The 72,089-nt window shown below is 40.8% G+C and overlaps 2 protein-coding genes and 1 pseudogene across 2 annotated transcripts; all 3 read left to right on the top strand.

Moving 5' to 3' along the window:
• Positions 1-32,703: 32,703 nt before the first annotated feature.
• Positions 32,704-33,633, top strand: LOC118538205 (olfactory receptor 1A1-like). The gene has a single exon (XM_036096073.2). It carries the CDS (start codon positions 32,704-32,706, stop codon positions 33,631-33,633), a length of 930 nt encoding a protein of 309 aa, XP_035951966.2.
• Positions 33,634-45,731: 12,098 nt separating this feature from the next.
• Positions 45,732-46,667, top strand: LOC118525765 (olfactory receptor 3A1-like; annotated as a pseudogene).
• A 13,482-nt stretch (positions 46,668-60,149) lies between these two features.
• On the top strand, positions 60,150-61,109 carry LOC118525771 (olfactory receptor 3A1). The gene has a single exon (XM_036076647.2). It carries the CDS (start codon positions 60,162-60,164, stop codon positions 61,107-61,109), a length of 948 nt encoding a protein of 315 aa, XP_035932540.2. The 5' UTR covers positions 60,150-60,161.
• The last annotated feature ends 10,980 nt before the right edge of the window (positions 61,110-72,089 follow it).

Genomic DNA, 72,089 nt, shown 5'->3' on the forward strand with positions numbered 1-72,089 from the left:
GATCCCAATCTTCTGGTACCGGTTGAGACCTGATTTATGACCTAGGATGTGATCTATTCTGGAGAATGTTCCATGGGCACTAGAGAAGAATGTGTATTCCGTTGCTTTGGGATGGAATGTTCTGAATACGTCTGTGAAGTCCATTTGGTCCAGTGTGTCATTTAAAGTCTTTATTTCCTTGTTGATCTTTTGCTTAGACGATCTGTCCATTTCAGTGAGGGGGGTGTTAAAGTCCCCCACTATTATTGTATTGTTGTCGATGTGTTTCTTTGCTTTTGTTATTAATTGCCTTATATAATTGGCTGCTCCCATGTTAGGGGCATAGATATTTACAATTGTTAGATCTTCTTGTTGGATAGACCCTTTAAGTATGATATAGTGTCCTTCCTCATCTCTTATTACAGTCTTTGGTTTAAAATCTAATTTGTCTGATATAAGGATTGCCACCCCAGCTTTCTTTTGGTGTCCATTAGCATGGTAAATAGTTTTCCACCCCCTCACTTTCAATCTGGGGGTGTCTTTGGGTCTAAAATGAGTCTCTTGCAGACAGCATATCGATGGGTCTTGTTTTTTAATCCAATCTGATAGCCTGTGTCTTTTGATTGGGGCATTTAGCCCATTTACATTCAGGGTAACTATTGAAAGATAGGAGTTCAGTGCCATTGTATTGCCTGTAAAGTGACTGTTACTGTATATTGTTTGTGTTCCTTTCTGGTCTATGTTGCTTTTAGGCTCTCTCTTTGCTTAGAGGACCCCTTTCAATATTTGTTGTAGGGCTGGTTTCGTGTTTGCAAATTCCTTTAGTTTTTGTTTGTCCTGGAAGCTTTTTATCTCTCCTTCAATTTTCAATGACAGCCTAGCTGGATATCGTATTCTTGGCTGCATATTTTTCTCATTTAGTGCTCTGAATATGTCCTGCCAGTCCTTTCTGGCCTGCCAGGTCTCTGTGGATAAGTCTGTTGCCAATCTAATGTTTCTACCATTGTAGGTTACATATCTCTTCTCCCGAGCTGCTTTCAGGATTTTCTCTTTGTCTCTGAGACTCGTAAGTTTTACTATTAGATGTCGGGGTGTTGACCTATTTTTATTGATTTTGAGAGGGGTTCTCTGTGCCTCCTGGATTTTGATGCCTGTTTCCTTCCCCAAATTAGGGAAGTTCTCTGCTATAATTTGCTCCATTATACCTTCTGCCCCTCTCTCTCTTTCTTCTTCTTCTGGGATCCCAATTATTCTAATGTTGTTTCGTCTTATGGTATCGTTTATCTCTCGAATTCTGCCCTCGTGATCCAGTAGTTGTTTATCTCTCTTTTTCTCAGCTTCTTTATTTTCCATCATTTGGTCTTCTATCTCACTGATTCTTTCTTCTGCCTCATTTATCCTAGCAGTTAGCGCCCCCATATTTGATTGCACCTCATTAATAGCCTTTTTGATTTCTACTTGGTTCGATTTTAGTTCTTTTACTTCTCCAGAAAGGGTTTCTCTAATAACTTCCATGCTTTTTTCAAGCCCAGCTAGTATCTTTAAAGTGATGATTCTGAACTCTAGATCTGACATCGTACTAATGTCCGTATTGAGTAGGTCCCTGGCAGTCGGTACTACCTCTTGTTCTTTTTGTTGAGGTGATTTTTTCCGTCTTGTCATTTTGTGCAGAGGAGAATAGATTAATGAGAGAACAAAATGCTAGCAGGGTAACAACGTCCCCAGAAAATATACTCTAAACAAATCAGAAAAGACCTGAAGCAGTGGGAAAAGAAAGGGAAAGAGAGAAAAAAGAAAAGGAAAGAAAAAAAGAAAAAAGAAAAAGATAAAGATAAAAACAAACAAAAGCAGAACAAAACAAAACAAAACAAAAACAGAATGTGATCAAATATGATCAGGCTGGATTATAGATCAGTGCCACACACTAGATTTTGGGTGTATTTTGGTCTGTTAAAAGAAAGTCCTTCCCAAAATTTTAAAGAAAGAAAAACTTATATATGTACAAAAATAAGGGTTGATATGATGAAGGGATGGAATATGACTGTAAAGATGGAAATTATAGAAAATTTTTAAAAAGGATTTGATAAGTTGTTTGAAAAAAGAAAGAAGAGGATTAAAAAAAAAAAAGAAAAAAGAAAGAAAAAAGGGAGAGAATGTGATCAGGCAGGGGAGTAGAAAAAAACCATACACTAGAGATTTAGAGTATATTTTGATCTGTTAGAAGAAACTATCTCAAGATTTTAAAGAGAGAACAACTTATATATATATGCCAAAAATACGGGTAACTACTATGAAGGGATAGAATATGACTTTAAAAATGAAAAATAAAAATGTTTTTTTTTAAAAAAGGGATTGATAAGATGTTGGTTGAAAAAGGGAAAAAGAAAAATTCAAAAAAAAAAAGAAAAAAGGAAAAAAGAAAAAAAGACAGTTAAAAAAAATAATTAACTTTGAAAGACTAAAGAATCATGGTAAAAAAGCCATGAATTCTATGTGCAGTGTTCCCCTAGCGCTGGAGTTCTGCCGTTCTCATTGATCGGTAAACTTGGTCTTGGCTGGCTGTTCTGGCTGATCTTCTGGGGGAGGGGCCTGTTGCCGTGGTTCCCAAATGTCTTTGCCGGAGGCAAAATTGCCCCGCCCTTGCCGGTCCGGGCTAAGTAATCTGCTCGGGTTTGCTCTCCGGAGCTTTTGTTCCCTGCAAGCTCTCCGTACAGCTTTGGAGGCGGAGAGTGAAAATGGTGGCCTCCCAGTCTCCGCCCCGGCGGAGCCGAGAACTCGGGGTCCCGCTCCTCAGCGAGCCCCCAGAGAAAAGCCGTCAGTCACTCCCGTCTCCCCGGTCTCCCGCCGCACTCCGCGCTCACCCGGCCTGTGACCGCGCCTTTCTATCTGGCACCCGACCCCGGGTGGAGTCTCCAAACCCAGCAGATCCCCGCGGTGCGCTCCCGCACCTCTCCTCCCGGGGGAAGAAGGTGAGTCTCCCCGGATCTGCCGCTTGTTGGGTCCCTGCTGGAGGAGCAGTGGCCCGACTGTGCCATGGATCACGGTTTATAGCAACCCCGAGCTGAGAGCCCGCGCCTGGGCTCCGTCTCTGCAGCCGGCTTCCCTGCTCCAATACCTGGGAGCTCTGCTGCACTCAGGCACCCCCGGTCTTTCTGTGACCCCGAGGGTCCTGAGACCACACTGTCCCGCGAGGGTTCCACCCCCCACTTCGCCACCAGAGTGCCGTCCCTCAGCGGAGCAGACTTCTAAAAGTTCCGACTTTGTGCTCCGTGGCTCTATCACTTGCCAGAAGCGGCCGTCGGAGGCCCCTCCCCCGCCGTCTATCCTCCCGAATATCGCCTCGGATTCACTTCTCCGCACGTCCTACCTTCCAGAAAGTGGTCGCTTTTCTGTTCAGAGAGTTGTTGCTCTTCTTTTCTTTGATCTCCTGTTGAGTTTGTAGGTGTTCAGAATGGTTTGATCCCTATCCAGCTGAATTCCTGAGAGGAGACGAAATCCAGGTCTCCTACTCCTCCGCCATCTTGCTCCGCCGGGGTAACTGTTATTATATCTATATAATCAGGACTGATGTTTTTAAAGATTAAATAAGTAGCCCAGTCCTCAAACCCAGGACTGTCTGACTCCCCAAATCCACACTTTAACATTGTACAGCCTCTTACTTGGACATGTTGTTACTGAGGCTTTATAAATGACATTGTGTGTGACAAAGAGAAGCAAGATATTCTTAACTCTTCAGGTCTTGGCATCACTACAGCTATTCATAAAAGTCAAGATCCCATCCATCCATCCATCCATCCATCCAACCATTCTTCTATTCAATAATTGTCTATTTGTTAAATGTAGTAAGATTCTGCAGGTATTTTGGTGGTGGAACTAACAGATTGGGCATGAGGTATGAGAGAAAGAGAAGGTACAGGGATGATTCCAAGATTCTTGGCCTGGGCAACTGGAGTTGCTATTAAGTAATATGGGGAAGACTGATGATTTTGTAGGGGGTAGGGTTGGAGATCAGGAGCTTTTCCAAGGGAAGAGAGGGGAGGTGAAGTCCCAGGGAACATTTAGCTAGTTTCCACTCAATTGCACATGGTAGCAGTTTGGTTTACCCAACAAGTGCCTGGACAACTGAGGAATGAACCCATGATGTCAAAAGTTCTTCAACGTGACTGCATCAATAGCTCTGGAAAGGTAACTTGGGGCCCCCTTCTGCTGGAGGTTTGCTCTGGTAGGCCACCCTTTGTCCATGACTGTGCTGGTGCTCCTTTCTAACGAGAACACTCTTCCTTTCCACACATCAAAACTCCATCCTTCAAGGCTCTGTCCTGGGTCAATGTCCCATCATCTCAAGGAAGTCCTCCTTATGCACTCCAGTTTTTAATTGATCTTCTCCTCCTCTGATGAGACAATTAATAACCTGGATCATTCTAGCACTTGCATACGGAGAAAGGGGTGGGGAACTGAACCATTACGAGGAGTACCTTGCCCAAAGTAACACCAGAAGGCCACTCAAAATCAATAGCACAAGACAAAGAAGGTAGATTATGCTAATAGGCTACCACAGGAGATTCTACACTACCCCTGGCACCTCCATTCTGCCCTTTCCTGTGAAAACTGTTGGCAGTCTGTTGGGCTCAAACTCTGTCAGGCCAATGCTGACCCTCAGTGGGAGAAAGAAGACTGCTAGCCTTTCACAGGTTATGCCTTCCTTTCCAGAATCTACCTCCCACCTGGGACTACCACTGATCCCCACAGTGGGAAGCCAGCCACCGACCTCTCAGACACTGTACACTTGGGTTATGTTTTCTATCACAACTTCTGTCTTGGGCAAACTTTAGCTCTACCAAGGGTTACACTCAGACACAGAGCAGAATGACAATGCCTCCTTTGCCCTAAGCAGGTGATATATGTCTCCTGGATATGCCCTTCCAGAATGCTGGAGGTAGGGCAGGGACCATGGTTTCCCCATCAAATACAGCTTTCCTGGCCTGGGTGTTGTAAAAGCAAAATCACAGTGTAGTTGGGGAGGAAAACTCTTGAATGTGGAGTTCTAAGAGAGGTTGGCAGGCTACCTACCTGGATCAGAAGGACCTGTGAATAAGAGAGCTTTCAGTGAACTGGTGGGAGGAGACAGGGGAACTTGGAGGACTGAACTCCCTGGGCTTCAGGAAACGACCTGGACGGAGGCATCCCAGACTGATGAAGGCGACAAGACATGTAGCAACACTTAAGAAGGGCAAGTTAAATTTCCTTAATAACGAAAGAGGGCTTGCTTACAACAAGGGAATTTCTCCATTTCCTGAAATATGAGAGAGAAAAGACAGAATCTCTGCTACTCTGTGTTGAAAAGCATAAGAAAAAGACCACCAAGCATAGCTGGATTCTTCCCCACACATACTACCCATCTCATTTCCCTCTGAGGTCAGGTGTTTGTTTTCTTGGGGCTGGGTACATTTTGTTCAGCCACCAAGGAGGTCTGCTGTGCAGAGATTTGAAGGCAGCAATTGCTGCTGAATGAAGGAGCCAAAAGGTTTCTCTGAACCCTTCTTGCCTTCATTCCATAAAAAGCAGATGGGCAATAATCCCTTCCTCATGGTTCATCTCCTCCTGTTCCATGACTAGAGAAGATAAATTTCTTCTCTTCTGAGTTTGTCCCATGCATACAATCTCTCACCCAGTCCTGGGGAGACCCAGCAAAATGTATGTAGCATTTGAAGTCAGCTTACAAGTAACAAGAGAGTGTTTCCTGGAAGTGCTGGGACTGGAGTGACAGCCAGTGACAGGTAACATTTATCAAGCACTTTCTACCTGTTACTTTTATGTGTTACCTCATTCAATCCACACAAAAATCTATAATGGAGGTAATAATAACAACTGAGATTTAATTAGATCTTACTATGTGTCAAGCACTGTTCTAAGTATTTTACATATATTACCTCATTTAATCTCAAATAATCCTATGAAGTAGATACTATTATAATCCCCATTTTATAGACAGGAAACTGAGGCACAAAGAGGTAAGGTAACTTGTCCATGTTTAGGCAGATGGTGAGGGGCAGAGCTGGGAGTCTGATCAAAGGTGGCAGGGGGACTCATCAAGAATACCCCAACAGAAATGCAAGCTGGTGCAGCCACTCTGGAAAACAGTATGGAGGTTCCTCAAAAAGTTGAAAATAGAGCTACCATATGATCCAGCAATTGCACTACTGGGTATTTACCCCAAAGATACAAAAGTAGGGACCCGAAAGGCTACGTGCACCCCGATGTTTATAGCAGCAATGTCCACAATAGCCAAACTGTGGAAAGAGCCAAGATGTCCATCAACAGATGAATGGATAAAGAAGATGTGGTATATATATACAATGGAATATTATGCAGCCATCAAAAGGAATAAGATCTTGCCATTTGCAACGACGTGGATGGAACTGGAGGGTATTATGCTGAGCGAAATAAGTCAAACAGAGAAAGACATGTATCATATGACCTCACTGATATGAGGAATTCTTAATCTCAGGAAACAAACTGAGGGTTGCTGGAGTGGGGGGTGGGGTGGGAGGGATGGGGTGACTGGGTGATGGACACTGGGGAGGGTATGTGTTCTGGTAAGCGCTGTGAATTGTGCAGGACTGTTGAATCTCAGATCTGTACCTCTGAAACAAATAATGCAATATATGTTAAGAAAGAAAAAAAGAAGAAGAAGAATGTAGCAGGAGGGGAAGAATGAAGGGGGGGAAATCGGAGGGGGAGAAGAACCATGAGAGACAATGGACTCTGAAAAACAAACTGAGGGTTCTAGAGGGGAGGGGGTTGGGAGGATGGGTTAGCCTGGTGATGGGTATTGAGGAGGGCACGTTCTGCATGGAGCACTGGGTGTTATGCATAAACAATGAATCATGGAACACTATATCTAAAACTAATGATGTAATGTATGGGGATTAACATAACAATAAAAAAATTAAAAAAAAAAAAAAAAAAAAAAAAAAAAAGAATACCCCAACAGAATGCAAACTGGTGCAGCCACTCTGGAAAAAAGTATGGAGGTTCCTCAAAAAGTTAAAAATAGAGCTACTCTATGACCCAGCAATTGCACTACTAGGTATTTATCCAAAGGATACAAACATAGTGATTTGAAGGGGGACATGCACCCTAATGTTTATAGCAGCAATGTCCACAATAGCCAAAATATGGAAAGAGCCCAGATGTCCATTGACAGATGAATGGATAAAGAAGATGTGGTATAGATATACATCAGAATATTACGCAGCCATAAAAAATGAAATCTTGCCATTTGCAATGATATAAATGGAACTAGAGGGTATTATACTAAATAAAATAAGTCCATCAGAGAAAGACAAATACCATATGATTTCATTCCTTTGTGGAATTTAAGAAACAAAACAGATGAACATACAGGAAGGGAAGGAAAAATAAAATAAGATGAAAATTGAGAGGAAGGCAAACCATAAGAGACTCTTAACTATAGGGAACAAACAGGGTTGCTGGAGGGGAGGGGGGATGGGGTCACTGGGTGATGGGCATGAAGGAGGGCAAATGATGTAATGAGCACTGGGTGTTATATGCAACTGATGAATCACTAAACTCTACCTCTGAAACTAAAAAAAAAAGAGAGAGAGAGAGAGAGGAATACCCCAACACCTGCCACCTCTGGGACAGGCAATTTGTGGATGCAGGTTATTTGGTGAGAAGAGAGAGGATATTTGTAGGGATCCCTCGTCACCACAGGAAATGTTCTCCCAGATGGATTTTCCTAGCTTAATATTAAGGCAAGCCCAATCTGGGTTTGAAATCATAGCAGGGACACAGCCCAGTGTCACACAGTACAGTGACAAGAGCTCATTCTGGCTCTGAGCAGCAGGAGGGTCTCTTCATCCTGGATGCTTTTGTCCAATCATCTCCCACCCTGCCTGTTCATGCAAGGGTCGGTACCCTTCAAGTTCTCTGTTCCAATCTGCTCTATGTAGCTCTTTCTCTCCACAAAGCCATGCACAGCCAATCTTCCACTCCCCCACTCTCCCCTTCTTCTTCCTTCTCTCTCTTTCCCCCTCCCCTTCTTCCTTCTCTCTCTCTCTCTCCCCCCCTCCCCTTCTTCTTCTCTCTCTCTCCCTGCTCCTCTTCTTCTTCCTTCTCTCTCTCTCCCCCTTCTTCCTTCTCTCTCTCTCTCCCCCTTCCCTTCTTCTTCCTTCTCTCTCTCTCTCTCCCCCCCCCTTCTTCCTTCTCTCTATCTCTCTCTCCCCCTCTCTCATTCTTCTGGTTTACAAGGATGACAGCTCAGCACAGTTGAAAGAGCTGTGGAATTGGAGTCCATGTGCTTGTTATTTGTGTTATAAACAAGATTCTACTAGCATTGGGACCTTGGAGAAAGGAAGGAAGGGAAAAAAGAAGGGAGGGATGGAAGGAGAAAAGAAGGAATGAAAGGAAAAATAAAACAGAAAGCTAAGGTTTACATAAATATACATATTCCATTATATGTCACTACATTATATGTTACATTTAAACTGTGCAAACATTCTTGAAGATAGGTAATCATTTTACAAATGAGTAAGGTGAGGCTCAAAAAATTTAACTTGTTGGTTGAAGGTCACATATGCAAGAGTTTGTTCTGAATGGAGAACTTGTTCTTTTTCTGCCAGTCCCTGCTGCTTCCCAAGGCCTTTGCCATTATCCATCTGTCTCTCTGTCCACCCATCCATCCATCCATCCCTTTTTCCTTCTGTAATATGAAAGGGAGTACTGCATTATCTCTAGGTTTACTTAAAGGTATGAGGGTCTGTAAATACAGGCTACTCTGTCCTGACCATGCTAAATAGCTTCCTTAGCTCTCCCACTCTTCTTTCCCCTACTCTTTTTTTTTTTATGTTATGTTAATCACCATACATTACATCATTAGTTTTGAATGTAGTGTTCCTGTTCCATGATTCATTGTTTGCGTATAACACCCAGTGCTCCATGCAGTACATGCCCTCTTTAATACCCAGCACCAGGCTAACCACCCCCCCAGGACCCTCAGTTTGTTTCTCAGAGTCCATAGTCTCTCATGGTTCGTCTCCCCCTCCGATTTACCCCCCTTCATTCTTCCCCTACTCTTTACCCCAGTCAGTTCCCTCCGATGTCCCTCTGTTTGCCCGTCTGACCTTCAATCTTTCAGTCACTCAGAGTGGAAAACCTCACATGGTATTTCCCTACCTTCCCTGAATCCAAGCATCACTCAGTTCTTTGATCTATCAACAAGGAAAAAGCCATATGAAGACCACGAATGATCTCCACCCACCCTTCCTCAAGATGGAAGGAAACTAGGAGCTCTGGAGCAGTGAGAAGTCTCATGGTGGGGCTTACCTTTCTGTGAGTACTCTGGGTGCTACTCCTAGCTGGGGCCTTGTAGAGATGGGGGTGAGTGCTAAGCTGACCCAAGGTGGCCTGTCTCCAAAGGCTTATAAAAGGTGTGAGGTGGGAGCCCAGAGTCTATCCTCGTGCTCTCTCTATTTGGCTACTAACAAGCTCCTAGAGGCCCTAAAAATCAACTCTCTCAGGGATTGCTCAAGAAGACAGAGGCAGACAAGCAACCTCAGTCCTTAAGGGTTTCTCTCATCTGCCTAGTATTTTGGATTCTATTAAAGAAATATTAGACTTATGACATCATTCCAGGCTCCTAATGTCTCCAAGAAAGGAGGAAAGGTATAGTCACCATGTTACAGATGGAAATAAGATCCAGGGCGCTTAGATGATTTCCCAAGGCCAGAGAATGGGGCTGTGGCGGAGCTCAGGCAGGGCCCCAGCTAAGCTGATTCTGGTATTTTTCTCTCATTTATTTTTCAAATTGGTTTTTTTAAGGTATAACTTTACAAAGTTGGGTTAACTAATGTATAATTTCAATTGTAAGTTTTGATGAATTTTGATAAAACAATACAATCATGTATCTACCATCTCTATCAATATATAAAACATTTCAACCACTCCAAAAAGTTCCCTTCTGCCCCAATGCACACAATCCCCTTTCTACACCATAGCCCATGGCAACCTCTGATCTGATTTCTGTCCTTATGTTTTTGCCTTTTTCAGACTGTCATAAGTCATACAGTATGTAGACTTTTTATAACTGGATGCATTCAATTAGCATAATCCTTTTGAGATTATGCATGGTGGCTGTACTAGTAGTCCGGCCCTTTGTTCACTAAGTAGTATGCCACTGTACGGATATACAGCAATTTGTTTACTTAATTGTTAGTTAATGAACATTTGGGTTGTTTCCAGATTTTAGCCATTGCAAATAAATCTATAATAAATATGTGCATACAGTTCTTTGCATGGATATAGGTCTTCATTTCTCCTTGAAAAATACCAAGAGTATAAACTCTGGACTCTATGTGGGTGGATATTATTTCTTCTAAGAAACAGTCCAACTGTCTTCCAAAGTAGCTGTACCATTTGCATTCCTACCAGCAAAGTGTGAGATTCCATTTCTCATCAAAACTTAATATCAGAAATTTTAACATTATTAGGTGCGCAGTAGTATCTCATTGTGGGTTTAACTTTGTATTTCCCCACTGATATTGAGCATCTTTTCATGTGCTTATTCACCATCATATGTCTTGGATGAAGTATTTAAGTAATTTGTCCCCTATCCAAATTGGATAGTTTTTCTACTTCTTATTGAATTGTAAGAATTCTTTATATATTCTGGATACTAGCCTTTTATCAAATAAGTGTTTTGCAAATACTTTCTCAGTCTTGTATTTTTAATTTCCTAACAGTTTCCTTTGAATAACTGACATTTTAAATTTTGATGATGTACAATTTACCAATTTTTTTGATTCATGCTTTTTGTGTCTTATCTAAGAAATTTTTGTCAAATCTAAAGTCACAAAAGTGCTTCTCTTATTTTTTCCCAGAAGTTTTATAGTTTTAGTGCTTACACTTAGATCTAGGATCCATTTTGAGGGTTTTTATTTGTTTGCTTGTTTTTTGTTTGTTTGTTTGTTTGTTTTTAATATGGTGCCAGGCAAGGTTTGGGTTAATGATTTTTTTTTCATATGGATGTACATTGTTTCAGCACCATGTTGAAAAGACTATTTTTTGACAACTTTGACAAAAATCAATTACCCATACATGTGTGGGTGCACACTTCCAGACTCTGTTTTATTCTATTGATCAATGTGTTTTCTTTACACCAATACATATGGTCTTGATTACTGTAGTTTAATACTAAGTCCTGAAATCAAGTAGTTTATGTCCCCCAAATTTGTTCTTCTTTTTCTAAGTTATTTTGACGTCTCTAGGTTTTCTTTTTTCATATAAAATGTAGAATCAGACTGCCAATTTCTATAAAACACATGCCAAGACCTATAGAACACTTTGGAAAGAATTGATATCAACAATATTGAGTTTTCTAGTCCATATCTCTCCATTCATTTAGGTCTTCCTATATTTCTCTCAGCAATGTTTTGTAGTTTTCACTGTATAAGTCTTGCACATATTTTGTTTAATTTATTCCTATTTCATGTTTTTAATGATATTGTAAGTGGTATTGTTTTAATATCAATTTTCAATTTTTTTGCTAATATATTTGAAATACAACTGATTTTTACATACTCTGTATTTTTTTTAATTTTTTTATTGTTATGTTAATCCCCATACATTACATCATTAGTTTTAGATATAGTGTTCCATGATTCATTGTTTGTGCATAACACCCAGTGCTCCATGCAGAACGTGCCCTCCTCAATACCCATCACCAGGCTAACCCATCCTCCCACCCCCCTCCCCTCTAGAACCCTCAGTTTGTTTTTCAGAGTCCATTGTCTCTCATGGTTCTTCTCCCCCTCCGATTTCCCCCCCTTCATTCTTCCCCTCCTGCTACATTCTTCTTCTTCTCTTTTCTTTCTTTTTTTAAAATTTTTTTATTGTTATGTTAATCACCATACATTACATCATTAGTTTTAGATATAGTGTTCCATGATTCATTGTTTGTGCATAACACCCAGTGCTCCATGCAGAACGTGCCCTCCTCAATACCCATCACCAGGCTAACCCATCCTCCCACCCCCCTCCCCTCTAGAACCCTCAGTTTGTTTTTCAGAGTCCATTGTCTCTCATGGTTCTTCGCCCCCTCCAATTTCCCCCCCTTCATTCTTCCCCTCCTGCTACATTCTTCTTCTTCTTTTTTTCTTTCTTAACATATATTGCATTATTTGTTTCAGAGGTACAGATCTGAGACTCAACAGTCTTGCACAATTCACAATGCTTACCAGAGCACATACCCTCCCCAGTGTCTATCACCCAGCCACCCCATCCCTCCCACCCCCCACCACTCCAGCAACCCTCAGTTTGTTTCCTGAGATTAAGAATTCCTCATATCAGTGAGGTCATATGATACATGTCTTTCTCTGACTGACTTATTTCGCTCAGCAAAACACCCTCCAATTCCATCCACATCGCTGAAAATGGCAAGATCTCATTCCCTTTGAAGGCTGCATAATATTCCATTGTATATATATATATACCACCTCTTCTTTTTTATTTTTAAATTTTTTTATTGTTATGTTAATCCCCATACATTACATCATTAGTTTTAGATATAGTGTTCCATGATTCATTGTTTGTGCATAACACCCAGTGCTCCATGCAGAACGTGCCCTCCTCAATACCCATCACCAGGCTAACCCATCCTCCCAACCCCCTCCCCTCTAGAACCCTCAGTTTGTTTTTCAGAGTCCATTGTCTCTCATGGTTCTTCTCCCCCTCCGATTTCCCCCCCTTCATTCTGCCCCTGCTGCTACATTCTTCTTCTTCTTTTTTTCTTTCTTAACATCTATTGCATTATTTGTTTCAGAGGTACAGATCTGAGATTCAACAGTCTTGCACAATTCACAGCGCTTACCAGAACACATACCCTCCCCAGTGTCCATCAGCCAGTCACCCCATCCCTCCCACCCCACCCCCCACTCCAGCAACCCTCAGTTTGTTTCCTGAGATTAAGAATTCCTCATATCAGTGAGGTCATATGATACATGTCTTTCTCTGTTTGACTTATTTCGCTCAGCATAATACCCTCCAGTTCCATCCATGTCGTTGCAAATGGCAAGATCTTATTCCTTTTGATGGCTGCATAATATTCCATTGTATATATATACCACCTCTTCTTTATCCATTCATCTGTCAATGGACATTTTGGCTCTTTCCACAGTTTGGCTCTTGTGGACATTGCTGCTATAAACATTGGGGTGTACGTACCCCTTCGGATCCCTACATTTGTATCTTTGGGGTAAATACCCAGTAGTGCAATTGCTGGATTGTATGGTACCTCTATTTTCAACTTTTTGAGGAACCTCCATACTGTTTTCCAGAGTGGCTGCACCAGCTTGCATTCCCACCACCAGTGTAGGAGGGTACCCCTTTCTCCGCATCCCCGCCAACATCTGTCATTTCCTGACTTGTTAATTTTAGCCATTCTGACTGGTGTGAGGTGGTATCTCACTGAGGTTTTGATTTGGATTTCCCTGATGCCGAGCGATGTTGAGCACTTTTTCATGTGTCTGTTGGCCATTTGGATGTCTTCTTTGAAAAAATGTCTGTTCATGTCTTCTGCCCATTTCTTGATTGGATTCTTTGTTCTTTGGGTGTTGAGTTTGATAAGTTCTTTATAGATTTTGGATACTAGCCCTTTATCTGATATGTCATTTGCAAATATCTTCTCCCATTCTGTCAGTTGTCTTTTGGTTTTGTGGACTGTTTCTTTTGCTGTGCCAAAGCTTTTTATCTTGATGAAGTCCCAATAGTTCATTTTTGCCCTTGCTTCCCTTGCCTTTGGCGATGTTTCTAGGAAGAAATTGCTGCGGCTGAGGTCGAAGAGGTTGCTGCCTGTGTTCTCCTTTAGGATTTTGGTGGACTCATGTCTCACATTGAGGTGTTTCAACCATTTGGAGTCTATTTTCGTGTGCGGTGTAAGGTAATGGTCCAGTTTCATTCTTCTGCATGTGGCTGTCCAATTTTCCCAACACCATTTGTTGAAGACACTGTCTTTTTTCCATTGGACATTCTTTCCTGCTTTGTCAAAGATTACTTGACCATAGAGTGGAGGGTCCATTTCTGGGCTCTCTATTCTGTTCCATCGATCTATGTGTCTGTTTTTGTGCCAGTACCATACTGTCTTGATGATGACAGCTTTGTAATAGAGCTGGAAGTCCGGAATTGTGATGCCGCCAGCTTTGCTTCTCTTTTTCAACATTCCTCTGGCTATTCGAGGTCTTGTCTGGTTCCATACAAATTTTAGGATTATTTGTTCCATTTCTTTGAAAAAAATGGATGGTATTTTGATGGGGATTGCATTGAATGTATAGATTGCTCTAGGTAGCATTGACATCTTCACAATATTTGTTCTTCCAATCCATGAGCATGGAACGTTTTTCCATTTCTTTGTGTCTTCCTCAATTTCTTTCATGAGTATTTTATAGTTTTCTGAGTACAGATCCTTTGCCTCTCTGGTTAGATTTATTCCTAGGTATCTTAAGGTTTTGGGTGCAATTGTAAATGGGATTGACTCCTTAATTTCTCTTTCTTCTGTCTTGTTGTTGGTGTATAGGAATGCCACCGATTTCTGTGCATTGATTTTCTATCCTGCCACTTGACTGAATTCCTGTATGAGTTCTAGCAGTTTTCAGGTGGAGTCTTTTGGGTTTTCCACATAAAATATCATATCATCTGCAAAGAGTGAGAGTTTGACTTCTTCTTTGCCAATTTGAATGCCTTTGATTTCTTTTTGTTGTCTGATTGCTGTGGCTAGGACTTCTAATACTATGTTGAATAGCAGTGGTGATAGTGGACATCCCTGCCACATTCCTGACCTTAGGGGGAAAGCTCTCAGTTTTTCCCCATTGAGAATGATATTCGCTGTAGGTTTTTCATAGATGGCTTTTATGTTCTTGAGGTATGTACCCTCTATGCCTATACTCTGAAGAGATTTGATCAAGAAAGGATGCTGTACCTTGTCAAATGCTTTTTCTGCATCTATTGAGAGGATCATATGATTCTTGTTCTTACTTTTGTTAATGTATTGTATCACGTTGATTGATTTGCGGATGTTGAACCAACCTTGCAGCCCAGGGATAAATCCCACTTGGTCGTGGTGAATAATCCTTTTAATGTACTGTTGGATCCTATTGGCTAGTATTTTGGTGAGAATTTTTGCATCCATGTTCATCAGGGATATTGGTCTGTAATTCTCCTTTTTGATGGGGTCTTTGTCTGGTTTTGGGATCAAGGTAATGGTGGCCTCATAAAATGAGTTTGGAAGTTTTCCTTCCATTTCTATTTTTTGGTAGAGTTTCAGAAGAATAGGTATTAATTCTTTAAATGTTTGGTAGAATTCCCCTGGGAAGCCATCTGGCCCTGGGCTTTTGTTTTTTGGGAGATTTTTCGTGACTGCTTCAATTTCCTTAGTGGTTATATGTCTGTTCGGGTTTTCTATTTCTTCCTGGTTCAGTTTTGGTAGTTGATACATCTCTAGGAATGCATCCATTTCTTCCAGGTTATCTAATTTGCTGGCATAGAGGTGCTCATAATATGTTGTTATAATTGTATGTCTTTCTTTGGTGTTGGTTGTGATCTCTCCTCTTTCATTCATGATTTTGTTGATTTGGGTCATTTCTCTTTTCTTTTTGATAAGTCTGGCCAGGGGTTTATCAATCTTGTCAATTCTTTCAAAGAACCAGCTCCTAGTTTCCTTGATCTGTTCTACTGTTCTTTTAGTTTCTATTTCATTGATTTCTGCTCTGATCTTTATTATTTCTCTTCTCCTGCTGGGTTTAGGCTTTATTTGCTGTTCTTTCTCCAGCTCCTTTAGGTGTAGGGTTAGATTGTGTACTTGGGACCTTTCTTGTTTCTTGAGAAAGGCTTGTATTGCTATATACTTTCCTCTTAGGACTGCCTTTGCTGCATCCCAAAGACTTTGAATACTTGTGTTTTCATTTTCATTGGTTTCCATGAATTTTTTTAATTCTTCTTTAATTTCCTGGTTGACCCATTCATTCTTTAGTAGGATGTTCTTGAGCCTCCATGTATTTGAGTTCTTTCCGACTTTCCTCTTGTGATTGAGTTCTAGTTTCAAAGCATTGTGGTCTGAAAATAGGAAGGGAATGATCCCTATCTTTTGGTACTGGTTGAGACCTGATTTATGACCTAGGATGTGATCGATTCTGGAGAATGTTCCATGGGCACTAGAGAAGAACTTGTATTCCATTGCTTTGGGATGGAATGTTCTGAATATGTCTGTGAAGTCCATTTGGTCCAGTGTGTCATTTAAAGTCTTTATTTCCTTGTTGATCTTTTGCTTAGATGATCTGTCCATTTCAGTGAGGCAGATGTTAAAGTCCCCCACTATTATTGTATTGTTGTTGATGTGTTTCTTTGCTTTTGTTATTAATTGCCTTATATAATTGGCTGCTCCCATGTTAGGGGCATAGATATTTACAATTGTTAGATCTTCTTGTTGGATTCCCTTTCCATTTAAAGTTAAAATAACTATCTAAATCTGGGAGATTTCTTCTTTTAAACTGAAAATATGAAATCTGAATCTCTTTCTATAATATATAGACCACAGTTGATTTGAGTTGATACAGTGACTTCTTTCTTTTTACTCTGCTAGGAGACATCTATTCAAGTAGTAGATAATTTACCTTCATTTTTCCATTTATAAAGTCAAGAACAAAACAATAACTTAACATAAGAATCAGAATGTGTTTTGCTTCCTGGATTCCTTGCCAGTCTACAAATTCACAGTTTTTGCTAAATTATGCTGAGATTTAAAATGCTGGTTATTCACATAGATCAATGGAACAGAATAGAGAGCCCAGAAATGGACCCTCAACTCCATGGTCAACTAATCTTTGACAAAGCAGGAAAGAATGTCCAATGGAAAAAAGACAGTGTCTTCAACAAATGGTGTTGGGAAAATGGGACAGCCACATGCAGAAGAATGAAACTGGACCATTACCTTACACCACACACAAAAAATAGACTCCAAATGGTTGAAACACCTCAGTGTGAGACAGGAGTCCATCAAAATCCTAAAGGAGATCACAGGCAGCAACCTCTTCGACCTCAGCCGCAGCAACTTCTTCCTAGAAACATCGCCAAAGGCAAGGGAAGCAAGGGCAAAAATGAACTATTGGGACTTCATCAAGATAAAAAGCTTTTGCACAGCAAAAGAAACAGTCCACAAAACCAAAAGACAACCGACAGAATGGGAGAAGATATTTGTAAATGACATATCAGATAAAGGGCTAGTATCCAAAATCTATAAAGAACTTATCAAACTCAACACCCAAAGAACAAAGAATCCAATCAAGAAATGGGCAGAAGACATGAACAGACATCTTTCCAAAGAAGACATCCAAATGGCCAACAGACACATGAAAAAGTGCTCAACGTCACTCGGATCAGGGAAATCCAAATCAAAACCTCAATGAGATATCCCCTCACACCAGTCAGAATGGCTATAATTAACAAGTCAGGAAACGACAGATGTTGGCTGGGATTCGGAGCCCTCCTACACTGTTGGTGGGAATGCAAGCTGGTGCAGCCACTCTGGAAAACAGTATGGAGGTTCCTCAAAAAGTTGAAAATAGAGCTACCCTACAACCCAACAACTGCACTACTGGGTATTTATCCCAAAGATACAAATGTAGGGATCCGAAGGGGTACGTGCACCCTGATGTTTAAAGCAGCAATGTCCACAAGAGCCAAACTGTGGAAAGAGCCAAGATGTCCATCAACAGATGAATGGATAAAGAAGATGTGGTATAGGGAGCAAGATGGCAGAGGAGTAGGAGTTCTGGATTTTGTCTGGTTCCAGGAATTCAGCTGGATAGGGATCAAACCATTCTGAACACCTACGAACTCAACAGGAGATGGAAGAAAAGAATAAATACAACTCTCTGAACAGAAAAGCGACCACTTTCTGGAAGGTAGGATGTGCGGAGAAGTGAATCCGAGGTGATATTCGGGAGGATAGACAGCAGGGGAGGGGGCCTCTATCAGCCACTACCGGCAAGTGATAGAGCCGCAGAGCACAAAATTGGGACTTTTAAAAGTTGGCTCCACTGAGGGACAACGCTCCAGTGGCAAAGTCGGGGGGTGGAACCCTCGCAGGACAGTGTGGTCTCAGGACCCTCAGGGTCACAGAAAGACTGGGGTGCCTGAGTGCGGTGAGCTCCCAGGTTTCGGAGTGGCAAAGCCGGCTGCAGAGATGGAGCCGAGGCGTGAGCTCTCAGCTCCGGGTTGCCATAAACCATGATCCGCAGCACAGTCGGGCCACTGATCCTCCAGCAGGGATCCAACAAGCAGCAGATCTGGGGAGACTCCTCTTCCTCCTCCGGGAGGAGCGGCCCAGGAGTGCACCACAGGGATCTGCTGGGTTTGGAGAGTCCACACAGAGTCGTTCGCCAAAGATAGAAACACTCGGTCACAGGCTGGGTGAGCACGGAGTGCAGCTGGAGACCGGGGAGACGGGAGTGACTGACTGCTTTACTCTGGGGGTTCACTGAGGAGTGGGGCCCCGAGTTCTCAGCTCCTCTGGGGCAGAGATTGGGACTCCGCCATTTCACTCTCCTCCTCCAAAGCTGTAGGGAAAGCTTGCAGGGAACAAAAGCTCCCGAGAGCAAACCCGAGCAGATTACTTAGCCCGGACCAGGCAAGGGTAGGGCAATTCCGCCTCCGGCAAAGACATTTGGGAACCATGGCAACAGGCCCCTCCCCCAGAAGATCAGCAAGGACAGCCAGCCAAGACCAAGTTTACCAATCAATGAGAATAGCAGAACTCCAGCGCTAAGGGAATACTGAACATAGAATCCATGGCTTTTTTCCCATGATTCTTTAGTCTTTCAAAGTTAATTTTTTTTAATTGTCTTTTTTTTTTTGAATTTTTCTTTTTCCCTTTTTCAACCAATATCTTATCAATCCCTTTTTTAAAAAACATTTTTATTTTTCATTTTTAGAGTCATATTCTATCCCTTCATAGTAGTTACACTTATTTTTGGAATATATATATAAGTTGTTCTCTCTTTAAAATTTGAAGATACAGTTTCTTCTAACAGATCAAATATACACTAAATCTCTAGTGTATGGCTTTGTTCTAGTCTCCTGCCTGATCACATTCTCTCCCTTTTTTTCTTTTTTTTTTTAAATCCTCTTCTTTCTTTTTTCAACCAACTTCTTATCTTATCAATTCTTTTTATAAAATCTTTTATAATTTTCATCTTTACAGTCATATTCCATCCCTTCATCGTATTAACCCTTATTTTGGTACATATATAAATTTTTCTTTCTTTAAAATTTTGGGAGGCATTTTCTTCTAACAGACCAAAAAATGCCCAAAATCTAGTGTGTGGCACTGATCTATGCAGCAGCCAGATTATATGTGATCATGTTCTGTTTTCTTTTGTTTTGTTCTGTTTTTGTTTGTTTTTATCTTTTTCTTTTTCCTCTTTTTTCTTTTTCTTTTTTCTCTATTTCCCTTTCTTCTCCCCTGGCTTCAGGTCCTTTCTGCTTTCTTTAGAGTATATTTTCTGGGGACGTTGTTACCCTGTTAGCAATTTGTTCTCTCATTCATCTATTCTCCTCTGGACAAAATGAAAAGATGGAAAAAACATCAACAAAAAGAACAAGAGGCGGTACCAACTGCCAGGGACCTACTCAATATGGACATTAGTAAGATGTCGGAACTAGAGTTCAGAATGATGATTTTAAAGATACTAACTGGGCTTGAAAAAAGCATGGAAGTTATTAGAGAAACCCTTTCTGGAGAAATACAAGAACTAAAATCTAACCAAGTTGAAATCAAAAAGGCTATTAATGAGGTGCAATCAAATATGGGGGTGCTAACTGCTAGGATAAATGAGGCAGAAGAGAGAATCAGTGATATAGAAGACCAAATGATGGAAAATCAAGAAGCTGAGAAAAAGAGAGATAAACAACTACTGGATCACGAGGGCAGAATTCGAGAGATAAGTGATACCATAAGACGAAACAACATTAGAATAATTGGGATCCCAGAAGAAGAAGAAAGAGAGAGAGGGGCAGAAGGTATATTGGAGCAAATTATAGCAGAGAACTTCCCTAATTTGGGGAAGGAAACAGGCATCAAAATCCAGGAGGCACAGAGAACCCCTCTCAAAATCAATAAAAATAGGTCAACACCCCGACATCTAATAGTAAAACTTACAAGTCTCAGAGACAAAGAGAAAATCCTGAAAGCACCTCGGGAGAAGAGATCTGTAACCTACAATGGTAGAATCATTAGATTGGCAACAGACCTATCCACAGAGACCTGGCAGGCCAGAAAAGACTGGCAGGATATCTTCAGAGCACTAAATGAGAAAAATATGCAGCCAAGAATACTGTATCCAGCTAGGCTGTCACTGAAAATAGAAGGAGAGATAAAAAGCTTCCAGGACAAACAAAAACTAAAGGAATTTGCAAACACGAAACCAGCCCTACAACAAATATTGAAAGGGGTCCTCTAAGCAAAGAGAGAGCCTAAAAGCAACACAGACCAGAAAGGAACACAGACAATATACAGTAACAGTCACCTTACAGGCAATACAATGGCACTAAATTCCTATCTTTCAATAGTTACCCTGAATGTAAATGGGCTAAATGCCCCAATCAAAAGACACAGGCTATCAGATTGGATTAAAAAACAAGACCCATCGATATGCTGTCTGCAAGAGACTCATTTTAGAACCAAAGACACCCCCAGATTGAAAGTGAGGGGGTGGAAAACCATTTACCATGCTAATGGACACCAAAAGAAAGCTGCGGTGGCAATCCTTATAGCAGACAAATTAGATTTTAAACCAAAGACTGTAATAAGAGATGAGGAAGGACACTATATCCTACTTAAAGGGTCTATCCAACAAGAAGATCTAACAATTGTAAATATCTATGCCCCTAACATGGGAGCAGCTAATTATATAAGGCAATTAATAACAAGAGCAAAGAAACACATCGACAACAATACAATAATAGTGGGGGACCTAACACCCCCCTCACTGAAATGGACAGATCGTCTAAGCAAAAGATCAACAAGGAAATAAAGACTTTAAATGACACACTGGACCAATGGACTTCACAGATAGATTCAGAACATTCCATCCAAAAGCAACGGAATACACATTCTTCCCTAGTGGCCATGGAACATTCTCCAGAATAGATCACATCCTAGGTCACAAATCAGGTCTCAACCAGTACCAAAAGATTGGGATCATTCCCTGCCTATTTTCAGACCACAATGCTTTGAAACTAGAACTCAATCACAAGAGGAAAGTCAGAAAGAACTCAAATACATGGAGGCTCAAGAGCATCCTACTAAAGGATGAATGGGTTAACCAGGAAATTAAAGAAGAATTAAAAAAATTCATGGAAACCAATGAAAATGAAAAACACAACACTTCAAAACCTTTGGGATGCAGCAAAGGCAGTCCTAAGACGAAAGTATATAGCAATACGAGCCTTTCTCAAGAAACAAGAAAGGTCTCAAATACACAACCAAACCCCACACCTAAAGGAGCTGGAGAAAGAACAGCAAATAAAGCCTAAACCCAGCAGGAGAAGAAAAATAAGAAAGATCAGAGCAGAAATCAATGAAATAGAAACCAAAAGAACAGTAGAACAGATCAATGAAATGAAGACCTGGTTCTTTGAAAGATTTAACAAGATTGATAAGCCCCTGGCCAGACTTATCAAAAAGAAAAGAGAAATGACCCAAATCAACAAAATCATGAATGAAAGAGGAGAGATCACAACCAACACCAAAAAAAGATATACAATTATAACAACATATTATGAGCACCTCTATGCCAGCAAATTAGATAACCTGGAAGAAATGGATGCATTCCTAGAGATGTATCAACTACCAAAACTGAACCAGGAAGAAATAGAAAACCTGAACAGACCAATTACCACTAAGGAAATTGAAGCAGTCATCAAAAATCTCCCAACAAACAAAAGCCCAGGGCCAGATGGCTTCCCAGGGGAATTCTACCAAACATTTCAAGAAGAATTAATACCTATTCTTCTGAAACTGTTCCAAAAAAAAAGAAATGGAAGGAAAACTTCCAAACTCGTTTTATGAGGCCACCATTACCTTGATCCCAAAACCAGACAAAGACCCCATCAAAAAGGAGACTTACAGACCAATATCCCTGATGAACATGGATGCAAAAATTCTCACCAAAATACTAGCCAATAGGATCCAACAGTACATTAAAAGGATTATTCACCACGGCCAAGTGGGATTTATCCCTGGGCTGCAAGGTTGGTTCAACATCCGCAAATCAATCAATGTGATACAATACATTAACAAAAGAAAGAACAAGAGCCATATGATCTTCTCAATAGATGCAGAGAAAGCATTTGACAAAGTACTGCATCCTTTCTTGATCAAAACTCTTCAGAGTATAGGGATAGAGGGTACATACCTCAATATCATAAAAGCCATCTATGAAAAACCCACAGCAAATATCATTCTCATTGGGGAAAAACTGAGAGCTTTCCCCCTAAGGTCAGAAATGCGGCAGGGATGTCCACTATCACCACTGCTATTCAACATAGTATTAGAAGTCCTAGCCACAGCAATCAGACAACAAAAAGAAATCAAAGACATCCAAATCGGCAAAGAAGAAGTCAAACTCTCACTCTTTGCAGATGATACGATATTTTATGTGGAAAACCCAAAAGACTCCACCTGAAAACTGCTAGAACTCATACAGGAATTCAGTCAAGTGGCAGGATAGAAAATCAATGCATAGAAATCGGTGGCATTCCTATACACCAACAACAAGACAGAAGAAAGAGAAATTAAGGAGTCGATCTCATGGACAATTGCACCCAAAACCTTAAGATACCTAGGAATAAATCTAACCAGAGAGGCAAAGGATCTGTACTCAGAAAACTATAAAATACTCATGAAAGAAATTGAGGAAGACACAAAGAAATGGAAAACGTTCCATGCTCATGGATTGGAAGAACAAATATTGTGAAGATGTAAATGCTACCTAGAGCAATCTACACATTCAATGCAATCCCCATCAAAATACCATCCACTTTTTTCAAAGAAATGGAACAAATCATCCTAAAATTTGTATGGAACCAGAAAAGACCCCGCATAGCCAGAGGAATGTTGAAAAAGAAAAGCAAAGCTGGCGGCATCACAATTCCGGACTTCCAGCTCTATTACAAAGCTGTCATCATCAAAACAGTATGGTACTGGCACAAAAACAGATACATAGATCAATGGAACAGAATAGAGAGCCCAGAAATGGACCCTCAACTCTATGGTCAACTCATCTTCAACAAAGCAGGAAAGAATGTCCAATGGAAAAAAGACAGTGTCTTCAACAAATGGTGTTGGGAAAATGGGACAGCCACATGCAGAAGAATGAAACGGGACCATTTCCTTACACCACACACAAAAATAGACTCCAAATGGTGAAAGACCTAAATGTGAGGCAGGAATCCATCAACATCCTAAAGGAGAACACAGGCAGCAACCTCTTCGACCTCAGCTGCAGCAACTTCTTCCTAGAAACATCACCAAAGGCAAGGGAAGCAAGGGCAAAAATGAACTATTGGGACTTCATCAAGATAAAAAGCTTTTGCACAGCAAAAGAAACAGGCCACAAAACCAAAAGACAACTGACAGAATGGGAGAAGATATTTGCAAATGACATATGAGATATAGGGCTAGTATCCCAAATCTATAAAGAACTTAACAAACTCAACACCCAAAGAACAAAGAACGCAATCAAAAATGGGCAGAAGACATGACCAGACATTTTTTCAAAGAAGACATCCAAAAGGCCAACAGTCACATGAAAAAGTGCTCAACGTCGCTCAGCATCAGGGAAATCTACATCAAAACCTCAATGAGATACCACCTCACACCAGTCAGATGGCTAAAATTAACAAGTCAGGAAACGACAGATGTGGCGGGGATGTGGAGAAAGGGGAACCCTCTTACACTGTTGGTGGGAATGCAAGCTGGTGCAGCCACTCTGGAAAACAGTATGGAGGTTCCTCAAAAAGTTGAAAATAGAGCTACCATACGATCCAGCAATTGCACTACTGGGTATTTACCCCAAACATACAAAAGTAGGGATCCGAAAGGATACGTGCACCCCAATGTTTATAGCAGGAATGTTCACAATAACCAGACTGTGGAAAGAGCCAAGATGTCCATCGACTGATGAGTGGATGAAGAAGATGTGGTATATATATACAATGGAATATTATGCAGCCATCAAAAGGAATGAAATCTTGCCATTTGCAACGACGTGGATGGAACTGGAGGGTGTTACGGTGAGCAAAATAAGTCATCCAGAGAAAGACATGTGTCATATGACCTCACTGATATGAGGAATTCTTAATCTCAGGAAACAAACTGAGGGTTGCTGGAGTGGTGGGGTTTGGGAGGGATGGGGTGGCTGGGTGATAGACATTGGGGAGGGCATGTGCTATGTTGAGCATTGTGAATTGTGCAAGACTGTTGAATCACAAATCTGTACCTCTGAAACAAATAATGCAATATATGTTAAGAAAAAAAAGAGGAAGAAGAAGAATGTAGCAGGAGGGGAAGAATGAAGGGGGGGAATCGGAGGGGGAGACGAACCATGAGAGATGATGGAGTCTGAAAAACCTACTGAGGGTTCTAGGGGGAGGGGGATGGGAGGATGGGTTAGCCTGGTGATGGGTATTAAAGAGGGCACGTTCTGCATGGAGCCCTGGGCGTTATGCACAAACAATGAATCATGGAACACTACATCAAAAACTAATGTTGTAATGTATGGTGATTAACATAACAATAAAAAATTTTTTAAAAGTAAGAATTTCACTTTGAGTTCTCTACAATATTACATTTTGCTGTAACTTTAAGTGTTGCTTTTGTTCTATTTGTTCTAGGTTTTCCTCCCTCTGGAACAACTATTATTCTTAAATCAGAGTTCCACATCTTTCCAACACCCATTATTTCTCTCCTCTCTTATTGTTTTAAACTCCTTCTTTTTTCATTTTAAGTATTTATTTTTATTTCAGCTAATTTACATTATTGGTTTTTTTTTAAGATTATTTATTTATTTATTCAAGAGATAGAGAGAGAGCACAAATAGGCAGAGTGGCAGGCAGAGGGAGAGGGAGAAACAGGCTGTCCACTGAGCAGGGAGCTGGACGTGGGGCTCAATCCCAGGACCCCAGGATCATGACCTGAGCTGAAGACAGCCACTTAACTGACTGACCCACCCAGGTGCCCCTACATTATTGTTTTAAACTCTTTTTTTATCTTCATCTGGAAGGACTTCTGAAGTCTGTTCTCCACATTACTAATTTTTTGTCTGATGTCAATTCTGCCTAAAAAGTCAATTAAAATCTTATTTTTTTGTACTTAATCATTTCTGTCTGCTGTTTCCATATCTGTTTCATTTTCATCTAAATTTGTTTCTGATTTATACTATATTTTTTCATGTCTTAACATGAAAAAAATAATTTACAAAAATTTTGTTTCCTTTCTTACACTATTTGCAGGCATAAGCTTTTCTTACAGTATGTAAGATGTTGCTCTCTTTCTCTTACTCTGCAAATACATTTCATAAATCATTCCTTTAAAAAATTTTTTTAATGTGAAGAGATTTACTCAAGCCTGGATTGGCCAACAGACAACTCAATTTAGCCTCTCTCACCATCCAGAGGTTTTTCTCTTTGTGGGGAGGAGACAATCAAAGATTCTTTTGTAAGTTAAGGAAAGCTGTAGTCACTGTCCACAGCTAATATTTGCAAATATTTTAGTATTAAATATCATTTTCTTCATAGTCTCTCCAATACCATTGCATAATCCCTTGCCTCTAATGGATTCCCAGTAATCAAAATATGGAAGTAGCGAGAGAATCTGGAAAGGAAGCCAACATCAAAATGTGATTATGGAAGAAATATTATCATGACATGTCATAGTATCTGAGTCTGGGGGTCCCAAGTCCTGGACACCGGAGCATGACCCTAACACAGGGCAGAAACAACAGATCATTGAATGGTGTGACTTGAAACATGTCTAGAGCAAGGTGTGGTGAAACAGTGTTTATTAACATCTGTGGTAGGTGTGCACAGTCTGATGGAAGATTTTAGAGAGGTGTCCAACAACCACAGGAGTAGATCAGGAGTTAATAAAATAACAGTTAACACTGACTGGGCCTCTTACCTACGTACTATCTGCTAGGCTCTCCTAAAGACACTTAAGATAGTAATTCATTTGATCCTCATAGAAACTTTATGAGGATAGTATTGTAGGGTAGGGTAGTATTAGCAGTAGTGGTACTCCTATTTTAAAGGTGAGAAAATATGTTGAACAACTGTCCGAGGTCAGTTACAGCCAGTAAGAGACAGAGCCTGGCTGGAACCCTGGCCAGAGCTCAGTCTTCACCACAGCCCTGTAAGAAAGAAGTGACCTCTCTGCTACAGAGGGTGCTAAGTCATAGGATAAATGCCATTAAGCAGACCTATTATAAAGGTAACACATACATGAAGCAGACTAGATAAACACCTAAGTCCCATCCATCTCTAGAATGCCATCAGCATGCTAGATAAAGAAAGTATAGCACCTACAATAACTCCCCTCAAGTCAAATCCTAGAGGAAAGAGGAAATAGAATTCTTTTTCCTTGCACACGTAACACCACAAAGTTTTCAGAGTAGCCTGGAAGAATGACCAGGAAGAATGACCAGCTGTACCACAGTCCTTGTATCCCAAGGGGTGAATCCAAGTTTGTGTTGAACTGCAGAGGGGCCCACATTTCAACAAAAAGGATAGAATAAGTCAGCCCAGGGCTCAGGCCATAGAGACACATTCTGCCTGATACCATCTTACCTATCCTTCCTCTAGGAGAAAACTGTGGGAAAGATTAGCCTTGAGAGCCCCTGTGTCCCCTCAGGAGACAAGTATAGGAGTGTGCCAACAGGTCTCAACGATTATTCAGATTTGGGCCTGAATGAACACCTTGGGGAGTCATTTTTCAAAACATTATAACCTGGTGAATATTCACAACTTTCTTGATGCTATAATATACCTTCTTCCTTGAAGGAGAAACCGGAGTCCTCATCTTCAGGTTCCAACCAGGACAGCTCCCATAGCCTCTTTGTCCACACGTGGGAAGCTGGCGGCTCCTCTTTATAAGACAGCCCAGCCTTTCTCCACCCCAGGAACAGAAGATTCATAATCCAGCTTACCTGCCCCCCAAAATGAATGTTAACAAACACTAGACGTTGGCTGTAAACTCCCCATTTGTGGAAGAGGAGTGAAGGCCACAAGCTCAAGACCCTTTCTGACAGCATTTGAGCTGTCTCCCCGGTGGAGAGCCCAACTCCTGCAAATGTTGAAGAGTCTTTATGACAGCAACATCAAAGGATACAGAGCCAACAAGTGCACTACCTGTGTTATCTCCTCTGACACTCACAAAACCCCCAGAGGTAAGGAGAATTATTTTGTCGTTTTATCAGATGAAAAAATGGTGAATTGAATTGCCTAAAGTCACACAGAGAGGTAGGACTCACACCTCGGCTCCGGAATTAGACTCTCAAGATTTAGTGGACAAAAGGGAGAAAGTTGGGGCAGGGGTGGGCAGGAAACCCTCCCCTTCTGACAGTGGTTACTTATGGGCTCTTGTCCATGAAAACAGGATCAGGAAGAAGTGTTTCTGTTGGTTTTGTCAGGTCTGAGCCTTTTCTGACTCCTGAAAGTGTGTGTGTGTGTGTGGGGGGGGACTTGCAGGAGTCCATCACCTCATAGAGGACCTACAGAGCCACCTTGGGCTCCCACACTCAAGGGTGTTAGCTAAGACGTCCCTTCAGAAAATTACGTTACTTCATTGTCAAAGCACCGGTCGCCTGAACTAGCAGGGATACTCAAAGCACTCAGAGGACTTTTGTTGGCTTTGTCTGCTACCACTGATGCCAGGGGGAGGCATTTTGTCTCGTGTATCCTGAAAGACTGTCCTCAGCACCATCATATGCTGGGAATTCTCAGAGCACAAACACTTCCCAGGAAGAGTAATTAGTGACGGGCATTGCCTAGAAACCTGGTGTCTTTCCAGGGAACTCAAGGCTGTCACGGCCTCTGGCATTCATGTTGATGCATGTCCTGCTTCTCTTCTGGGGAGGATAAGATACTGTCTGTCACCTCTTCCTCCTGGGCTTTTGCAAGAATCATCTCTCCCCATGATCACCTCCAACATCTTGCTCTGTGCTTCTACATCCTCAGTCCCTGACTGCTCAGCAACCCTCTCCTTGGGTTCTCTGTTTCTCTAGTTCCTGCAGTGATTACACCAATCTCATCCTTTTCTGGTGCTGCCTTTCTTACATTCCTTCATTTTCTAATTTTATCTCCTTGTGGTTGTCTCTGTGTACCAGATGGTCACTCCAAAATGTTGCCCTACTGATCACTTTATTTATATGTCCAAATATCTGTATTTATATGAAACAAAAGGTGCATATGCCTATTATTACAAAGAGTTAGTGCAACCTATACCCACTATACTAATCTTACCTCCCAATGAATATAGAACAAAGTGTTTGCATTAGTTCAAAATCCTACAGTTATGAACCCAAGCATCTTTTCCAGATTGATTTTCCTGCTTTAATCTGGTGCTTCTAATAAAGATATATAACTCATTTGCCCTGAAATATTCCTCAAATGTATAAGTAATTTGTCTTTGAAATTTTCTCCATGATAAGGAAATTGGACTTTATCTGTTAGGTGATGCTAAATAGTGAGTTATTTGAAGGCATGTGTACAATCACATTTTTATATTATAAATATAATTTGGGGTCCAGTAAGCAGATCTCTCTATAAAGAAGCCTGCCTGAGAAAGGAATAACATAGATAGGAAATGGCATGGTAGCTAGAAAGAGTTACAAGATTGAGGAACGTTCACTGAATGACTAAATAGACTGTAATATGCTTAATGGTTAATGAGAAACAGCTGGTGGTGAGGGACATCCTGCAGAGAGCAAATAAGCTGAAAGAATGGTGGAGCAATATAGTTGAGGAAACAGAAATAAGAATGAGAGTATATGGGATGCATGGACACTTTTCTTCTGAGTCTTTGAGGCAAATGAAAAGGATGGGATTGGTGTATGGAGATGATGTCCAGGGCAAATATGAAGAAATATTATCTCTCTAACCCCAGAGATAACTGCTGTTCAACAATGGGTAATATATTCCCATTCAGGATGTATGTACTTTACTGGCATATGCATGTATTATTTTATGTGTTAAAATTTACACATATGGTGTGATACACCAAATATCTTATGGAAACTTCTTTTTTTCCATCACATTGTGGTTTTTAAAAATTGTTCCATGCGGGGCACCTGGCTGGCTCAGTTGGATAGGCATCTGACTCTTGATTTCAGCTCAGGTCATGATCTCAGGGTTGTGGGATCAAGCCCAGTGTCAGACTCCACACTGAGTTACTTATGGGCTCTTGTCCATGAAAACAGGATCAGGAAGAAGTGTTTCTGTTGGTTTTGTCAGGTCTGAGCCTTTTCTGACTCCTGAAAGTGTGTGTGTGTGTGTGTGTGTGTGTGTTCTTTTGCAAGAATCATCGCTCCCTCTGCCCCTTTGCCCACTCTCTCTCAAAAATAAACAAATATTTGAAGTACCAGGGGAAGTAATTTTCATACCTATAGGGCATTCCTCTCTCCTTATGCTTTTCCTCTAATTGTCTCAGATCTTCTTTGCTCTTTGTTCTCCTGCATGAATTGTTGGGTCATTTTACCAAGGTCCAGTGTTAAAAGAAATCTGTGGTGTTTTGACAGGAATTGCAACAAATCATAGATTAATGGAACAGAATTGACATATCAGAAACATTGCTTATGTCTACATTTTTTACGATATTCTTCTTTTCCTTCAGCAAAGCTTTATAATTTTTGAATCCTAACTTGGACCTCATTTGTTAGAATTATTTCTAGATTCCTTAAATTTTCTGTTCATATTGGGAATAGGAATCTTTTAAAAATAATATTTTGCAATGTATTTTTAAAGTATACCAAAAGAATTGATTTTTCAACATTGACTTATATCAAATAAATTTTCTGAAACTTCGTAGTTTGTATAGGGAGTCTCTCGTGGATGTCTTCTGTAGACAATCATATTTTCTGTGAATTCTTTTGATTTTATTCTTTCTCTTCCAATTCTTATATGGCAATAATTTCCTCTAGTGTTCTCTTCACAAATAGGACCACACTTCAAGTTTATGCTGAAGGCTCAAAATAAATTCCCTGCTGTATATGGATAAGTGGTCACATCTCCAAGGGTACCACAACATCAGCTCTGGCCCACAACTCCCTCCTGCTCTGAGTTCTTTTTCTTTCTTTACCTCTGTAATACCATTTCTTTCTTTTAGATTTGGCTATGTGTTTTTTTCTTTTCTGTTAATAATTAGCATAGATTGTCTATGTGTTTTAATAGGGATGTGACCTATCAACATCGGTTAAGTCTGTCATGTTGCCAACACAGTGTGTCTGTAATACTATACTTCTCTAGCATTTCAGGTAACCATAGTTTCTGAGCCATCCCATTTATTGAACCCTCCCAACTCTGAAATAACATGATTCTGTGTACACCAGGGTAAAGGGCATTTAAGGGGAAAAAATCAAATTCATTTAAGTGCAGAGATGAAAATATCATTTTTAGGGGAAGATAATTTTACCTACTTCCCCTTGCCTACCATATTCAATGAGTACTATAGGAGACACTGAGAATTGGTAATTAAATTAATTACAATTAATTACAGATAGATTTAATTATTGAGTCAGGATCTCTTTAGAAAACCTAATGAATTACTGGGGTGCCTGGGTGGCTCAGTCAGTTAAGCATCTGCCTTTGGCTCAGGTCATGATCTCAGGGTCCTGGGATCTAGCCCAGTGTCTGGCTCCCTGCTCAGTGGGGAGTCTGCTTCTCCCTCTTCTTCTGCCCCTCCCCACCCCTGCTCATGCTCATGTACACACACACACACACACTCTCTCTCTGTCTCCAATAAATAAATAAAATCTTTTTAAAAAACAGAAAACTTAGTGAATTACTTAGTATATCCTAGACTACAGTAACAAATGCATGTAAAATATGTAACAGTTTAAACAGAATAAATTTCTGTCTATTATATAGTGGTGCTAGTGGGTGTGTTGGTGGTGAGTGGCTTTCCTGAATGAAGAGTACTGGAGACACAGTGATGTGTCCACCATGTGATTCCACCGTCCCCTTCAGCCTCCTGGTCATTTGCATTCAGCTGGCCCAAGGAGACAGAGAATTTGGAGGAAGAGCAGAACTGGAACATATGGATTGGCTAGAACTCAGACACATGCCACACTTCAGTGCAAGGGAAGCTGGGGTATGTAATCTAGCTCAGTGCCCAGGAAGAAGAGAACAAAGTGGATTTGGGTAATATTCTAGTAGTCTCTGACACATAGTATGCATCAGAGTCTAGGTGGATGAAAGGAGGGAACCTTCTTCAGTCGAGAAACAATTAAGGGAGCACTACAATATTTCAGGAAGGAATTGATGGTGGTCAAAGCTAAAGCACTGAAACAATAAGTAGAAAACTTATGTATGAATTATTTAAAATGAAGAATCAACAAGATCAGATGTAGAGGTGAGGAATAACCTAAGTGACAATGCCTGGTAGCATCCTCCTTGTGAGAAGCCATGAAACAAGCCAGGTTATATTCAAACTATTGAGTACAAATGTATTGGTGCATAAAATAATATTCCAAATAATCTCTGTAAGGAAGATTAGAAATAAACAAGATATGCTTCTCTTTCTCATTTTGTTGTCTACTCAGGAAAGATGTGCAGAGAATGAGGTTCAGTTAGACATGTTGGTGGGATGACTGTTCATGGAAATGAGAAGAAAAGATCTAGTCCACACATAGAGACCTAGAGTCTACTAAGCAGGAGATGAATCCACAATGGAATTGGATGAGTCACCAGAGGAAATAATTAAAAAAAGGTAAGGGAAGGTCAAAGAGAAAAAATATTATAATTCCGTAAATTTAAGGGTTTGGAATAAAGATGAAACCTATTGAACGAAGTAGTGAATGTCTACTTTCAAAACTGGACACCTGGAGAGTAAACACCTAATTCTGCTTTTGCTACAACCTAAGCCCAGTAGTGTTAAAATTTACAATATTCCATGCCAGTTCAGACAGACACTAGTTACCTCCTGGCTGTGGGTTCATTCTCAGTCTGGTCAGTGGGACAATTTCTGATTGTTCATGGTGCTCTTGTACTAACCACTCCTTCCACTGGAGAGCTTTTTCCAAAGACTCCAAAACACTGTCCTTTCATTTCCATGTGTAATACAACTAGCGTGCAATACTGTCATCTCTATTAAGTTGTAAGGTGCTACAGAGCAGAGACTACGTCATATATAACTAAATGGATAAATTGTTTTTCACATATTTATAGTTTTTCCACAAAACCTAACAAAGTTTCTAGCACATGGAAATTAGGTACACTGACAAACAGGGATTTCCCCTGCAATTTATTGGATTTAGCACACCTAAGTATAGACACAACAACCACAGGGGTCAAAAGTGATGGTTTAGGAAGACCATTACACACAGTAACTTTAGTCATAATTCTGGATTCCTTTCCTCTTTCTGCTGAAGGATCCATGAGAGGATGAGAGGAGACAACGAATCCTTTACCCTTGGTTTCATTCTCCTGGGAGTCAGTGGTCAGCAGCAACAGGAAGACTTCTTCTTCGTCCTCTTCCTGTTCATTTACCCCATCACATTGATTGGAAATCTGCTCATCATCTTGGCCATTCGCTCTGACATTCGCCTTCACAACCCCATGTATTTTTTCCTTGCCAGTCTCTCCTTTGTTGACATCCTCTTCTCCTCTGTAACCATCCCTAAAATGCTAGCCAACCATGTCTTAGGCAGCAAAGCCATCTCCTTTAGGGGATGCCTAACACAGATGTATTTCATGATTGGCATGGCTAACACAGATAGCTATATCTTGGCTGTGATGGCATATGATCGTGCTGTGGCCATCAGCCGCCCACTTCATTACACAACAATTATGAGCCCACGGACTTGTGTCCTCCTGGGTGTTGGGCCTTGGGTGGTTGGAAACACCAATGCCCTCCCCCACACTCTGCTCACAGCTAGTCTGTCCTTCTGTGGCAACAAGGAAGTAGCCAACTTCTACTGTGACATTGCCTCTTTACTCAAGCTGTCCTGTTCTGACATCCACTTTAATGTGAAGATGATGTACCTAGGCGTTGGTGTTTTCTCTGCGCCATTACTATGCATCATCATCTCCTATGTCCGGGTCTTTTCCACAGTCTTACAGGTTCCATCCACCAAGGGTGTGCTGAAAGCCTTCTCTACCTGTGGTTCCCACCTCACAGTTGTTTCTCTGTATTATGGGACAGTCATGGGCATGTATTTCCGCCCTCTTACTAGTTACAGCCTAAAGGATGCAGTGATAACTGTGATGTACATCGCAGTGACCCCAATGTTAAATCCTTTCATCTACAGTCTGAGAAACCGAGACATGAAGGCTGCCCTGGGGAAACTCTTCAGCAAAAGACTCTCCTCATAACCAATATGAGGTCATACTGGAGAGTCAATTGGAGTCACCAATTAGGATGCACTTGAAAATTCAGCCCCAATGTCCTCCCCTTCCAAGGAGCCACCTTTGTTCTTTCCAGCCACCGAATTCCTCTTCTTGGAAATCTTCTAACAGTTTCATGAGACTTCCTATTGAGATTGTTGATATGTACATGTTATTATTCCTTTTACAGCAAAGGAATATTGGGATCATGTCCCAGTTATGCTACTGAATAGCACTTCGCTTCCATACCTAAATAATAAAAATAAGAATTTCTTCCTTGTCTGTCCTAGGGTGTGAGGATCACAGTACTTCATGCTTTGAAAACCATAAGTCCCTATTCAAGAGTCGATTTTCTTGCACTACTACGTTTCATGATTCCGACTTTGCTTGCAAAATTTGAGGGCAAGACCTGTCTTAACACATCACTCTATTTCTCCCAAAGTTGTTCATTAAAGTGCAACCAATAACTATTTGTGGAAGTGGAATGAAGGAATGCAATTGAAAAAACTTTTTCTGATAATAATCAGACATGATAAGATTTGACATTAATTCCCATCCATCACATACCTGGTATTTCAGAAAGTTACTTTTTTATTTATGTTTGTTTATTTATTTGTTTATTTTATTTTGTTATGTTAATCACCATACATTACATCATTAGTTATTGAAGTAGTGTTCCATGATTCATTGTTTGCATATAAAACCCAGTACTCCATTCACTACGGGCCCTCTTTAATGCCCATCACCAGGCTAACCCATCCCCCCACCTCCCTTCCCTCTAGAACCCTCAGTTTGTTTCTCAGAGTCCATAATCTCTCATGGTTCATCTCCCCCCTCCGAATTCCCCCTCTTCAATATTCCCTTCCTACTATCTTCTTTTTATATATATATATTTTTTTTATTATGTTATGTTAATCACCATACATTACATCATTAGTTTTTGATGTAGTGTTCCATGATTCATTGTTTGCATATAACACCCAGTGCTCCATGCAGAATGTGCCCTCTTTAATACCCATCACCAGGCTAACCCATCCTCCCACCCCCCCTCCCCTCTAGAACCCTCAGTTTGTTCTTCAGAGTCCATAGTCTCTCATGGTTCTTCTCCCCCCTCCAATTTCCCCCTCTTCATTTTTCCCCTCCTGCTATCTTCTTCCTTTTTCTTTTTTAACATATAATGTATTATTTGTTTCAGAGGTACAGGTCTGTGATTCAACAGTCTTACACAATTCACAGCGCTCACCATAGCACATACCCTCCCCAATGTCTATCACCCAGCCACCCCATCCCTCCCATCCCCACCACTCCAGCAACCCTCAGTTTGTTTCCTGAGATTAAGAATTCCTCATATCAGTGAGGTCATATGATACATGTCTTTCTCTGACTGACTTATTTCGCTCAGCATAACACCCTCCAGTTCCATCCACGTTGTTCCAAATGGCAAGATTTCATTCCCTTTGAAGGCTGCATAATATTCCATTGTATATATATACCACATCTTCTTTATCCATTCATCTGTCGATGGACATTTTGGCTCTTTCCACACTTTGGCTATTGTTGACATTGCTGCTATAAACATCGGGGTGCATATACCCCTTTGGATCCCTACATTTGTATCTGGGGTAAATACCCAGTAGTGCAATTGCTGGATTGTACGGTACCTCTATTTTCAACTTTTTGAGGAACCTCCATACTGTTTTCCAGAGTGGCTGCACCAGCTTGCATTCCCACCAACAGTGTAGGAGGGTTCCCCTTTCTCTGCATCCCTGCCAACATCTGCCATTTCCTGACTTGTTAATTTTAGCCATTCTGACTGGTGTGAGGTGATATCTCATTGAGGTTTTGACGTAGATTTCCCTGATGCCTAGTGACGTTGAGCACTTTTTCATGTGACTGTTGGCCGTTTGGATGTCTTCTTTGGAAAAATATCTGTTCATGTCTTCTGCCCATTTCTTGAATGGATCATTTGTTCTTTGGGTGTTGAGTTCAAGAAGTTCTTTATAGATTTTGGATACTAGCCCTTTATCTGATATGTCATTTGCAAATATCTTCTCCCATTCTGTCGGTTGTCTTTTGGTTTTGTGGACTGTTTCTTTTGCTGTGCCAAAGCTTTTTATCTTGATGAAGTCCCAATAGTTCATTTTTGCCCTTGCTTCCCTTGCCTTTGGCGATGTTTCTAAGAAGAAGTTGCTGCGGCTGAGTAGATTGGGATTTTCAACAAAGAAGATATCTTCAACCTCTTTCCCATCTGTAGGACTTTTATTTTTGTCTTGCCTTGTTGCACTAGCTAGAAGTTCCAAAATAGTGTTAAATAGCAGTTGTGAGTGCCAACTTCCTTCCCTTGTTCCTGATCTTAGGAGAGAACACATTCAGCCTTTCTCCATCAATTTTGATGTTATCTCTAAGTCCTTTGCAGATATCCTTTATCAAGCTGATAAAGTTATCTTCTATTCCTAGTTTCATGTGAGTTTCCACCGTGAATGAATGTTGAGTTTGACACGTGATTTTTCTGACTATATTGAGACAGTCATATGGTTTTTCATGTTTAGTCACTGAGATGGTGAATAAAATTGATTGATTTCAGAGTGATGGACCAATTTACATTCCTGAATACCTGAATCTGGTATCATACTCCTGCCTCAAGAACGCTAACATTTAAAAGGATAAATCCTTTTTCGCTTTAGTTTTTTAAAAGGATAAATCCTTTTAGTTTTTAAAAGGATAAATCCATAAAAAGGATAAATCCTTTTTCGCTTTAGCTTTTTCCCTGAGAAAATCCTTTTTTTCACCTTCATTTTTGAAAGATACTTCTGCTGGGTAAAGTCTCTGAGTTGACACCTTTTTTCTTTCACTACTTTAAAGCTCCTGCTCCATTTTCTTCCAGCCTTCATACCCTCTAAGAAGAAGTCTGTTCTTATTTCTACTTTTGGTCTTCTATATGTGATGTTTCTGTTTTCTCTGACTGCTTTCAAGACTATCTTTGGTGTTTAGCAGTTTGATCACTGTGTGTCTAGGTGTGTTTTTCTTTACACTCATCCTGTTTGGGGTGATAACTAAAGTCATCATATCAGGATCACAGGTCTTAAGGGACACTCTTACAGTGTAAGAAACTCTCCTGCTTCCTAGCTGGACAGTTCCTATATGTGATTTACCTGGTTATGAGTTTTAAGAAGGATGAACATATGCCAAGGAGGCAGGTAAAATGAACGCTGCATGGATTTATTAATAGAAATGGTGGTTACGCTAATAAGTGACTATAGGGTTTGGTTGCTCTGAGAGAGGATATGCTAATAGGTTTCCAGTTGGAGGATATCAGGGACTACTGGGTAGTACACTGGTCATCCAGTGAAGTTTCCTATGTGCTGATCAAGGGGAAGATGGTGGCCAGATATATTTCTTATGCACACAATGCTGTCTTGTCCCAGATTCATAACAGGACATGCTAAACCTAGGACTGGTCCAAACCTCCTTTTCCCTGAGGCCTTTTCAGGACTGGTTCCAAAGCACTAGGCAATTCTGGTCAGTCTGTGGTGATTTGAGATCCCTGACTCATACACAACCAGGGTCTCCCTGTAGTTCTCACAGCCCAGTGTAAGGACTGTAAAATGTACCCTACAGGACAACCAAAAATTCTGTGTGATCCTCCTGGAGAAAGGCCTGGGCAGCAAGATGAAGTAAGAGGCCAAAGCTGGGCATCTCAAGGCCTGACCTAGAGCAGAGAAGGGTCAGGATGTAGAAAGTTACAGAGGAAAACTGAGGTTCTAACACTAGAGACCAAGGCTAAGCACCAGTTTCAAGCACCAGAGGCAGGAGAAAGGCCAATTTCAGAGTAAGAAAGTTTAGAGATATGTAGAAATGTAATCTTGGAGAAAAAAAGGGAATGAAAAAGAGGGGTGTCAGAACTCCAATTAAATGTGAATGTGTTCCAGTGCATTTTTACTGGCTCACAGATGCATGCTGAATGGGACAGTCAAGGATACTAAAAGGAAAGGATCAAGGAAAGAATTAATAACCTCTATTTCTAATTCTTAGGAGACCAGATGATGCTATACAAATGAGGTGATATCAAAAGAATAACAAGGCTGGCAAGAAGATGAGCTTAACCACGATATGTTTGGTTTGCAATGTATGTGGAAAGGTCCCTTAGACTGATAAATATGTGCATCTGAAGCTTAGAAACAAGGGGTCATCAGAGCAGATAAAATAATTCAAATGAATAAAATAATTAGGGGTGCCTTAATAGCAAAATTTTCCAAACTACTGAAATCACAATTTAGTTATGTAAATTTTTTTATTATGTTATGTTAATCACCATACATTACATCATTACTTTTTGATGCAGTGTTCCATGATTCATTGTTTGCATATAACACCCAGTGCTCGATTCAGTATGTGCCCTCTGTAATACTCATCAAAGGGCTAACCCATACCCCCACCACACTCCCCTCTAGAACCCTCAGTTCGCTTTTCAGATTCTATAGTCTCTCATGGTTCATCTCCCCCTCCGATTTCCCCCCCTTCATTCTTCCCTTCCTGCTATCTTCTTCTTTTTTTTTCTTTTTAACATATAATGTATTATTTGTTTCAGAGGTACAGGTCTGTGATTCAACAGTCTTACACAATTCACAGCGCTCACCATAGCACATACCCTCCCCAATGTCTATCACCCAGCCCTCCCATCCCTCCCACCCCCCACCACTCCAGCAACCCTCAGTTTGTTTCCTGAGATTAAGAATTCCTCATATCAGTGAGGTCATATGACACATGTCTTGCTCTGATTGACTTATTTCACTCAGCATAAGACCCTACAGTTCCATGCACGTCATTGCAAATGGCAAGATTTCATTCCTTTTGATGGCTGCATAATATTCATTGTATATATTTACCACATCTTCTTTATCCATTCATCTGTCTATGGACATCTTGGCTCTTTCCACAGTTTGGCTATTGTGGACATTGCTGCTATAAACATCGGAGTGCACATACCCTTTCGGACCCCTACATTTGTATCTTTGGGGTAAATACCCAGTAGTGCAATTGCTGGATCGTATGGTAACTCTATTTTCAACTTTTTGAGGCACTTCTATACTGTTTTCCAGAGTGGCTGCACCAGCTTGCATTCCCACCAACAGTGTAGGAGGGTTCCTCTTTCTCCACATCCCCACCAACATCTGTCATTTCCTGACTTGTTAATTTTAGCCATTCTGACTGGTGTGAGGTGGTATCTCATTGAGGTTTTGATTTGGATTTCCCTGATGCCGAGCAATGCTGAGCACTTTTTCATGTGTCTGTGGCCATTTGGATGTCTTCTTTGGAAAAATGTCTGTTCATGTCTTCTGCCCATTTCTTGAATGGATCATTTGTTCTTTGGGTGTTGAGTTTAAGAAGTTCTTTATAGATTTTGGATACTAGCCCTTTATCTGATATGTCATTTGCAAACATCTTCTCCCATTCTGTCGGTTGTCTTTTGGTTTTGTGGACTGTTTCTTTTGCTGTGCCAAAGCTTTTTATCTTGATGAGGTCCAAATAGTTCATTTTTGCCCTTGCTTCCCTTGCCTTTGGCGATGTTTCTAGGAAGAAGTTGTTGCGGCTGAGGTCAAAGAGGTTGCTGCCTGTGTTCTCCTTTAGGATTTCGATGGACCCTGTCTCACATTTAGGTCATTCAACCATTTTGAGTTTATTTTTGTATGTGGTGTAAGGAAATAGTCCAGTTTCATTCTTCTGCATGTGGCTGTCCAATTTTCCCAACACCATTTGTTGAAGACACTGTCTTTTTTCCATTGGACATTCTTTCCTGCTTTGTCAAAGATTAGTTGACCATAGAGTTGAGGGTCCATTTCTGGGCTCTCTATTCTGTTCCATTGATCTATGTGTCTGTTTTTGTGCCAATACCATACTGTCTTGATGATGACAGCTTTGTAATAGAACTGGAAGTCCAGGATAGTGATGCCACCAGCTTTGCTTTTCTTTTTCAACATTCCTCTGGCTATGCGGGGTCTTTTCTGGTTCCATACAAATTTTAGGATGATTTGTTCCATTTCTTTGAAAAAAGTGGATGGTATTTTGATGGGGATTGCATTGAATGTATAGATTGCTCTAGGTAGCATTGACATCTTCACAATATTTGTTCTTCCAATCCATGAGCATGGAACGTTTTTCCATTTCTTTGTGTCTTCCTCAATTTCTTTCATGAGTATTTTATAGTTTTCTGAGTACAGATCCTTTCCCTCTTTGGTTAGATTTATTCCTAGGTATCTTAAGGTTTTGGGTGCAATTGTAAATGGGATCGACTCCTTAATTTCTCTTTCTTCTGTCTTGTTGGTGTATAGGAATGCCACTGATTTCTGTGCATTGATTTTATATCCTGCCACTTGACTGAATTCCTGTATGAGTTCTAGCAGTTTTGGGGTGGAGTCGTTTGGGTTTTCCACATAAAGTATCATATCATCTGCAAAGAGTGAGAGTTTGACTTCTTCTTTGCTGATTTGGATGCCTTTGATTTCTTTTTGTTGTCTGATTGCTATGGCTAGGATTTCTAATACTATGTTGAATAGCAGTGGTGATAGTGGACATCCCTGCCTCATTCCTGACCTTAGGGGGAAAGCTCTCAGTTTTTCCCCATTGAGAATGATATTCGCTGTAGGTTTTTCATAGATGGCTTTTATGATCTTGAGGTATATACCCTCTATGCCTATACTCTGAAGACTTTTGATCAAGAAAGGATGCTGTACTTTGTCAAATGCTTTTTCTGCATCTATTGAGAGGATCATATGATTCTTGTTCTTTCTTTTGTTAATGTATTGTATCACGTTGATTGATTTGCAGATGTTGAACCAACCTTGCAGCCCAGGGATAAATCCCACTTGGTCATGGTGACTCATCCTTTTAATGTACTGTTGGATCCTATTGGCTAGTGTTTTGGTGAGAATTTTTGCATCCATGTTCATCAAGGATATTGGTCTGTAATTCTCCTTTTTGATGGGGTCTTTGTCTGGTTTGGGGATCAAGGTAATGGTGGCCTCATAAAACGAGTTTGGAAGTTTTCCTTCCGTTTCTATTTTTTGGAACAGTTTCAGAAGAATAGGTATTAATTCTTCTTGAAATGTTTGGTAGAATTCCCCTGGGAAGCCATCTGGCCCTGGGCTTTTGTTTTTTGGGAGATTTTTGATGACTGCTTCAATTTCTTTAGTGGTTATAGGTCTGTTCAGGTGTTCTATTTCTTCCTGGTTCAGTTTTGGTAGTTGATACATCTCTAGGAATGCATCCATTTCTTCCAGGTTATCTAATTTGCTGGCATAGAGTTGCTCATAATATGTTCTTATAATTGTTTGTATTTCTTTGGTGTTGGTTGTGATCTCTCCTCTTTCATTCATGATTTTGTTTATTTGGGTCATTTCTCTTTTCTTTTTGATAAGCCTGGCCAGGGGTTTATCAATCTTGTTAAATCTTTCAAAGAACCAGCTCCTAGTTTCGTTGATCTGTTCTACTGTTCTTTTAGTTTCCATTTCATTGATTTTTGCTCTAATCTTTCTTATTTCTCTTCCCCTCCTAGGTTTAGGCTTTATTTGCTGTTCTTTCTCCAGCTCCTTTAGGTGTAGGGTTAGGTTGTGTCCTTGAGACCTTTCTTGTTTCTTGAGAAAGGCTTGTATTGCTATATACTTTCCTCTTAGGACGGCCTTTGCTGCATCCCAAAGATTTTGAATAGTTGTGTTTTCATTTTCATTGGTTTCCATGAATTTTTTTATTCTTCTTTAATTTCCTGGTTGATCCATTCATTCTTTAGTAGGATGCTCTTTAGCCTCCATGTATATGAGTTCTTTCTGACTTTCCTCTTGTGATTGAGTTCTAGTTTCAAAGCATTGTGGTCTGAAAATAGGAAGGGAATAATCCCAATCTTTTGGTACCGGTTGAGACCCGATTTATGACCTAGGATGTGATTGATTCTGGAGAATGTTCCATGGGCACTAGAGAAGAATGTGTACTCCGTTGCTTTGGGATGGAATGTTCTGAATATGTCTGTGAAGTCCATTTGGTCCAGTGTGTCATTTAAAGTCCTTATTTCCTTGTTGATCTTTTGCTTAGATGATCTGTCCATTTCAGTGAGGGGGGTGTTAAAGACCCCCACTATTATTGTATTGTTGTCAATGTGTTTCTTTGCTTTTGTTATTAATTGCCTTGTATAATTGGCTGCTCCCATGTTAGGGGCATAGATATTTACAATAGTTAGATCTTCTTGTTGGATAGACCCTTTAAGTAGGATATAGTGTCCTTCCTCATCTCTTATTACAGTCTTTGGTTTAAAATCTAATTTGTCTGCTATAAGGATTGCCACCGCAGCTTTCTTTTGGTGTCCATTAGCATGGTAAATGGTTTTCCACCCCCTCACTTTCAATCTGGGGGTGTCTTTGGTTCTAAAATGAGTCTCTTGCAGACAGCATATCAATGGGTCTTGTTTTTTAATCCAATCTGATAGCCTGTGTCTTTTGATTGGGGCATTTAGCCCATTTACATTCAGGGTAACTATTGAAAGATAGGAATTTAGTGCCATTGTATTGCCTGTAAGGTGACTGTTACTGTATATTGTCTGTGTTCCTTTCTGGTCTGTGTTGCTTTTAGGCTCTCTCTTTGCTTAGAGGACCCCTTTCAAGATTTCTTGTAGGGCTGGTTTCGTGTTTGCAAATTCCTTTAGTTTTTGTTTGTCCTGGAAGCTTCTTATCTCTCCTTCTATTTTCAATGACAGCCGAGCTGGATATAGTATTCTTGGCTGCATAGTTTTCTCGTTTAGTGCTCTGAATATATCACGCCAGTTTTTCTGGCCTGCCAGGTCTCTGTGGATAGGTCTGTTCCCAATCTAATGTTTCTGCCAGTGTAGGTTACAAATCTCTTCTCCCAAGCTGCTTTCAGGATTTTCTCTTTGTCTCTGAGACTCATAAGTTTTACTATTAGATGTCGGGGTGTTGACCTATTTTTATTGATTTTGAGAGGGGTTCTCTGTGCCTCCTGGATTTTGATGCCTGTTTCCTTCCCCAAATTAGGGACGTTCTCTGCTGTAATTTGCTCCAATATACCTGCTGCCCCTCTCTCTTTTTCTTCTTCTTCTGGGATCCCAATTATTCTAATGTTGTTTCGTCTTATGGTATCGCTTATCTGTCGAATTCTGCCCTCGTGATCCAGTAGTTGTTTATTTCTCTTTATCTCAGCTTCTTTATTTTCCATCATTTGGTCTTCTATCTCACTGATTCTCTCTTTGGCCTCATTTATCCTAGCCCCCATTTTTTATTGCACCTCATTAATAGCCTTTTTGATTTTGACTTGGTTAGATTTTAGTTCTTGTATTTCTCCAGAAAGGGTTTCTCTAATAACTTCCATGCTTTTTTCAAGCCCAGCTAGTATTTTAAAGTAATGATTCTGAACTCTAGATCCGACATCGTACTAATGTCCATATTGAGTAGGTCCCTGGCAGTCGGTACTACCTCTTGTTCTTTTTGTTGAGGTGATTGTTTCCATCTTGTCATTTTGTCCAGAGGAGAATAGATGAATGAGAGAACGAAATGCTAACAGGGTAACAACATCCCCAGAAAATATACTCTAAGCAAATCAGAAAAGACCTGAAGCTGGGGGAAAAGAAAGGGAAAGAGAGAAAATAGAAAAAGAAAAAAAAAAGAAAAAGATAAAGATAAAGATAAAAACAAAGAAAAACAGAGCAAAACAAAAAAAACAGAATGTGATCAAATATGATCAGGCTGGTACATAGATCAGTGCCGCACACTAGATTTTGGGTGTATTTTGGTCTGTTAGAAGAAAGTGCCTCCCAAAATTTTAAAGAAAGAAAAACATATATGTACAAAAATAAGGGTTGATATGATTAAGGGATGGAATATGACTGTAAAGATGGATATTATAAAAAATTTTATAAAAGGAATTGATAAGAAGTTGTTTGAAAAAAAGAAAGAAGAGGATTTAAAAAAAATAAAAATAAGGGAGAGAATGTGATCAGGCAGGGGAGTAGAAAAAAAACATACACTAGAGATTTAGGGTATATTTTGATCTGTTAGAAGAAACTATCTCAAGATTTCAAAGAGAGAACAACTTATATATATATGCCAAAAATACGGGTAACTACTATGAAGGGATAGAATATGACTCTAAAAATGAAAAATAAAAATGTTTTTTAAAAAAGGGATTGATAAGATGTTGGTTGAAAAAGGGAAAAAGAAAAATTCAAAAAAAAAAAAAAGGCAGTTAAAAAAAATTAACTTTGAAAGACTAAAGAATCATGGTAAAAAAGCCATGGATTCTATGTGCAGTATTCCCCTAGCGCTGGAGTTCTGCCGTTCTCATTGATCGGTAAACTTGGTCTTGGCTGGCTGTTCTCGCTGATCTTCTGGGGGAGGGGCCTGTTGCCGTGGTTCCCAAATGTCTTTGTCGGAGGCGGAATTGCCCCGCCCTTGCCTGGTCCGGGCTAAGTAATCTGCTCGGGTTTGCTCTCGGGAGCTTTTGTTCCCTGCAAGCTTTCCGTACAGCTTTGGAGGCTAGAGTGAAAATGGCGGCCTCCCAATCTCTGCCTCGGAGGAGCCGAGAACTCGGGGTCCCGCTCCTCAGTGCACCCCCAGAGAAAAGCCGTCAGTCACTCCCGTCTCCCCGGTCTCCGGCCACACTCCGTGCTCACCCGGCCTGTGACCGCGCATTTCTATCTCTGGCACCTGTCCCCGTGTGGAGTCTCCAAACACAGCAGATCCCTGCGGTGCGCTCCCACGCCACTCCTCCGGGGGGAGGAAGGGGAGTCTCCCCGGATCTGCCGCTTGTTGGGTCCCTGCTGGAGGAGCAGTGGCCTGACTGTGCCGCGGATCACGGTTTATGGCAACCCCGAGCTGAGAGCCCGCGCCTCGGCTCCGTCTCTGCAGCCGGCTTCCCCGCTCCGATACCTGGGAGTTTTGCTGCTCTCAGGCACCCCCGGTCTTTCTGTGACCCCGAGGGTCCTGAGACCACACTGTCCCACGAGGGTTCCACCCCCCACTTAGCCACCGGAGTGACGTCCCTCAGCGGAGCAGACTTATAAAAGTTCCGATTTTGTGCTCCGGGGCTCTATCACTTGCCAGAAGCGGCCGACGGAGGCCCCTCCCCTGCCGTCCATCCTCCCGAATATCGCCTCGGATTCACTTCTCCGCACGTCCTACCTTCTAGAAAGTGGTCGCTGTTCTGTTCAGAGAGTTGTTGCTATTCTTTTCTTCCAACTCCTGTTGAGTTTGTAGGTGTTCAGAATGGTTTGATCCCTATCCAGCTGAATTCCTGAGACCAGACGAAATCCAGATCTCCTACTCCTCCGCCATCTTGCCTAAAAAATTTTTTAAATGAATTGGAAGGTGAAAGCCCAATTTTTTCCTAAGCTATGGGAAGTTTACATTACATGAAAATTATATTTACATTGACAGTTTAAAATAATTTGTATGAGAAGTATATGAGACTAGAGCCTACACCTGGAAGTACATTATTGACTATCCACCTCCCCCCTTTTTATTTCAGTTGTAGCTGCTTTATTTGGTTTGGGGACTGTTCTTGAATTGATTGTTTAAATTAGGAGCAGATAGTATACCAAAGTTACTTTATTTGTTTTTGGCCTGCTGCTTTTCACTTCCTAATTTTGTTTATCTTGATATTTTTCTTACTTATTTGCCATATACTTATTCCTTTGTAATATACTTACAAGGACTTATGATACATTCTTTTGTTTCTATTTTACTACCTATTCACTTTTACTTTTAGCATCATATTTCCCTAAATCTCTTCATACAGGTTGTTGATAGGAAGACCTCATTCCTTGATTATAAGGAACACTGGAAGAAAGCATTTATATATCTTTCACAAGAAGGGGGAATACCAAGGTAGTTGTAGTGTAACTCACATGGAACTTGGGTGAGGACAATGAGGTGAAGACAGAGGGTTAATGAGTGAAGTATGGCCTAAGGAGTGGAAAAATACCCACTAGGGACACTTGGGAATTTACCCTGGGGCTTGGCATTTGAGATTGAGTTGATATATTTTTCATGAATAACTAAGTTGAGAACACTGATCCCTTTCAGGGACCCATGGGCGAAGAATCCAGGACCAATGGAACAGCTGTTACTGAGTTCATCCTGCTGGGCTTGGTGGAGACACCAGGGCTATGACCAGGTGTCTTTGTAGTCTTCCTCTTTGCCTACCTGGTCACAGTCGGAGGCAACCTCAGCATCCTGGCTGCCATCTTGGTGGAGCCCAAACTCCACACCCCCATGTACTTCTTCCTGGGGAACCTATCAATGCTGGATGTTGGGTGCATCCCTGTCACTGTTCCCTTGATGTTGGCTCATCTCCTGTCCCACAAGTGTATAATTCCCTATGGAGTCTGCCTCACACAGCTTTTCTTCTTTCATCAGTTGGCTGGTGTGGACTGCTTCATGCTGACAGCCATGACCTATGACTGATTCCTGGCCATCTGCCAGCCCCTTACCTACAGCACCTGAATTAGCAAGATAGTCCAGAGGATATTGGTGGCTGTGTCCTGGGCTTTAGCCTTCACCAATGCACTGACCCACACAGTAGCCATAGCCACACTCAACTTCTGTGGTCCCAATGTGATCAATCGCTTCTATTGTGACCTCCCACAGCTCTTCCAGCTCTCCTGCTCCAGCACCCAGCTCAACGAGCTGCTGCTCTTTGGTCTGGATATCCTCATGGCAGGTGCACCTGTGATTCTCATTGTCACCTCCTACATCCATGTGGCAGCTGCAGTTCTACGAATCCACTCTGCTGAGGGCAGAAAGAAAGCTTTCTCTACATGTGGCCCCCACCTCACCATGGTGGGCATATTCTATGGGACAGGTGTCTTCAGCTACATGAGGCTGGGCTCAGTGGAGGCCTCAGACAAGGACAAAGGGATTGGCATCCTCAACACTGTCATCAGCCCTATGCTGAACCCACTCATCTACAGCCTCTGGAACCATGACTTGCAGGGGGCTCTGTGGCAGGTGCTCACAGGAAAGTGAGCCCTTGTATGAGGAGTGTATCAGAAGGGTAGAACCACAGCAAGTGTTTCCTAGATCCTTGAGCAAAATGACTTTTGTTAGGAAGTAAGACTTCTTGTTCTCCAAGGAGGCTCTACCTGATAATGTGTGTGCAGTTTCTGTAGACCAGAATCCTTGGCTAGTTGCCTTTTGGTCCTAGCTACCCTTTCCACTCCAGATGGAAGTGGAACCCAGGAAGCTCTGTATCCTGGGAGACTCATGGTCCTACAGACAGAACCTTTTGTTTATTTTCTGCTGAAGTCCCTAAAAATACTCCAGCAAAGATTCTCTCCAAACTGGAATATGGAAAGTCACAGCTTGGTACCAAGTATTAGTATATCCCCCTGTCTGGCTTCCCCTGAAACAGCTCCCCCAACTTGCTCTGACACAAGGATCCCACAAAAGATTCTAGACCTAGTACAGTATAATTTGAGACATTGAGTACTCCGTCTATGTTGCAAGATTCTAGGGTATTTATCAGTGAAGAGTTTATACTTCCTTTGGGACTTCTCATTTTTTTTCTAAAATGGAAATATCATTCATTGATTTTAAATTTCCCATTAGAAATTATGTTTATAAAAATGAAAACAAAACAAAATTTTACCAGTGGAAAATGAAAGTCAAATCTTCACCCTCTGTATCCAAGCCCTTCATAATTCAATTTCCAGAAGAAACCACTATTAAGAATTTGGTGCTTCCCCTCCTACACTGTTGGTGGGAATGCAAGCTGGTGCAGCCACTCTGGAAAACAGTATGGAGGTTCTTCAAAAAGTTGAAAATAGAGCTACCATATGATCCAGCAATTGCACTACTGGACATTTACCCCAAAGATACAAATGTAGGGATCCAAAGGGGTACGTGCACCCTGATGTTTATAGCAGCAATGTCCACAATAGCCAAACTGTGGAAAGAGCCAAGATGTCCATTGACAGATGAATGGATAAAGAAGATGTGGTATATATATACAATGGAATACTATGCAGCCATCAAAAGGAATGAGATCTTGCCATTTGCAATGATGTGGATGGAACTGGAGGGTGTTATGCTGAGCGAAATAAGTCAAACAGAGAAAGACATGTATCATATGACCTCACTGATATGAGGAATTCTTAATCTCAGGAAACAAAGTGAGGTTTGCCGGAGTGGGGGTGGGGGTGGTGGGAAGGATGGGGTGGCTGGGTGATAGACATCGGGGAGGGTATGTGCTATGGTGAGTGCTGTGAAGTGTGTAAGACTGTTGAATCACAGATCTGTACCTCTGAAACAAATAATGCAATATATGTTCAGAAAAAAAAGAAGATAGCAGGAGGGGGAGATGAACCATGAGAGACGATGGACTCTGAAGAACAAACTGAGGGTTCTAGAGGGGAGGGGGTGGGAGGATGGGTTAGCCTGGTGATGGGTATTAAAGAGGGCATATTCTGCATGGAGCACTGGGTGTTATACACAAACAATGAATCATGGAACACTACATCAAAAACTAATGATGTACGGTAATTAACATAACAATAAAAAATTTAAAAAAAAGAATTTGGTGCTTCCCTTCTAGTTTTTTATACATACATAAGTACATTTACATACTTTTATATCAATATAAAAATATTTATGTGTATGTCGTATCTATAGGGGCATGTTATGCCATGTCTTTTTTGTTTACACATTACTTGGTAGACTTTATTCTCTATCAAAATATTTAAAAACTTACCTTATCTATTTTAATATCTGCCTAGTGTTAATTTATGAGTTAACCATGATTTACTTAACCATATTTCTTCTGATAGTTTATATTGTTTCTAGATTTACTGCAATTATGATCGATAATATAAATAATATTCTTCAAAGATGTGTTTTTATTAGCTTGCAAGTGTTTCCATAAGTTCTAATTAGTAAGATTCCTGAGTTGAAAAAAATAAAAACAGATTTTCTTATATATATTTCCCCTGATCCCACAAAAAATTCACTCTTTTATTGTTACAATGGTGAGTAAAACGTCTTGCTCCCCACAGCTTTGTAAACAGTAACTATTATAAATAAGTTCTTCTAATTTTTGATATTATAATGGTTGAAAATACTAATTATTATTTTAGTATGCATTTCTTTGACATCCCATAAGGTTGAATATATTTTCAAATGTTTATTATCCATGATGTGGACTAAACTGTGTCCCACCAAAATTCATATGTTGAAGCCCTAACCCCCAGTGTGATTGTAAATGGAAGAGGGTGTTTAGGAAATAATTAAGGCTAAATGAGATTAATTAGGAAGTATTACTGAGGTATTTTAGGAAGTAATTAAGGTTAAATTAGATTGTGGTCCTTACCTGCTGGACTGTGACCTATAAGAGAGGAAGAAACATGCCACGTGAGGACACAGCGGGAAGGCAGCCATCTGCGAGCCAGGAAGAGAGCCCACACCAGAACCTGACCATGCTGGCACCTGACCTTGGACTTCTAGCCTCCAGAACGTGAAAAAATAAATTTCTGTTGTTTAATTTAAAACACCCAGTCTATGGTATTTTGTTATGGAGGCCTGAGCTAACTAATACAATCCATTAGTATTTCTTCACTTGGAATTAATTTTTCCCAAGTTTATTGAGGAATAGTTGACAAATATAACTGTATATTTCAAAGTGTAAAACATGATGATATGTATACACACACACACACACGAAATAATTACCAAGAACAAGCTAATTAACACATCCTTTACTTCACATAGTTAATTCATGTGTGTATATGTGTGATGAGAATGTTTAATATCTACTCAAATTTCAAGTATACAATACTGTATTATCAACTGTAGTAACCACGCTGTACATTAGATCCTCAGAACTTATTCATCTTATAACTGAAAGCCTGTGCCCTTTGCCCTACTCTCCCCATGCTGCCCTCACCCCAGTCCGGGGCAACCACCCTTCTACTCTCTGTTTCTATGAAGCTGGCTTTTTTTTTGCTTTTAAGATTCCACATACACGTGATACCATACCAAATTTGTCTTTCTCTTTCTGGCTTATTTCATTTAGCATAATGCTATCAAACTCCATCCTCACTATCAGAAGTGTCAGGAGTTCCGTTGTGTGTGTGTGTGTGTGTGTGTGTATCAGTATCTATCTATATATCACATTTTCTTTATCTAATCATCTGTCAAAGGACATTAAGTTATTTCCATATCTTGGCTATTGTGAATAACACTGCAGTGAACATGGAAATACAGATATCCTTTTGAGATAATGATTTCATTTCTTCGTATCTATAGCCAGAAGTAGGATTGCTGGATCATACAGTAGTTCTATTTTCGGTTTTTTGAGGAACTCCCATACTGTTTTCCATAGTGACTCTACCAATTTTCATTGCCACAAAGGGAGCACAAGGTTTGTTTTTTCTCCACATCTCATCAACACTATCTCTTGTCTTTTTGTTAATAGCATCCTGACAGGTGTGAGGTAATATCTCATGATAGTTTTAATGTGCTGATGATTAGGGATGCTGAGCACCTTTTCAAGTACCTATTGGCCATTTGGATGTCTCTTTGGAAAAATGTCGATTCAGATCCTTTGCCCATTTTTAAAATTGGGTTATTTGTTTTTCTTACTGTGTTGAGTGAGTTCTTTATATATTTTTTATATAAACTCCCCTTATCAAATATATGGCTTGCAAATACTCTCTCCCATGTCATAGGTTGCCTTTTCAATTTATTAATGGCTTCCTTTGCTGCACAGATGCTTTTTAGTTCAACATTGGCAAAGACCACAGGGGTCTTTAGTGGCCCAAACAGTGGCAGCTAGGGTTATTGGGGTCCTTGGTGGTAAAGGCTACTGGCATTCTCCTGTTTTCCTATTTGCCCATGGGGGTAAGCTCTAGCCCTCTCGGCACCAGGTCTGGTGGGCTGGCAGTCACGGTGGCCACAAGGCCAGGGTCCTGGGATCAAGGGCTTGCGTGGTGGTAGTGCTGGTGTCTGACACAGGAACATGTGCAGGTCTCCCACAGAACCAGGGTCTGGGTTTCTGGGGCTCACAGTGACTCAGACTCTGAGACGGAAGGGAAAGGCTGCAGTGGCTAGCCCAGGGATACCAAGGGGCAATGGTGGCTTGGGCCCAGGTGGCAGGGTGCAGTAGCAGTTTGGCCCTGGCCATGCTGGGTGAGAACTGACTCAGGACCCCAGCAACAGCACAGTCCTGGTGACGGTGGATCAAAGCCCTGACTCAGGACCTGGGGCATAAGAGCACTGAGTCAAGGTCATAATTCTTTACAGTGAGAATAAGCAGATATAATTGGAGAGCAAGATGGTTACACTGGAGGCAGCAGCTGGAAGTCAATCCCATTGTTGTGGACTAAGGTACTGGGGTGGTGAGAGGCTGCTATTACTGAGAGAAGGATGCCTTAGGCTCATCTGGGAGCATAGTCCATGGCATATTGGAAGCAATATTGGTCACAAACAACAGTATAAACAAGTATATTGTTTGGCGGACAGGGGTTAATTGGACAGGGGTGGAAGAGTCAATCACATAGCATAATTGTTGAGATCATGTACCTTGGAATCAGACAAATGCAAGTTTGAGCCCCAACTCCTCAAAGCCCTAAGTATGTGGCCTTAGGCAAATTACTGAGTCACTCTGAACCTCAATCATTTATATCTAAAATGGGAATGTAAAGATACCTACTTCACGGAATTGTTGTAAGCATTGATTGGGATTTAGTGTATATATATCTTATAGTGTGGCGTCGTGCTCATGTTATCAATTATTATTATGTTAATAACATTGGTGGTCTCCTACTAGGAACTCTACGTGTGTTATTTCATTTAATCCTCCCAACAACCTTTTTATTCCACAAATAAGGAAACTGGGGTCCAAAGAGGTTTAGTAGTTGCTAATAGCTGGAAGAGCAGGTCTATCTGGAAGAGCAGGTCTATCTGTCTACGAAGTCCAGCAGGCTTCCCAAAGAGAGTAAGCAATCACATGGACTTAGGTGAGTTATTAATGAGGAAGACATAAGAGTCCAAGGTTTACACTATACAACCTCTCCAACTTCCTCTCTCATCATCTCTATCACTGAATTCTTATTTTCTAAGGGCCTGGCCCAGATAATCATGGTGGGGGCAACTTCCCAGGGGTCCCCTGGTCCCTCCCAGCACAGCACAGCACAATGCTTCAACCAACTCTCTCAGGATCATTTTGGGACTTCCAAGACACAGTGCCTGTGGCCCTCACTAACAAGGCCCTAGGGGGGAATGTATTTTGATCCTGGGGATTCATTAAGAATTTCAAGTTGGAAAGGGCATCCCCAGTTTTTGCCTCTTCTCTTGGGTTTCTTCCTCATCCCCAGATCCAAGGCAGGTTTCCTCCTCATCCCCAGTTTAGGAGTCAGCTTGTCTCTGCCCCCAAATCCCATCTGGACCAGGCATGTGGGAGAGCAAGACCTAGACTGGGGACCCAGATTCAGGGGTGACTCCGTGTCTAGTTCCCTGGATGACCTTGGGAAAGCAAAGATCCCCCTTATGTCCCCTTCTGTTAAATGGAGTTATTAGAATAACTGCCCCATCTATCCTCGTAGATCAATATGGGGGATGGAGATAAAGATTTGGAGAAATTCTATATCACCACAGAGGTATGAGGCACCACTGTTTTACTACTGCTCTATTTATTAGGACTTGTATTATTTAGTTAGCTCTCCCCACCTCCTCCTCCCTGCTCTTGGGCAACTTTAAGGACACAAGAGGATTGCCCTGTGGTGGAGAAGTCCCATGACAGAGATGGTCTCTATCTAATTTCCATATATATACCCCCTCTTGACTCCCACCCCCGGAGTAGCTGACCAAGCTTGTACAGATTCTCACCCCCCCTTACATCCCTTTCCATGCAACCTCACTGGTCTACGTGTGGTTACAGGTGAGTTTTCTCATGGCCCTCCCTCTGCTCTTGTGTAAAATGGAAGGAAATTTACTTGTTACTGAGTAAGTCAAACCTCCTGGTTTTACAGGTGCAGCAACCAAAGTCTCAAAAGCAAAAATAAGAGCCGTGCTCAGGATCAGGTGAGTGGAAGAGCTGGGACTATTACCCAGAGACTGAGGTTCCCCTTCCAGGCATCTTTACCAATGCCCTCTTTTTTCGATGAAGCTTTTCTTCTGACTGTAAGGGATGAGTGGGATGAGATTCAGTGTTCAACTTCCCTGCCCAGAACCCAATCCTTGTTGGGTGGCCTCACCAATTCACTGAGCCCAACACTACTACATGGAGGACCCACAGGGACTTCAGAGCAGGGAATTCCCACAGCATGAGGGAAGCCTGGGACTCATATGGACCCCCAAGAGTGGTGATCTAGAAGGGCTTCCTCATCAGTTATAACTCTTGTGATTTGATTAGCCACAGACTAATTAATCCTAGACTGATCCTAGATCAATAGTTGGGTGAACAACCCAGAATTTAGAAGATCTTATGTAAGCTTCATCCTTTGTTGACCGAGGGCCAGACAGAAGCTACTAGGGGAGCATATCATTCTGACTCATGACTTACTCGTTTTTGAGGAATATTTCTTCTGATTGTAGAAAATATGTGAGAAGTTTATATAAAAATCTGTAAGTCAGTGTATAGATAGCTACATGCACCGCATGCCCCATCTAGATAAGTCATTCCTACAACTGTCACTTGTGCCTTTCATTTGATTCTACGTTGTCTAAATCATACCAATCCTTCAAAGTCTAGAACTAATTCCCACTTGTCCAGAAACCCTTCACTACTATATCCCACAATGATGGCTTCTTTGTCAGAAAACCTATTTGTCAATGAGTACTGTATTCATTTATGAAATGGTGTATAACTAAAATGAGTTTATGTACATATTTCCTAAATTCAGACATGAATCTCATGCTTCATTTGGACTGAGAGAACAACACTAAATCACTAAATGATTGTGCTAGAAGGTACAGTGGTAAGTGCCATGTAGAATACAACTAAAGTGTGTTGGGAATATTGAAGATGCAAATATCACTTTAAAATGGGCATACATCAGGAAGACATTTCTAGAAGAGGTAGTATTTGAGCTGAGTCTTGAAAACTTTGACCATGTGACAATGGAAGACAGATATGCTATATAGAGAAAATAGCAAAAGCAAAGGTGGGGATGTAGGAAGTCAGAGTTTGCAATCTGATGACATGGGTTAAAATAAAAAGGGGAAATTGGGGCAACTGGGGACTGTGGGTGTGATCCAACCAAGGCACTTGTTTGAACCTGAGCAACTGCAGCCTGCAAGGCAAGACTTTGGGATCTGCAAGGGCACAACTACAGCGGGGAGTGGGTCTTTGAGTCATAAGCATGAGTCAGAAATAGATTCAGAGAGAATTCAGAACTACCTGGCTTCATGATCCTTCAGATGCCTTGGGTTACCTTGAGTGGTGGTATGTATAAAGATTAAGAGCAGGGGCTCTAGGGTCAGATGACCTGAGTTAAAATCCTGCCTCTGCTACATGCTTTATGTGAGTCGTGTTCTTTCTATAAATTGGGATTGTAAAAGGTATCCATCTCATAGTGAAGGTTGTGAGGAATAAAGGAGTTAATACATATAAAGCACTTGGAACTGTGCACAGTGCCTCACCCAGGTAATTCTAACAGCTGTTGGTTGCAACTGTTGTCAGAGACTGCCCCGAGGAAATTCTGTCAGTATCAAAGATATTGGGACAACCTGAACTGTACATATCATAGGGGAAGGGGTTTCTGGTTTCTCTTTTGTACAGTTAGTTTATTGTGATGTGGGACTTAGTAAGCATTTCATGATCATGCCCAGGAGGTTGTACCATAAAATATTATAAAAAATAATCTGCATTCATTGTAGACAAACCAGAAAGTAGAGAAGTGTAGAAGATAATAAAATCCATTCGTATTATTACTCAAACCCCTAATAAAGTTTAGTATTTCTTTACAGTCTTGTTTCTGTGTGTGAGAGTGCGAGAGTATGAGTGGTATTTGTCTATGTTAATATTGAAATAATACCATGTTGTACAGTTTTGCATCCTGCTTTAGTCACTTAACATATCATAAGAATTTAACTTTTTAATTTGTTTTTGCTTTATGTTTCCTACCAATATACACTGATGGTATATAAGGAATGTATAGATTTTGTATATTTGATTTTTATCTTGCTACTTTTTTCTAATAATTCTTCATTTTTTGTGGACAATCAAAAAACTTGCTTTCTCTTCCTTTTCAATACATAAACTTGATTTTTCTATTTCTTGACATTAATTTCATAATGATTCTAAGACAATTATAAAAATAGTTTTAATGGTGGGGATCCCTCTCTTACTCCTGTTTGTTTTTCTCCATTAGAAATGATCCTGCAGTATCCCTCTATTCCTAGATAACCATAGCTGGATGTTTTTTCTTTTAAATCAAGAATGGATTATAACCTGTAAAAAATACCTTTTAGGCAATTGATCTGATATATTATATGCATACATTTACTTATATTAAATCATCTTCAATTTTTTATAAGAGGTCTCTTAATCATGAGAGATTCTTTTAAATATTCTGATATTTCAAATTTCCTGTAGTTATATTTGGCATTTTGCTTCTGTAGTCACAACTAAAGTTGCTCTCTAGTGATATTTCATATATTTCTTCCAAAAATTTTATATTTTTAGTATCAAATATATGCTAACTTCATAAAAAGTCTATAGGATCTAGAGAGTATGATGCCAAATGAAAGAAGTTAGACAAATACCATATGATTTTACTTATATGTAGAATCTAAAAATCAAGACACAACAAAAAGCTCATAAATACAGAGAACAAACTGGTGGTTGTCAGAGGAAAGGGAAGTAGAGGGATGGACAAAATGGTGAAGGGGAATGGGAGGTACAGGCTTCCAATTATGGAATGAATAAGTCACAGGGATGAAAGGTACAGACACAGAAAATATAGTCAACGGTATTGTATAGCACTGTATGGTGACAGATGGCAGCTACACTTCTGGTGAGCATAGCATAACATATAGACTTGTCCAATCACTATGTTGTACCTCTGAAACTTACATAACATTGTCTGTCAACTACAATTTTTTTAAAAAGGTATTGGGAAGCTTAAAATTTTTTCTGGTGCTGCAGGAAAGTTTACATAACATGAGAATATTCTATTCATTGAAGTTAAATCAAACGTCTCAGTTATATGAGGCTAGAGATTGCTACTAGGATAATTATTTCTTTGACAATTTTTTTGACTTTCTTGCCTGTTTCTGGTTTACTTGGGTATTGAGACTGTTCTGGAATATATTTTAATTTATATGTTCCTACAATTGTATCTATTTCATTGAAATTTTCCATTTAAGTAATATAGAGTTATAGGGAGTATTCTCTTAAAATTTAATTTTTTCTTTTTCTATCTCTGGCTATCATCCTTTCTAATTCTTTTTTTTTTTTTTAAGATTTATTTATTTATTTGAGAGAGTGAGAGCTTGCGTGGTGGAGGAACAGAGGGAGAGGGACAGAGAAACTTAAGCAGACTGCCCTGAGCGCAAGGCCCAATGTGGGGCTCGATCTCATGACCCTAAGATCATGACCTGAACAAAAACCAAAAGTTGGATGCTTAACCAACTGCACCACCCAGGCACCCCAATAACCCTTCCTTATTCTTAATTGTTTGTATTCATCCCTTTTCTTCTTGCTTATTCTTGCCCAGATGATAGTCTATCTGATTATTTACATAGACCTATATTTTCTTATTAGTTTTTAATCTGAGTATAGTTGATACACAATGTTACATTAGTTTGGATGTACAACTTAGGGATTTGACAAGTTTATACATTATGCTATGCTTAACAGAAGTGTAGCTACAGGAGAGCTGCGTGGCTCAGGTGGTTAAGCATCTGCCTTCGGCTCAGGTCATGATCGCAGGGTCCTGGGATCGGGCTCCTTGCTCGGCAGGGAGCCTGCTTCTCCCTTTGCCTGCTGCTCCTTCTGCTTGTGCTCCCTCTCTCTCAAATAAATAAATAAAATCTTAAAAAAAAAGTGTAGCTACCATCTGTCCCATTACATTGCTACTACAGTATCCTGATATATTCCTTATACTGTGTCTTTTATTCCCATGACTCAGTCATTCCATAACTAGAAGATTTATATCATATGTGTGTGCAAGTGTGTGAGTGTGTGGGTGTGTGTGAGCGTGCTCTTTCCCTTCTTTTTAAAGCAAACCAAAGAATACTATATTCCTTCAACCAATTGTCCTTTACATTTCATAATATGACTTCGATATCTCTTGAGTCAGCACAGACAGAACTGTTTTCTACAGCTGCATAGTATTCCTTTGTAAGGATATACAAATTAATTTACTCAGCCCTCTCGTGGTGAACACAGGTTATTTTCAATTATTTGCTCTTGAAAACCATGCTGCAACAAATAACCTCATGCATATGTCACCTCTTCTTTGTGACCATATCTGTTGGATAAATTCCCAGAAGTGGAATTTCCAGGTAAAAAGAAAACACATTTGTAATTTTGAAATATAATGCCAAATTGCTTTTTTTAACATTCATGTCTGCCTTACAACTATCCTACAAATTCTCCTTGTAGCCAAACCTAACCTGCAGCCATACAGAGAATGAGATTTGGGGAAATGCAGTTCCAGCTTAGCTAATTTGCCAGAATTTTTGAATTTTAATAGAATCATTAATTTTGGTTATTTTTAATTTTTTTCTATATTTTGAGACATCCTACACTATTAACATTCTTCAATTTTTCCCTAAAACTTCCCAGTTTAATTTTTATATTTACATTTTTTATCTGTTTAGAATTTATTTTTGCAAAATATATGAGGCATGTGTACAACTTCAGTTTTTCCCAGAGAGCTGTACTCCTGTCCTCATAGCACTTATCGAATAGTACATTTTCCCATTCATTTAAGATGCCACTTACATCATGTACTAAATACCTGTATTACATTTCATCTCTCTTTTTTAAAAGCTCATAAAATGTTATTTTATTTTATATTTTCTCAGCCTTATTGAGGTATAACTGACAAATAAAATTATAATATATTTAAAGTATACAACATGATGGTTTGATGTATGTTTACATTGTGAAAGGATTCTCACAAGTTAACACATTCCTCACCTCACATATTTACCTTTTCGTTTGTGTGTGAAAACATATAAGTTCTACTCTCTTAGAAAATTTCAATTATACAGTACAGTGTTATCAACTATAGTCACCACGTTAAACATTAGATCCTCAAATTCTCTTTTTTTTAAGATTTTATTTATTTATTTGACAGAGAGGGACAGCGAGAGAGGGAACACAAGCAGGGGGAGTGGGAGAGGGAGAAGCAGGCTTCCCGCAGAGCAGGGAGCCCGATTCGGGACTCGATCCCAGGACCCCGGGATCATGACCTGAGCTGAAGGCAGATGCTTACCAACTGAGCCACCCAGGCACCCCTAGATCCTCAAATTCTTATTGCTCTTATGGCTGAAAGTTTGTAACTCTTAACCAGCCTCTCCCCATTTCTTATAGTTCTTTTTCTAATGTCTTGATCTGATTATTTAATCACTTTCTTTATTTTTTGCTTTTAATGTATATACTTAGGGCTATAACTTTGCTTATGAACACTGATTTAGTGATAATCCATATGTTCCAGTGTGTGCTGGTTTCACTCTCCCCTTTTCACCTTTCTCTGATGTTCTTTAGTTTTAGTTTTAATTCCCTCTGGTCCAACTGTTTCTTACAGATTATTTAAAACATTGGGTTTTTTTTTTTATTATTATGTTATGTTAATCACCATACATTACATCATTAGTTTTTCATGGAGTGTTCCATGATTCATTGTTTGCGTATAGCACCCAGTGCTCCATGCAGAACGTGCCCTCCTTAAAACCCTTCACCAGGCTCACCCATCCTCCCACCCCCTCCCCTCTAGAACCCTCAGTTTGTTTTTCAGAGTCCATCGTCTCTCATGGTTTGTCTCCCCCTTCGATTCCCCCCCTTCATTCTTCCCCTCCGGCTATCTTCTTCTTCTTCTTTTTTTTTTTAACATATAATGTATTATTTGTTTCAGAGGTACAGATCTGTGATTCAATAATCTTACACAATTCACAGCACTCACCATAGCACATCTACCCAATGTCATTCACCCAGCCATCCCATCCCTCCCACCCCCCACCACTCCAGCAACCCTCAGTTTATTTCCTGAGATTAAGAATTCCTCATATCAGTGAGGTCATATGATACATGCCTTTCTCTGATTGACTTATTTTGCTCAGCATAATACCCTCCAGTTCCATCCACATTGTTGCAAATGGCAAGATTTCATTCCTTTTGACGGCTGCATAATATTCCATTGTGTATATATATATATATATATATATATATATATATATATATACCACATCTTCTTTATCCATTCATCTGTCGATGGATATCTTGGCTCTTTACACAGTTTGGCTATTGTGGACATTGCTGCTATAAACATTGAGATGCATGTACCCCTTCAGATCCTTACATTTGTATCTTTGGGGTAAAGGGATTTATTTTTTAAAAATCATTTTTCCTTAAATTGGATTGCAATTAAATATTATTACCTGTATTCTTAATTCTTTTGGAATTTTCTGAATTTCAGGTTTATACATGCTCTTTTTAAAAAATTTATTTATTTATTTGAGAGAGAGGGAGCAAGAAGGGTAAGGGGGAGAGAGAGAGAGAGAATCTCCAGCAGACTCCTTGCTGAGCACAGAGCCCAGTGAGGGGTTCAATCTTACGACCCTGAGATCATGACCTGAGCTAAAATCAAGAGTCGCATGCTTAGCCAACTGAGCCACCCAGGTGTCCCAACATGTGCTTTTTTGGAGGGTGAATGTTTCACGGGTATTTGGGAAAGGCATATACACCAATTAGCTTTACCTCCTGAATAATTATATTGAGAGCTTTTACAGCCTTACTTTATTCTGTCAAATTAATCCTATTGTGGACTGAAAGTCACTATAATGCTCCCTGTCTACCACACCTAGTTTATGTGATACTGTAGGTATCTATGGTGATAGCCCCCTTCCTGGAGCAAGTCCTCTATCTAAATTCTTTTACGCAGGGCACCTGGGTGGCTCAGTCATTAAGCGTCTGCCTTCGGCTCAGGTCATGATCCCAGGGTCCTGGGATCGAGCCCCACGTCGGGCTCCCTGCTCCGCAGGAAGCCTGCTACTCCCTCTCCCACTTCCCCTGCTTGTGTTTCCTCTCTCACTGTGTCTCTCTCTGTCAAATAAATAAATAAGATCTTTAAAAATAAATAAATACATAAATAAATAAATAAATTCTTTTACGCATATGGGGGAAGGCAAAGGTTCTTCCTGAGACTTCTGTTTTTTAAAAGTAATCAGTCTAAAATAATCCACATGCCATTTGGGATGGCAAATTTTGCTGCCCCACAGAGTCAGTTTCTTCTTTTTGAATCAATATATTGAGAGGAATGATTCTTTTTCTCCTTGGATGTTTCCTTGCAGGAACTAATGCAGTCAAAATTTGGGGCCAATAGAACAGCCATTACTGAGTTCATCCTGTTGGGCTTGGTGGAGACACCAGAGCTGTGGCCAGTTGTCTTTGTAGTCTTCCTCTTTGCCTACCTGGTCACAGTTGGAGGCAACCTCAGCATCCTGGCTGCCATCTTGGTGGAGCCCAAACTCCACAGCCCCATGTACTTCTTCCTAGGGAACCTATCAGTGCTGGATGTTGGGTGCATCACCGTCACTGTTCCCTCGATGTTGGCTCATCTCCTGTCCCACAAGCGTACAATTCCCTATGGAGCCTGCTTCACACAACTTTTCTTCTTCCATCTCTTGGTTGGGGTAGACTGCTTCCTGCTGACAGCCATGGCCTATGACCGATTCCTGGCCATCTGCCAGCCCCTTACCTACAACACCCAAATGAGCCAGACAGTCCAGAGGATATTGGTGGCTGTGTCCTGGGCTTTAGCCTTCACCAATGCACTGACCCACACAGTAGCCATAGCCACACTCAACTTCTGTGGTCCCAATGTGATCAATCACTTCTATTGTGACCTCCCACAGCTCTTCCAGCTCTCCTGCTCCAGCACCCAGCTCAACGAGCTGCTGCTCTTTGCTGTGGGTTTCATAATGGCAGGTACCCCCTTGGCTCTCATCATCACCTCCTATGCCCATGTGGCAGCTGCAGTTCTACGAATCCGCTCTGCTGAGGGCAGGAAGAAAGCCTTCTCCACATGTGGCTCTCACCTCACCATGGTGGGCATATTCTATGGTTCAGGTATATTTAATTACATGCGACTTGGTTCAGCCAAACTTTCAGACAAGGATAAAGGGGTTGGGGTCTTCAACACTGTTATCAACCCCATGCTGAATCCAATCATCTACAGCCTCAGGAACCCTGATGTACAGGATGCCCTCTGGCGGGTTCTCAAGGGGAAGCGGTCACTAGCTTGACAAGGTCTTGAGGTCTGGAATGTCACCCGCTCCTTTTCTCTTTCTGAACTAAAAGAGAAATACTCTAAAGCCAGTAACTAAGATAAATGTTCCATAATTGCTTCTGTCTCCCTACACATGAGGATATTTTGTTAGGGATAATAGTTATTGTTTCTCAAAGAGGCTATGCCCAATTTATAGACAATAAACGTGTTAAGCTCTGCTAAGGCCAGCCCCTTTGACAAATTACAACTTCAGTCCCTGCATGCTCCTTTTTCTGTGTAGAAGTGAAACCTCGAGCCTTGACTATTACAGGTTCATATCACACAGTTTGGTTATAATCTGGGTTCCCAAAAATATCCAATCACCCCCTCCTCACCCCCACCCTCACCCAATAGTAAGTCATGTGATTCACCCAAGTCCTCCTCACCCCCACCCTCACCCAATAGTAAGTCATGTGATTCCCTCAAGTTCAGGTATGGATGGTCTGTTATAAAACATGGGCCTAGAGATCAGAATCATTTTATTTTTCCTGTCAGGTTTCTACAAAGCAAAAAAAGCACCTCAATCTTTTCCTATCACACAAAGATACCATGGGATATAGAGGGGACGAAGGGGAAGTTGTACTGGGTATGTGTTCTCTAGTAACTCTGAAGACCATGATCCTTGTGGACAAATTTTAAAAACTTCATTAACACACATGACAAATCATAAAATGAATGTTCCTCATTTATTTTTCCTGATGTACTTCAAATCTTTTGAAAAGATAATCTTTTCTAATGTAAATATTATTTAAACATGAAAAAAATCCCAAACTACTCAATATGAACTTCCTCTCTAAATCCTCACTCTCAGTCCCCAAACCTTCCAGCTGAGATAATCCATATCTGTAAATAGCAATATTTCCCCTAATATTTCCTTTGTCAGTAAGAGAGCAGTCTCTAACCTAGAACATTCTCTCATCTTGCATGCTGCTTCCCAGGCTTTTGTCCAGTCTGTATTTGGCTGTATTTTCCTTCTAACCTCTCTTTGAGATGCATTGCCCATTCTGGGCATCTCTACCATGCCACTGATGTTTCCTGATTCATTTCTCTAAAACATCCCTTTGACCTGCACCTGTGGCATGGCTTCTCCATGAGTTTTCATGGTGGTGAAAGTATTGAAAGGATCGGGTAAGATGGAGATGAAGAGAAAGGACATGAGGGAGGGAAGCAGAACAAGACTGGAGGTGGAGAGAGAGTTTGTGGGAAGATGAAGAAGAAAGATGGGAACTGGGGAGAAATAGGAGAGAACTGTAAGCAAATGGGCTGAGAAGAAAGGATCGAGGCACTGGAGAGGATCCGACGGGGTACAGAGAGAATGGAGATAAGAAAGATAGGATAGAGAAATAAGATAAGATGCCTTGAGACAGTTAAAAGATCAGGGGCGCCTGGGTGGCTCAGTTGGTTAAGCGACTGCCTTCGGCTCAGGTCATGATCCTGGAGTCCCGGGATCGAGTCCCGCATCGGGCTCCCTGCTTGGCAGGGAGTCTGCTTCTCCCTCTGACCCTCCCCCCTCTCATGCTCTGTCTCTCATTCTCTCTCTCTCTCAAATAAATAAATAAAATCTTTGAAAAAAAAAAAAGATCAGATGAAGGAAGGGGAGCAATAAAATTAGTGAGTCAGGAATGAAAGATGTGGGCTTCTGAACAGGGCAGCTTCTTGTTCTGTATGCCCAGCAACAACCCATTTATATGACCTTTTTTAAAAATTTTTATTTTATTATGTTATGTCAGTCACCATACAATACATCATTAGTTTTTGATGTAGTGTTCCATGATTCATTGTTTTTGTATAACACCCAGTGCTCCATGCAGTACATGCCCTCCTTAATACCCATCACTGGGCTAACCCATCCCCCCACCCCCCTTCCCTCTAAAACCCTCAGTTTGTTTCTCAGAGTCCGTAGTCTCTCATGGTTCATCTCTGCACCCCCAAATTACTAGAACTCATACAGCAATTCAGTAATGTGGCAAGATAAAAAATCAATGCACAGAAATCAGTTGCTTTCTTATACACTAACAATGCAACTGTAGAAAGAGAAATTAGAGAAATGATTCCATTTACAATAGCACCAAAAATCATAAGATACCTCGGAATAAACCTAACCAAAGAGGTAAAGGATCTATACTCTAGGAATTGCAGAACAGTCATGAAAGAAATTGAAGAAGATAAAAAAGATGGAAAAACATTCAATGCTCATGGATCGGAAGAATAAACATTGTTAAAATATCTATGCTACCCAGAGCAATCTATACCTTCAATGCCATCCCAATCAAAATTCCAATGACATTTTTCAAAGTGCTGGAACAAACAATCCTAAAATTTGTATGGAATCAGAAAAGACCCAGAATCACCAAGGAAATGTTGAAAAAGAAAGACAAAGCTGGAGGCATCACATTGCCCGATTTCAAGCTATATTGCAAAGCAGTGATCACCAAGACAGCATGGTACTGGCACAAAAACACACATATAGACCAATGGAACAGACTAGAGAGCCCAGATATGGACCCTCAACTCTATGGTCAAATAATCTTCGACAAAGCAGGAAAAAATATCCAATGGAAAAAAGACAGTCCCTTCAATAAATGGTGCTGGGAAAATTGGACAGCCACATGCAGAAGAATGAAACTCAACCATTCTCTAACATCATGCACAAAGATAAAGTCAAAATGGATGAAAGACCTCAATGTGAGACAGGAATCCATCAAAATCCTAGAGGAGAACATAGACAATAACCTCTTTGACATCGGCCACAGCAAATTCTTTCAAGATACATCTCCAAAAGCTAGTGAAAAAAAGCAAAAATGAACTTTTGGGACTTCATCAAGATAAAAAGCTTCTGCACAGCAAAGGAAACAGTCAACAAAACAAGGATGGGAGAAGATATTTGCAAATGACACTACAGATAAAGGGCTGGTATCCAAGATCTATAAAGAACTTCTCAAACTCAACACCCAAAAAACAAATAATCAAGTCAAAAAATGGGCAGAAGACATGAACAGACACTTCTCTGAAGAAGACATACAAATGGCTAACACACACATGAAAAAATGCTCATCATCATTAGCCATCAGGGAAATACAAATTAAAACCACATTGAGATACCACCTTACACCAGTTAGAATGGCAAAAATTGACAGGGCAAGAAACAACAAATGTTGGAGAGGTTGTGGAGAAAGGGGAACCCTCTTACACCGTTGGTGGGAATGCAAATTGATACAGCCACTTTGGAAAACAGTGTGGAGGTTCCTCAAAAAATTAAAAATAGAGCTACCCTATGACCCAGCAATTGCACTCCTGGATATTTACCCCAAAGACTACAGATGTAGTGGAAAGAAGGGCCATATGCACCCCAGTGTTCATAGCAGCAATGTTCACAATAGCCAAACTCTGGAAAGAGCCAAGATGCCCTTCAACAGATGAATGGATAAAAAAGATGTGGTCCATATACACAATGGAATATTACTCAGCCATCACAAAGGATGAATACCCAAATTTTACATCAACATGGATGGGACTGGAGGAGATTATGCTAAGTGAAATACGTCGGAGGGAGAGATGAACCCTTTATACGACCTTAACACCATCATGTAGCCTATCCTCTCTACTGAGGATAAAAAAAAAATTTAAGTTTCACTGGAAGTGCCAAAAATTATTCAGGGGACTCATTTTCCATTTCTCTGAACAGAAGGTGCTCCTAGAATGTTAAGGAGGCTTATCAGATGGCAAAAGAGTGAAAGGGAATGCTGGGTATTTTATCTACCTGCATCTCTAAAATGTCATCAGAATTTGTTACTAACCATCCAACTTACCAACTTACTCTCTGCTTTTTGAGTCATGCCTGCCAAGACTATCAAAAGACATGGGGAAAAGATAGCTCTTTCCTGATCTTTTCTTAGCCACCAAATAAACTTCAGGGATACAAACAGTGAGCTTCCTGGAAGGGTCAAGAAAACTGTTGAGGAAGATCTACAACATGGTCTTGACCTCATCACTTCCTCTCTGGGCAACGTTCTTGACCTTGGGTAAGTTCTTTTTTTTTTTTTTTTTTTTTAAGATTTTATTTATTTATTTGACAGAGAGAGACACAGTGAGAGAGGGAACACAAGCAGGGGGAGTGGGAGAAGGAGAAGCAGGCTTCCCGCGGAGCAGGGAGCCCTATGCGGGGCTTGAACCCAGGACCCTGGGATCATGACCTGAGCCAAAGGCAGATGCTTAACGACTGAGCCACCCAGGTGCCCCTTGAGTAAGTTCTTTACCTTGTCTGGTTCTACTTGACAGAGGCACAAGGTAATCATCAAGGTTCTTCCATTTGTAATGCCTCTGATTCTGCTAGTCTGAATGAATGGACGGTCTCACTCTGTTTACCCTGAAGAGTCACCACATCTTTCACCACCATTTTTTCTATCCACTGGCATCTAACACTGCTGCAAAAAGGAGCTTATTTGTTTCCAAAAATCCCGTGCCTCTGGCCTTTCTTCCATATGAACACTTATCTCAAGCCTCAAGGGTTGATTTCATGTGTAATCACTAGAGTAAAATGGATCAACTGTTTCAACATGATAAATGATGACCCAAAACACTGATTTCTGGCACTTTGTCTAATCTCCAGGATGATAGGGTTTCTTTAAAAATTTGGGAGATTACCTTCCCTTTGGAATTTGCCTAGATTTTTTATTCCAAATTTTTATTCCAATTTTTTGCTACTTAAAAAGTTTACTATACATGTAATACATCATGTTGTAAAAGTTCAGACAATACAGAATAGTATTGTCATTGTCACTCTTTTATGCCATTCCCTCAGTAATCCAATTTTTTTTAAAAAAAGAACTAGTAGTAATAGTTGGTGTTTAGCTTTCCACACAAATGAACACACACACACTTGCATGCACACACACACACATGCAAGTGAAACACTATACTGCTTTGATATGTGCTGTTCCCCTGTCTACGTTACATGTTATGATTTTTTACATATCATCCTACAAATCAATTTTATCCATTTTAAAGGCTGCATAATATTCCATTTTATGTATAAACTATAATCCGTTTAACAAATCCCTATTGATTTTATTTCTTTCCTATCTTTTTGCAATTACTAATAATAGTGGGGTTAATATTCTTATTTGTATATGTTTCCATATAACTGAAATTATTTCACTGGTTATCTTCATAAAAGTTGTGTGTGTGTGTGTGTGTGTGTGTGTACCCATGTAAGGAAACGCAAAGTTAAAAATTGGCAAATATTCTGCCTTTCTACAAGGGAAGCAAGGGCAAAAATGAACTATTGGGACCTCATCAAGGTAAAAAGCTTTTGCACAGCAAAAGAAACAGTCAACAAAACCAAAAGACAACTGACAGAATGGGAGAAGATATTTGCAAATGACATATCAGACAAAGGGCTAGTATCCAAAATCTATAAAGAACTTATCAAACTCAACACCCAAAGAACAAAGAATCCAACCAAGAAATGGGCAGAAGACATGAACAGACATTTTTCCAAAGAAGACATCCAAATGGCCAACAGACACATGAAAAAGTGCTCAACATCGCTCGGCATCAGGGAAATCCAATTCAAAACCTCAATGAGATACCACCTCACACCAGTCAGAATGGCTAAAATTAACAAGTCAGGAAACGACAGATGTTGGCAAGGATACAGAGAAAGGGGAACCCTCCTACACTGTTGGTGGGAATGCAAGCTGGTGCAGCCACTCTGGAAAACAGTATGGAGGTTCCTCAAAAAGTTGAAAATAGAGCTACCCTACAACCCAACAACTGCACTACTGGGTATTTACCCCAAAGATACAAATGTAGTGATCCAAAGGGGTATGTGCACCCCGATGTTTATAGCAGCAATGTCCCCAATAGCCAAACTACGGAAAGAGCCAAGATGTCCATCAACAGATGAATAGATAAAGATGTGGTATATATATATATGTATATACACAATGGAATATTATGCAGCCATCAAAAAATGAAATCTTGCCATTTGCAACGATGTGGATGGAAATAGAAGGTATTATGCTAAGCGAAATAAGTCAATCAGAGAAAGACAAGTATCATATGATCTCACTGATATGAGGAATTCTTAATCTCAGGAAACAAACTGAGGGTTGCTGGAGTGGAGGGGGGTGGGAGGGTTGGGGTGGCTGAGTGATAGACATTGGGGAGGATATGTGCTATGATGAGTGCTGTGAATTGTGTAAGACTGATGAATCACAGACCTGTACCCCTGAAACAAATAATACATTATATGTTAAAAAAAAAAAAAGAAGAAGAAGATAGTAGGAAGGGAAAAATGAAGTGAGGGAAATTGGATGTGGAGATGAACCATGAGAGACTATGGACTCTGAGAAACAAACTAAGGGTTTTAGAGGGGAGAGTGGTGGGAGGATGGGTTAGCCCGGTGATGGGTATTAAGGAGGGCACGTATTGAATGGAGCACTGGGTGTTATATGCTAACAATGAATCATGGAACACTACATCAAAAACTAATGATGTAATGAATGGTGACTAGCATAACATAATAAAATAAAATTTAAAAAAAATACTCTGCTTTTCTATTTGCCAAAAATCATTGTACATCTTGATTGGCAGTTTGTGAGAATGCTTCTTACCTCACTTGCTTTAACTGGGTGTTATATATAGACTTTTTTATCGTTGATAATTAGATTAAATATTGAATTATATTTAAATTTGAATTTCTTTGTTTATGAGTATGATTCAATTGATTTTTATATACTTATTTCTTATTTATATTTATGCTTTCAAAATAGCTAGTTCATGTTTTTGCACCTTGGAGGTAGTTTATCTTAACAATTGGTGGAAACCCCCTTCAGTTTTAGGGTAGTATCTCCTTGCTGTGTATGTTGCAAATATATTGCCAATTTCCCACTTGTCTTCTATGTTGCTTAGGCTTCTCTTGCCCAAATGAAGTTTGACATTTTTATGAAGTTTATCTTCTTTGCTTTGTCATGCTTAGAAAAAAATGACTTTTCCATCTAAATGTATAAATACTTATCAGTGATGTTTTTCTAGTATATTTACACTTATATTTAAGTCAAATATTTAAAATACAAAGAATTTATTTTTGTGTATGTTCTAACTTTTCCCCCAGTTGATAAAAGTTGCCCCAATCCTATAAAATGTAAGCTTGCTTGTACAGTGTATATGATATATATATATCATGAGAGTATATATATATATAAATAAAATAATAAAATAATAAAATAGCAGCCAGCGAAATGGCAGAAGAGGAGGTCCCCCACTCATTTCCCCACTCACAACAATATTTTGGACAGGAAATGCTGTTGTGGGAGTTTTGGGTTCTAGGTAGGAGCCTGCGAGACCCTGGGGGAACCCAAGACTGGGGAGGGCTGTTTTGAGATGGAAGACCTGCGCCCAGGTGGCAGATGTGCCCACGGTAGTCCTGGCTACAGACCTGGAAGCAGCTTGGTCCCCATGTGGACTCAGCTACAGCCCCGTTTGGCCTTGGTCCTGTCACCAGCAACATCTGCTAAGGGACCCAACAGAAGTCATGCCCACCTGTGCCCCAGTTAATAGCCCTGCCACCTTGACCCTGGCTGTGGATACTGAAGCTGCCCATGACCCAGCTCTGGCCCTCTTAGCTGCCAGTCCTGCCCTGCCCCACCAGAGACAAGCGCCCCATGCTCATCCATGCCTCTCAGGCCCTCCGACCTCAGTCCAACTGAAGACACTGATAAGGCCCATAATTTGGCTCCTGCACCTTGCAGTCTTGTCCGGGGACCCACCAGAAGACACATTCTTCTGTGCCCCCAGAGGTTGCCCCAATGACCTCCATCCAACTGTAGATTAAAGTGACCCCATAACCTTGAAGTGATGGGCTGGGAACACTTGTGCCCACGAGGACCTGGAGGAAGACACACTCCCAGAGGTAAGCCTGCCAACTTACAGATCTTGAAGAGTCCCTATAACCAACATCCAGCTTCAAGGAGACATCTCTGCAGTTTATTAGGACCAGCTCCAGGCATCCTTGCCAGGATGTTAAATCATGAATCATGAAAAGTGCTTCCTTGTCAATTAACTCTCCCTATTCAGCCTTACTTTCCACCCACTCCTTTGGGCCCCATGGCCCACTCCCACATCGCTCCTCCATAAATGAGGAACTTCCAGTTCCTGCCAGGAGAATTTGCCTAGTGTGTTAGTTTCCTATTGGTGCTGTGACTAACTACCACACACTTAGTAGTGACATAAAACAACAGAAATTTATTCTTTCATGGCTCTGGAGGCCAAAGGTCCAAAATGAGTCGTATAGGGCTAACTTCAAATGTCAGCAAGGAACGTTTGTTCCAGAGGCTCCAGAGGAGAATGCATTCCTTGTGCCCCCAGCTTCAAGTGGCTGCCCACATTCCTTGCCACGTGGCCCCCTCACTCCCTCTCTGCTTCCATCTTCACATTGCCTTGTCTTCTGTAATCAAATAGCCCTCAACCTCTCTCTCGTAAGTACTCTTGGGGTGATGGCTGGGACCCACTTGAATGGTCCGGGATCATCTCCCCAGTTGAAGAGCCCTAGCAATCACATTTACAAGGTCCTAATTTTTCCATATAAAGTTGATTTCAGGGATTAGGATATGGATATCCAGGGGGGTATTATTCAGTCTCTCATGGCCAGGTATGGGATTCTTTCAGTGAGTAAATTATTTCTCTTGCATCATGGGTGGGATTGTCTTTCTCAGAATATGCTGAGACCTAATCCCAATTATTCTGGGGGCACAGAGGAGACATGGGAAATGTTCTCGAGGACAACAAGAATCATCTTGTAAGGCATCTGCTTCATATGAGGTCTTTGCATGGCCATCACACAAAAGAAGGTTGATCTCCACCAGCAAATAGAAAGGGATGCTTTTGCCAAGTGGCACCAAGAGAGACTGGGGGTTCAAAATTCTCATGCTCAACCTCTCAAATATTCCCATCCCAAGACTCAGGATCTCACTCCTTCCTCAGCAAGGCCCTGGATTTAGCACAGGAGGTGCCCTTCCCTTTAAGCTGCACATTCAGCCTCCCTTGTAGTTCTGTGACCCTTACAGTTAGGTACAAGAACTGATTTTCAATGCTGTCTACCTTGTGGCTGCAGAAGATGAACACCCCATGAGACACTGCCAAGGAAGTTTTCTGGCTTTTACAACATATCCTAAATTGATCTTTGCCTGACCTGGGCCTATCATTGTTTCTTCAGGCATCCAGAAAAGTTAACAGAAGCTACCCTTAATTCTTAAAACTCCACAGTTCTTATAATTACCATGGTTCTCATCATATTACTGTGCTGGTGCTAGCACATGACCCAGGGTTTCACCTTTCACCTGTACCTCATCCCAACATACCACAACTGAGTTTCAGTAATGAAACTATGGTTATCACCAACCCCACTGAACCCAAACAGTGGTGAATGGTCCAGTTCCAGAATCCCATCTGGAGGACATGCTTCCTAGGGCTACTCCTAGGAGCAGCTGTCTTAGTCGGGCTCCCCCAAAAGCAGAGCCTGAGACCAGATGCATGTGTGGCTTAACTGGGAAGTCATCTCAGGGAGCAGGAGTCCCTGGGAGGAAGACTGTGGTTATGAGGGGACAAAGAAGGAAGAAGTGTACCTGACTGAGGGGTTCAACACCAACATCTCTGCTATGGACATCCAGCAGAGACTTGATTGAGCATGAGCATATGGAATGCCTCCTGGAATTGTCTGAAGAAGGGGTGTTGGGGTGTTTATTCATTGGCTCTCCTTTCATATTGTCAAGGTGTTCCCTGCACTCTGAGTACACATGCTCAGACCTAGTGAGCACCCCACCCCCGCCGCCATTATTCATGGCATCAGACGATCCCAAGGAAGAAGCTACCCTCTGTCAGCCAGCCACAAACAGGAGCCTGCAGGGAACTGTCTGACCCAGCCACAGCTGAAATTAGAAGAAAGGCTGAGGGAGATGTGAATCAGACATCTGAAATGTCTACTGCAACATGCTTCCTAGAAGTATGAGGATTCACAGGGACTCCAGGCTCGTAAAGTGCTTAGCATATTACCATGTACCTAACAAACACCTGCAAATGTTATCAGTTGGTATGTTGACATGTTACCAAACTTCTACTTACATCTGAGTGAATCTTACTTTATTTAATCTGCAAGCAATACGCTAGGATAGAGGATATGCTCATTTCATAGATGAGGAAACTGAGGCTCAAAAGGGTACAGCAGCTTGTCCAAGGTCAACCACTAGTAACAAGAAAACAGGTCTGTCTACAGTACATTTCCTACTGTAGAAGGGTTCTCTGGTGGGAGAAGACAGAGCACCCTCTCTTGGGAGAGGGGTGTTGAGTAGGTAGTGGTGAGTATAGGAGTCAGAGAACACAACCCTCAATATTCCCACATCTTCTGTGCGGCCTTCACCGGGGCTCTCATTCCCTCAGAGCCGGGCCTAGACAGTCATATTGGCAGGCAGCTCCACAGGAGTCCTTCTAGAACAATATAGCTCTTCTACCCCCACGTCTAGAGTCATTGAACGTACCCAAGATACATTCCCAGGGGCTCTCAACTAACAAGGCCCTGAGGGAGAAAGAACCACATTCCTGAGGACTCATTAGGAAACTGGGTTTGAAGAAAACTTCTCCCTCTTGCCTCTCTTCTGGGGCCTCCTCCTCATCCCCAGGTCCAAGTCAAGTCTGGAAATTAGTTTGTCTCTGCTCAAAGGCTCTGCTTGGGGTTGACATCTGAGAAATAAACTCCTCCCTTAGCAAACCTATATCTAGTCCCACTTACACTAGCTTCCTGGGTGGCTCTGAGGATTTGAACAAGTTCTGCAGACCTCAGTGACACCACCACTAAGTGGAATTTTTATCACCTTCCCTAACTACCTCCTATAAAGCTAGGGCTAGAGAGAAAACCTTTTTTTCTTCTTTTTTTTAAAAAGAAAGTCTAAGTACCAGAAGG

This window comes from Halichoerus grypus, chromosome 2 (genome assembly GCF_964656455.1).
Source record: "Halichoerus grypus chromosome 2, mHalGry1.hap1.1, whole genome shotgun sequence".
In the NCBI taxonomy this organism is placed as follows: Eukaryota; Metazoa; Chordata; class Mammalia; order Carnivora; family Phocidae; genus Halichoerus; species Halichoerus grypus.

Coding starts and splice junctions, on each gene's coding strand:
- LOC118525771 (XM_036076647.2), top strand. CDS start 60,162: ATGCAGTCAAAATTTGGGGCCAATAGAACAGCCATTACTGAGTTCATC.
- LOC118538205 (XM_036096073.2), top strand. CDS start 32,704: ATGAGAGGAGACAACGAATCCTTTACCCTTGGTTTCATTCTCCTGGGA.